We start from the raw sequence: 72,089 nt of genomic DNA, 5'->3' as shown, positions 1-72,089 counted from the left end.
GTGGCTCAGCGGAGTAGCAATACAATCGTCAAATTTGCTGACGACACAGTGGTGGTGGGCCTGATCTCTGCCAACGACGAGAGGGCCTACCTGGAAGAGGTCAAGGTCCTGGCGGGATGGTGCCAGGAAAACAGCCTCTCCCTGAACGTCAGCAAAACAAAGGAGATGATTGTGGACTTCAGGAGGTCGGGGGTCAAGGACTACAGCCCCCTCAGCATCGACGGGGCACCGGTTGAGAGAGTCAACAGCTTCAAGTACCTCGGAGCCCACATATCCGAGGACTTGACATGGACCATACACATTAACAGTGTGGTGAAGAAGGCACGACAACGCCTCTACTTCCTCAGGCGCCTAAGGAAGTTCCAAGTCAGCCAGAAGATCCTTAAGAACTTCTACTCATGTACAATAGAGAGCATCTTGACCGGCAACATCACCTCCTGGTTTGGGAATAGCACTGCAAAAGACCAAAGCAGACTACAAAGAGTGACACGTTCAGCCGAACGCACAATTGGAGGGGGGCTCCCCACCCTCCAGAACATTTACTACAAGCGTTGCAAGGGGAAGGCTAAGAGAATTATTAAGGACTCGAGCCACCCGAACAACTGCCTCTTTGAACTGCTGCCGTCAGGCAAGCGATACAGGAGTCTCAAGGCGAGCACAGAAAGACTCAGAAGTAGCTTCTATCCCCAGGCCATCAGGCTGCTAAACGAACAATGAATGAACACTACACAACAACAACCACCAAACACACATAGCACACACATCCACACGCACACACTCACTTTAAACAAACACACTGTAGCACCCACTACACACACTTTATAGCACACTCCCACTTTAAACAAACACACTGTAGCACCCACTCCCCACACTTTATATTTATGGATGAAGGATTGCACTACAACTCGTACACCTTACTGTAAATTGTACCTAAAATTGTACCTCATCCCATTTCTGCTTTGCACTAGATAGTACTGTACATTAGTACACTGCATAGTATTGTGTATTGTATATTATATGGTAACTCAGAACATTGTACATATGTCTATACCGAACAACTGTGACCTCATTTTCTTCTTCTAAATTCATGCTATATTATGTTATTATGTTATTTGATACTATCTTGTCTAGCACAGTCTCTGGAGCGTAACAGTAAGAAGCATTTTGTATGAAAGTATTCTGTACTTCTGTATGACAACTATTAAAGAACTTGAACTTGTTTGGAGACTATGATGTCCGATGTCCCCGACGAGTAGGGTTGGGCACCGAAAACCGGTTCTAATAGGAACCGGTTCCTAACTTCCGGTTCTGGAACCGGAAGTAACATATCGCTGCTGTCGGGACAAAACCTCATAACTCCAAAAACCCAACTTTTCAGCAGATGAAAAAAACTAACACAGATTTGAGGGTGAATAGAGTTAGGAGGTTTAGACAGATGATCGGTTTAATGCTTTCCCATTGTTTAAACGTTGTAAAACCCACACACACATATGGAGGATGATCTACGGAGTTGATTTATATAATAAAAAAAAAATTCAGAAAATGGAGTTATGAGGTTTTGTCCCGACAGCAGCGATATTTGAATTTCGATTCTAAATTTCGATTTTTTTTTATTTATTTTTTTACTTTTCTTTTTTACTTTTTACTCTTTTTTTTTTTTTACTTTGTTAATTAATACCCTAGTTACAGTACAGCAACCAAATTAAACTGTATCAAGTCAACTGAAAATGTGAATAGTATGATTTTCTTTTTGAAAAAAATAAAAATAAAAATCTCCTTCGAAATAAGCTGTGACCTGTTTTGACCTGCACCTCAAAGAATCGGAATCGAGAATCGTTTAGAACAGGAATCGATATGAAGAATCGGAATCGGAACCGGAATCGTTCAAATCCAAACGATGCCCAACCCTACCGACGAGTCGTACAAATATGCCATCCTCCTCAAGCATCTCAAGGTGCCCAGAGCGCATAACATAGCGCTGGCATATTCCAACTCAAGCACCCCATACTCCGCGGCTCTAGTGGCCCTCGACCAGCGTTATGGACGCATATGGGATTACGTGATCCAAGAAATACGGGATATCGACCGCCTCCCCCCAGCCAAAGACAATAGAGCACTGGATGACCTCTCTATCAAGGTACAATCCCTAGTAGGGATGCTGGGGTCCCAAAAGGAGAAGGGGAGATATGAACTGTATGCAAATTCTAATGTGGAGCGAATACTGGAGAAGCTCCCTCCAGCCCGCCAAGAGCGTTTTCGGCAGCAGAGAGACCACCGTGATCCCAACGGCCCCGAGCCATCCCTCCTAGACCTGGCCGCTTTCCTCGCAAGGGAAGTTAGCAGCCTACGACTGGACACATTCGTGTGGAGTGGATCTAGCCCAAGAGATGGACCTCGGAGATCCAACGATAACCGCCGGTCAGTGACCGTTATGCACCAGGCCGAGTCAGTGCCGCAGCACAAGAACCACAGCACCCCCCAGACCAAGGGGAAGTGGAAGATTGTATGCCAGTACTGTGAAAAGGAACATTGGCTGTCTCAATGTGACACTTTCAAGAAGCTGACCGCTGACGAGGTGAGTCAGTGGATCAAAGCCAACCGCCGCTGCTTCCGCTGCACGCGCAGCCATATGGCAGCTGAGTGCCGCTTAAAGAAAAGATGCAGCAAGTGCGACGGCGCCCACTTGGAGGTCCTACACGACAGCAACAAGAAGAAACCCGTACCCCCAAGCAGCTCGAGAGTGAACGTCATGTACATAGACCCTGCGAAGAGCGGGAGCTCCCGAGTGCTCTTGAAGGTGGTCCGAGTGATCTTAAGCTACGAGGACAAGGTCATGGACACTTACGCCGTCCTAGACGATGGGTCAGAAAAGACTCTCCTCCTCGCATCCGCCGCAGCCCGGCTGGGTCTGCGGGGGAGCGAAGAAACAATGACAATCCGTACTATTAGAAGAGACCTGAAGACCATAAAGGGTGAAAATGTCTCCTTCACGATAGCAGCGGTCGGGCAGCCCGAGAAGCAGTATAGCATCACTAACGCCTTCACCAGCCACGACATAGGCCTGTCACAGTACACCTACCCCATCCCAAAGCTGATGGAAAAATACGTGCACCTACGTCAACTACCTATACCGCTCATCGACGACGCCACCCCGACCCTGCTCATAGGATCCGACCACGCACACCTCATCGTCCCAACGGACCGGGTCCACATCGGGCCCAGAGGCTGTCCAGCAGCGGTCGAGACCCGCCTGGGTTGGACACTACAAGGCCCCCTCTCCGGGTCTCCCAACCGACCGACAGCCACTCGCTGTCTCCACTCGAGGATAAATGAAGAAGACACCACCCTCTTACAGCACGTCGAGAGGCTATGGACATTAGACGCGATGCCCTTTAAGAATGAAAAGAAACTCGTTCGCTCAAAGGAAGACACTTATGCCATAACCCTCCTCGAGCAGAGGACAAAGAGAGTCGAGGTCAATGGAGTGATGAGATACGCAACTCCACTCTTGAGGCGAGAGGGTATGCCCACCCTCCACGCCTCAAAAGAAGCGAAAGAGCGATATCTACTGAACACCGAGCGGCGTCTAGCCAAAGACCCCACTCAAGCCACTGTGTACCGTGCTGAGATCGACAAGCTGATCACAGCGGGACACATAAAGAAAATTGACATTCAAGAGGCCGACCAGACGATCGAATCTTGGTACGTGCCCCACCACAAGGTCCACCACAACGGCAAGGATCGCATTGTATTCAACTGCAGCTACCAGATCGGACTACAGAATCTGAATAAAGAACTCTTGCCCGGCCCAACACTCTGCCCCTCTCTCCTCGGCGTACTCCTACGTTTCCGCCAAGACAAGGTAGCCATCAGCGGCGACATCAAAGGGATGTTCCTGCAGGTGAGACTAGTGGAGGAGGACAAGCCCTTGCTGTGGTTCCTATGGAGAGAGAGGATCAAAGATGAGCAACCATCCATCTACCAATGGGAGGTCCTCCCCTTCGGAACCACATGCAGCCCATGCTGTGCTACGTTCGCACTGCAAAAACATGTGACAGAAGACCCTGAAGCTGACGAGGAGGTCAGACAAAGTGTAGAGAGGAGTTTCTACATGGACAACTGTCTGCAAAGCGTCTCGACGCCAGAAGAAGCCGAAGCCCTCCTACTCAAGCTCCGCGCCTCACTGATCAAAGGCGGCTTTGATCTCCGGCAGTGGGCCAGCAGTGACCCTCAAGTACTTCGCAGCCTCTCCCCAGAGACAAAGGCAGCAAGCAGCGAGACCTGGATTGCGACCATCCCAGGTGAAGCACAGGAAATGACATTGGGCCTAGTCTGGCGCTTCAAAACAGACTCGCTCCATTACAAATACACACCCCTGACCACGGAGCAGGGAAGGTCGAACCCTCTACCGACCACCAGACAGAGCGTATACAGAACACTCGCAAGGCAATACGACCCGCTGGGGTGTATCCTACCTTACACCACTCGGGCGAAAATGATTGTACGAGAGCTGTGGGACAAGGAACAGGGCTGGGACGACCCCATACCCGACCACCTCGCTTCCACCTGGAGAGAGTGGGAGAGAGAACTCAACTCGCTCCAAAATGTGAACATACGCCGAAGCTACTTCCCACCCACAGTGCGGCTGGAGACGTGCCAGATGGACCTGCACGTCTTCAGCGACGCCTCAGAAGTGGCCTACGGTTCGGTGGCTTACTTGCGGGCCCAAGAGGAGGGAGGAGAAATACACACAGCCTTCATCCTGGCTCGCTCAATGATAGCCCCCCGCAAGCAACAATCGATCCCTCGTCTAGAGCTCTGCGCAGCTCTGGTAGGTGCGCAACTCGCCACGTTAATCCAACGTGAACTCACCATCCCGGTGCAAAGAACAATCTTGTGGTCAGACTCCATGACCGTACTCACATGGATCCAGTCCGATTCTTGTAGATACAAGGTCTTCGTGGGAGTCAGAATCACAGAGATCCAAGACCTAGTAGGATCAGCGTGCTGGAGGTACGTGGACACGAAACAGAACCCAGCCGATGTCATCACACGGGGGATGTCCCTAGATGACCTCACACGTCACAATATCTACAGTGACGGTCCTGAGTTCCTCAAGCTCCCGGAGGAAGAGTGGCCTACCCCCAACCCTCGGGAGGCTAGTCAAGAGGAGGCAGAGATCAAGAAATCTATGTTCTGTGGGATGACTCACACCCCAGTCCCCACTGACCCTAACATAGACGACTGCCTCACCTTTGAGAGTGCGCAGCTAAAGACATTCCTGTGGCACCACCCTGAGGTTCCCCCCATTACCGACATTAACGCAGCTAACTACGAAGAGGCAGAACTCCTTCTGCTACAGCGAGCCCAAAGAGACTTGTTCCCCGACGAGCTAGACTGCCTGCAGGGAACAAAGCCAGTCCCGTCTAGGGATGGGTATCGTTAGGATTTTATCGATACTACTACTCTTATCGATACTGCTTAACGGTTCGGTACTTTATCGATACTCTTATCGGTTCTTTTTGGTTCTTTTTTTGCAAGAAAAAAAGACAATTAATTAAGAACAGAATCAACATTGCTTTATTATTTATAAATACAACTTTATAAATAAGTATTATAAATAAATATAATTTCTTCAGCAACAGCAATGTTCTTTTATATAACTTTATAAATAAATATAATAAATTAATATAATTTCTTCAGCAACAGCAGCAACAATGTTTTAAATGTGTCTGACTCTGAATTATAGACTTTTTATAATAAACAACAAATGCAAAAGGCTAACAGAACTGTGACACTCGTTCACCCTATCCTCTGTCATCCTTCCTCTAGCTGCTAGGGAGAAAGGACTTTGGGTGGTGGAGGGAGGATGTGTGGTGGCCCTGGGCTCACTGGCCTGGGACATAGTGGCTGACGCCTCAGCTTGACGATCTATAAAAAGTTTAGATTGTAGTATTTGTAGCTAAACAATTGTTTTGTTTATTAGCCTATTTGTAATAATTCGTTATTAGCCTAGGCAACTCCGTATCTTGGCTTACGGTTACGGCTGCAGTGGATGCAGATGGAACACTGCGCGCAAGGCAGTCGAATACGCGCATTTCTGCACACTAATATATCATGTTTTGCCAACAGATGTTTTGATAAATTGATTTGCTCGTATTGCCACCCTTACTGGCAAATGTTTTGTTGCACTTGTGGCAACGTGCATTGTCGGCATTGACCCTTGTAAAGTATATCCATACTTTAGAACGCTTCGCTCTATCCGCCATGATCACGACTCAGTGCATGCAGAGCTGCTGTCTGTGTGCAGAGCGCTATAGCACGGGACGTCGGGGACACTTTCATTAAGGAGTACCCGTATGTAGGACCCGTATGTCTATGTGTAGCACTAGCGAGCGACTCGCGAGGAGACTCGCTGGCTGCGGCTCGCTTCTCGTGCAGAGACAGAGAGAGGATCGTTCGCAACTTTTAAATAATAATAATAATAATAATAATAATAATTTCTCTAGAGTATCGATAGCAGTACCGAGGACGTCAGAGCTTATAAATACTCCGGTATTTTCTAATATAGTACCGGTTCCAGTTTAAAACCGGGGTCCGGGGGGCATCCCTAGTCCCGTCAGACAGCAGACTGCTCCACTTGGCCCCCGAGCGCGACACCCATGGCCTCATCAGGGTGGGTGGTCGTCTGAGACGGGCCCCGGACTTAACGGATGACGTCAAGTTTCCTATAGTCCTCAACAGCCGACACAAGGTCACTGAGCTCATCATAAAGAAATACGACGAGGATGTGCACCACGCTGGGGCAGAGAGAGCCTTCGCTGAGATCCGACGTCGCTATTGGATACTGAACGAAAGAGAAGCAGTACGTCGCTTCCAGCGGACTCGACCAGACTGTCGCCAGTGGCGAGCACAGCCCAGTATACCCAGGATGGCCGACCTGCCTCATTGTCACACCCGACCCGTGGCGAGGCTGATAGAGTTGCCGAGGCTCCCTGACTCCCCTGATGACGATCATGACCCACTGACTTTGTAGATTGCCCTACTCCCCACAACAGACATTGAGCAGTTGACTGGACTATTAATCTGTCTTCCTTTAACTAATTAGGTGCGGACTAATTAGGAGGCGGCTGTTGTGAAGGGCCAGATTAAACTGAATATATATATTTATCGTTTGATATACTTTGTATATTATTTATATATATACACGGAATATCCCTTTACCTACGTTCAGACCAGAGTAATATTCGCTCTCCTATTGGACAGCGCCCCCAGGCGCCAGCGCGCAAGCCCCCAACGGCAAGTTCAAAGACAACTGCAGGCATGTCAGAACATGCCCAGAGTCAGCGTAGTAATACGAGACAAGGACTGAGGTTGGGACTAGATATTCACTTGAGTATATATATTGGCGCAGGTGTAAACAGCAGTGCCTTACCCACCTTCACCACGAGTCAATGTGCAGTGAAGTGAGCAACATTGCGTCTAAATAGAGCATTGAGAACCGCGTGCAAATAGAATGTTAAAGTGTCAGAGTTTAATGAAGTAACGTTGAGTTCGACTTAATCTAATGTGAAGTAAATAGTCGATCATTTATTGTATATCGTGCGGCCACAGTTCTTCCGTGTGTAGCATTACCCATCGGTTCGTCGTGTCTTTAGCTAGTGCACTTAACCAGGCTGTGTGGCCTAAATACGTCGCCCACACCCGAGGAGTCCTAGGCAGAGAACCGTTGGACATGTACACAGGAGAATCGGCGCCGGCGATTGCAGAACCATTCCTGGTTGGATTATATTGCTTTGGGACGTGACTACCGGAGAAGAGCATCGTTGATTTCCACTATCGTTTGGGATTTAACCTTGTGAGGATTACAACTCGGGCCTGCCTCGTGGACGGGGCTGGCTAGCTGTCATCAATGCTGTCGAGCATTTTAGATTACAATTATTGCTTTTGCTGCTGATCAAGGGAGTTTACAAGCACCGACTCCTGTACCTGGAGTCTCTTTATTCCCCATTGAATCAGACGGAGTACCCGAACATTCCTCTACCCTCCAGGCCTTACACCCCGGAGGGAACCCATTGTCTCCAGTTGGTACCAGCGTTGCCCTATATAATTGCTACTATACAACAGGTGGCGTCAGCTTAGACCCATCGTAGGATTCCTGCTATTCTTAGTGACTTATGCTCTTGACTGACTTTACGTATATTCTTCGCCATACAAGCGCGACCCTAATTCTCATTCTGTAACCTAACGTTGCCTAATAATAATAAATTACCCTCCAATAGTATTTCTGTGTCAATGCCGTGTTCTTGTGGGTGTTCACCATCTATATTTGATGTACTGTCTGGCCAGTAATTAAAGTACATAACTAGCAGTGGTTTAATCTATCACAATCTTTAATACAGTCAGGGTTTTGTAACCCCTCAGTTACAATTTGTATTGTTATTATTCTGTCTAATTCATTGCCAGGTTTGATAAAACGCATGAAGAGGACAACCCTTACAACTCTTTTCCAATATGAATGATTTTGAAAGGTCTCCATTAATCTTTACCCTTGCTCAGTGGCGGCCGGTGGGTACTTCGCCACTAGGGGCGCTATAGCAAACATTTTGCATGTACATGTACAGTACCACGCAACAGACTCATGGCAAGACGTGAGCGATTCGACTCGCGCTCACGGCAATGAATCGGCTCTTATGAACGAGTCGCTCAGCTGTTACTACAACAACACACAACCAGTCAAATAAAGTATAGTCTAGACTCTAATTCACAACTTGAAACACAATATATAAATAGAAAAGTTAGAAACAAAACCCGCCCCGTCTCCAAACACAGGCAGATCTCTCCCTCTCTCCTTCTCTCTCTCACACACAGCGCGACGTGGAATCGATTCGTTACACAATCAGACCTATTATATACCAAGAATAACTTCAGTATGAGTACAGGGCTGTACACATATTTTGCATATTGTTAAACGAGCCAAGGCTAGCTATTAAACTATCGATATGAATCGAAAATCTGGGACCCTGATGTAAACAAAACAAACGTCTTTCTCTGGTCTGCATCCCCTTAACAATTGTGTGTATTGAGCCGTACTGTATTGTACCCATTCTGCAATCTGTTAATAAAGTTCTCATTCATTCATTCATTCATTCAAACATAGACGATATTGAACAAGCCATAATCCACGTATTTTCAATCCGAGAGAGCTGCAGTAGTTAAATCAATGAGCCATAGACACAGTCAGTGTGGTAACGTTATTATTGCATCCAAGATTGATACACGGCTGGCTAGGCAGTTGGTAGTCATAGTCTTGTGTTATAAAATAAATAAACAATCAGCAATGTCTCGCTTCATGAATGGCCAGCAGTAGCCTAACAGTACTGCTCCTAAAAAAAACTATTTACAAACGTTAACGTTAACCACAGAGAGAGAGAGAGAGAGAGAGAGAGAGAGAGAGAGAGAGAGAGAGAGAGAGAGAGAGAGAGAGAGAGAGAGAGAGAGAGAGAGAGAGAGAGAGAGCGAGAGAGAGAGAGAGACTCACTGTTTAGTTGACACGTCCAGGGCTTGCCTTGATAAAGTGTATAATCCACTGTTGATGTACAGTATTCCAGACCACTGTCCACTGTGTCCAGACTGCATCCGCCATATAGCTTGTTAGCCAAGTGTTAGCTTGTTAGCAGTTGGTCACACAACACAAGTACTTCATTCCTTTGTCCATTTCCAAATTCAAACTACCTGGCGTTCTATCGCCATGCTCTAAGACAAACTCTAACCTTAACCAACTTTGAAAGAGTGCCTAAGCTTAACAGTCTAAAGAACTTGCAGTCACGGCACGCTCAGCTGCATGCATCTCACAACAACACAAATCTCTACCACCAACGGAGGACCAACCTAGGAATAACCTAGAATTGGAACATTAGAAATTGGATTCGGCCAATCAGAGATCGTCTCTGTGAAATTCTGCTACGGAAAAAAATACTGGCGTCGGCCAATCAGAGAGCGTCTCCGCGAAATGCGGCTACAGAAATTCTTGACGCTACTGGCTAGACCGCTTCAAAACGCGCCCGGATTCCAACACAATAGTCATATTTCAACGCACAACGCGTTATGCACTGATTGGCTGTGACGGATACAGGGATCAAACTGTGACGCACACTCAGAGCGCTATCGTGTCTAGCCCGGGCCGAGAAATACGAAAAAATAAAAAAAACGTGATGTCACTTCCTGCTCAGGAAAACAAGTGTTTTTTTATTTGAGATAATAACGTTATATTGTGCATTGGAAATACAAACATACTTAAAATGAGTAAATATTATTCATTTTAAACATGTTTATATTATTTATAGGGCTATAAAACAAAAAACAAAAAGATACTTTTCTTGTTCTACTCTCATATAACCAGGCAGGGCCTGAAGGGGGGGCGGCGCCCTTGCGCCCCTAGTGGCAGAGCCGCCACTGCCCTTGCTAATGGTTCATGGTTCACCTAACATCGGAATGGTCGTGATTAAAATCTTGTGGAATCCAAAATGTATTCGCAACACTTTGTATAATAATTTCCATCTGACTGAGTTGAATGTTTTTTCCACGTTTATCCCTACCAGTATTGATTAAATCTTTCCCAACTGTATGTTTTATAACATGCAATGTCCTTCTAACACTATCCTGTATCTGTCTTTGCGTTATGAACCCTGTCTGGTCTGTATTGATAATACCTGGTAGGATCTTGTTTAGTTTAAGAATAGGGGGCAGGTAACTATACGAATTATTCTTCTTCCTGCTCCTTTTGTCCATGGTATGGTATTTATGATTTTGTATGAAAACTCTATGATTGTATTGCTTCCATGTGGCAAATAAAACTCTGAATCTGAATCTTAAATATTCTCTATTCTCTTGGCTACATTAGATGTAAACAGTTTGTCATCCTGATTTAAAACATAGATTGGTCTAAAATTGGCACATTCTAGATTATCTTTGCCTTCTTTCTGTATTATTGAGATTGTAGCCTCCTTCCACGATGCTGGAACCACAGCCTTTTGTAACTCAAGAAACAACTCAACGGACTCAAGAAACGTTTCCATCTGTGTGTCATCATTATCTATATATTTGGTTGTGAGTATAGGTTCTTGTAAAATGTCTTCAAGCAGTTTTGGATGTCCTCCAATTTATCCTGATTTAATTTAGTTCTGGGATTTGTGATTTTGGTTCTGGTGTTCTCTCAGCTTGTTGATTTCTCAGTGTGTAGGCTAAATGTTTTTTATTTACCTCCCACGTCATGGTATCTTTGCTTAAGTAACAACATATGTGTTGTATTCCCACATGCATTTTCTAAATGACAGAATGGGTTCTGAATGAGTCATGAATGTAAAAACAAGGTTACATGGTTTTCTCATAACAGCAGCAACATGTGACCTGGTACCACAGAGGCTTCTGCTGGAGAGAAGCTCAGACATCACATAGAGAGACACATACAAGCACACACACACACACACACACACACACACACACACACACACACACACACACACACACACACACACACACACACACACACACACACACACACACACACACACACACACACACACACACACACACACACACACACACTCATGCAGACTCATACACAAACATATGTGTGAACGTGCACGCGCACACACACTCAGGACTTTGATATGAGCTGTAGCAGCATGGGGTGCTGTTGGTTGTTTGTGTAGGTGGGTGGGGGGACTATATATATATGCTAATATGTTGATGTTTATTCAGATATGGAGAGATAGTGAGACATGGAGAGAAAGGGAAGGAGAGAGATAAACTGTGGGTGGTTTTATGTAAGCCCCCCCCTCCCCCGCTCCTCTCCTCTCCAAGTCGTTTCAACTTAGCTTAGTATACCTGGCGCTGACCCATGTTAAACTGATGTCGTTTTTTACACTGCAATGGAGAGAAGCAACGTGTGAGAATCAAGAAAACTATTTGTGAGAATCAAGAAGACAATCTGTCTCGTGTTTTGAGATAGTACGTATTTTCACCTACATATCACGTCTTCTCTTGAATGATGTGCATTGAGGCAAGGTGACGACCTTCACACACATACACCAGAGAGGTATCGTGTGGTCACAATGATAAGTTCTGAATAACAGATTGCACAATAAGCCACGCACACAGAAACCTAGACCAGCTGCTAAAGCGTCTTCTATAGCACACACACACACACACACACACACACACACACACACACACACACACACACACACACACACACACACACACACACACACACACACACACACACACACACACACACACACACACACACACACACACACACACACACACACACACACACACACACACACACACACACACACACACACACACACACACACACACACGCACACACACACACACACACACACACACACACACACACACACACACACACACACAAACACACACACACACACACACACCATCTTTCTCCCATCCCAATGTTGGTCGTTATGCCAATTCCCAATCCCCTACCTGGTCGTTGCGTGCTCTGTCTCCTACTGTTCTCGGTCTGCGAGGGCGGAGACTATCACATGCTTCCTCCGACACATGTGTAGCCAGCCCACCACTTCTTTTCACCTGGCAGCGCGGACTCTCACTGGGGGAGTGTAACGTGTGGGAGGTCACACTACCTCCCTCCAGATCCTTCCCTCGCTGTGCAGGTGCCCCGACCGAACTGTAGGAGTCGCTGTTTCCAACGACCAGGACCCACCCACGCCGGCTTCCCACCCGCTAACACTGCCAATTGTGTTAGTATGGACGGTCGGCCAACTTGGAGGCACCACAGCCGGATTCTATCCCACTGTCTCTGTGGTGGTAGACAGACGCTTAGTCCGCTGCACTACCCGGCCGCACCGAATTACGTCAATTTCACTATAAAAGGGCCGGCCTATTCCAGGCTAGGCAGGAATATTTTCAATAGGGATGTCCGATATTATCGACCGATATTGGCATTAAAATGTAATATCGAAAATGTTCGGTATCTGTAGCGGCCTCTGCCTGGGTCCGCTTCTAGTCGCAGTCGGGGAGGTATTCCGTACGCGCTTTCTTATCAATAATAGTCTCCACACTTTCAGTTCCGTTGTCAGATATCAAGTGGATATCCGATTTATTTAGAAAAGTATTTTACATGGAAGATGGGACCAAAGCGATCCAAAGCGATCCAAAGCGGTCAGAAAACTGTGTGTCCTTCCCCGTTCTACACCCACCCAGCTGATTACTATCACTAATTTATGCCCTCAGCTGCGCAGTGCCTGGTCCGCTTCGACACAATACAACTGAGTTCATTCAATTTTCCTCAGAATAGGCCAACACTGGGCAAGCATTCCCCTTTTGGCTACACAGATAAATCATAACATTAACATATACATAACATTCACATAAATTATATCCTTCGGGAACAGAAAGCACCGGCGAGCTAGCCAGATGCATGGAGGATCGGGATGACTGGAAGCACCGATGGAGGGCCCGTCCGAGGACGACCTAGATCTATTTGATATAATAATAATAATAATAATAATAATAATAATAATAATAATAATAATAATAATAATAATAATAATAATAATAATAATAATAATAATAATAATAATAATAATAATAATAATAATAATAATAATAATAATAATAATAATAATAATAATAATAATAATAATAATAATAATAATAATAATAATAATAATAATAATAATAATAATAATAATAATAATAATAATAATAATAATAATAATAATAATAATCCATAACCAAAACACTCATATGGCCCTTACAGTATCGGTTTTCAAAAAAAAAGTTTTTACATTTAGTAAAAGTTATTTAACCTTTATTTACCCAGGCAAACAAGTAAGAACAAATTCTTTATTGTCAAAAGTATGCATAATGTTGTGTTAATTCCACGACAAGAGATATGTAATGTTAATTAGTAGAAATTATTCAGTTTTTGGGGGGGGGGGGGGGGGGACGACCCAGCATATATCGTATCGGTTGATATCGGTATCGGAAATTAAGAGTTGGACAAATATCGGTAAAAAAGCCAATATCGAACATCCCTAATTTTCAAAGATCTTTGACTGCATTGATATTTGTATATCATACGATTAAAGTTCCTCCTGCAGTGGGTCTTGCAATTGATCCTTGAGTTTCTGAGTTATCATTATGTCTTTGTTTTGAAGTATTGAACCAAATTAATTTCACCATATCTCCTGCAAACTGTATGGCTCATGATTGTCGGCTGATATACCAACTTCCACGTGCACAGGATGGAGTGGCTCCTAGTGGCTCCTAGTGGCTCCTAGTGGTTCATAGTGGCTCATACTGGCAAAATGGTTACCATGACATTTGCACAGTATTCTCTGGTTTTTACTTTACACAAAGAACAAACTCCAGCTTTTCTCATCCAGGTGGTGACGTTGGTGACTCAGGTGGTGAGGTTGGTCACTCAGGTGGTGAGGTTGGTCACTCAGGTGGTGAGGGTGGTCTGGTCAGATGCAGGTTAATTTAACACAGGAATGTAACCCAGCTGCTCTCCACCAATAATCCCGTAGAAATGCTCTGTGATAGTGATTTTATTGAAGCATTCTCTGAACACCTCTCACTTTTAATGCCTGAATAACGACAAATATCTAAACCTGTGTTTATTTTTCCATCCCATAATCTTAGAGAGAGAGAGAGAGAGAGAGAGAGAAAGAGAGAGGTCTGTGGGGTAGTGACTGTAGATATGCGAGTGTGTGTGTGTGTGTGTGTGTGTGTGTGTGTGTGTGTGTGTGTGTGTGTGTGTGTGTGTGTGTGTGTGTGTGTGTGTGTGTGTGTGTGTGTGTGTGTGTGTGTGTGTGTGTGTGTGTGTGTGTGTGTGTGTGTGTGTGTGTGTGTGTGTGTGTGTGTGTGTGTGTGTGTGTGTGTGTGTGTGTGTGGGATAGTAAGAGAGGGATATAACCCGTGTGGCTGGGGGCCCGGCTCCGCGCACATCGGCCTGGGATATGTGGGAGTTCTACAGGCTTTGCTCAGGGGGGGGAATGTCGGGGGGGGAGCTATCGTCTCTGCGGTTTGGCCCGGGAGAGTGGGTTCTCGTGGGTTGTGGGTTTGTGGTGCGTGGGGTGTTTGGTGACATGGGAGTTAGCGGGCTTGGCTTGGTGGGGGGGAGTAACACCCCTCGCCCCTCTACTGGGCCTGGCCCAATCAAATTCAAGGGACCCGTGTCGCTGACCCGCTCGGCCCCGCGTGGGACGGACCTGGGATGTGGGGGAGACCGGTTTCTAGGGGTGGATGGCGGGAGGGGGGGGCTGCTCTTATGGGGGTATACGCGGCTGAACAACACCATATTCAAGGGACCCATATTTGTATATTGTTATGTTAGGGATGTCATTGTAAGTATTGTCTAAGTGTTGTATGTGTTAAATAAAAATTTAAGTAAAAAAAAAGGGGGGGGATATATTGTGTATTTGTGCATGTGTGTGTTAGAGAGAGAGAGAGAGAGAGAGAGAGAGAGAGAGAGAGAGAGAGAGAGAGAGAGAGAGAGAGAGAGAGAGAGAGAGAGAGAGAGAGAGAGAGAGAGAGAGAGAGATTTTTTTTTTGATTTTAGAAAAACATTTATTTACATAATTCTCATTACAATGTACAATGTGTATGTCAATACAATTAAATAACTAACTACACATTATATCGGGCAACATGTGTCCCCATCACACTTAAAACCACATGAGATCTCACAATAAAAAAAATGCTAAAATACACTTGTCCTTCTGCAACACAACAAAAAAACATTGAAGCTCCACCCAAACAAAAAAAGTATCCATACTTCCATTCAACACATAATATGTCATCAAGAACAACCCAAAAGGGTCCCGTCAGTCCATTTGTGTCAGTTTTTATATCCAGCGCATGAAAAAAAAGATCCCCTTCATCAGGACCTTCCGTTCCACCGAAATAATCCTGCAACAGGTATTGTTCCCCGACGCTCCGCGCTTCAGTCCAATCGTCCAGACAGACCCTGTTGTGACAGGCCGTCCTCAGCCCCAATAAAGAAGCCACTTCCTCTGACCCGGCTATATTCACAACATCTTTCAGTGTCATTGTCCCAACTGCTTGCAGACACTGTCCAAGCCCAGGTCTACTCCCTTCCTGAATGTCCAACCAGGCTCCACACATCAGAAGCTCCATTATCATGGTAACATTATATTATCCAGTTTTTCTGAGCTTCTGCACAATTTTTCTCAGTCTAAAAACTTCCTGGGAAGTGTACCCCCCATTGTTCTTCAACCTCATTTGAGTCTTTGCTGAAAAAATAAACATCTCTAAATCTTCAAAAAAATCTTCCACTTTGACACTTCTCAAATTCTCTGTTGTGTGCAGGAACTTCTGTATCTGCCTGACTGCATAAAAACATTTTCCGTTGTGAATCAGACACTTGAGAAGCATTTGGGAACTCATCTTCCTCAACACTTGAGATGTCATCCCCCCATTGTTTTTCAACCTCACCCCATTGTTTTTTAACCTCATCCTCGTCCATGCTGGACTGAGAGGAACCTGTGTCTTCTACACCCTCCTGACTCTCTTTGACCAAACTTGTCACTCCTTCCTTATCCTGAGAGCCCACCCCTCCATCACTTCCAACCACGCCATCCACTGTCTGACTGTTTACATTGTCCACCACATTCAGCTTTTCCCCTATTACTTCACTTGTCATATTTTTTGTATTCCTTTTTTTACCCTGACGCGGTGTTGGGCTTGGGGGGACAAAAAAAACTCTGCTCTCCCCTGTTACCTCGCCACTTGTTGAAGGGGCGGCAGCATCTCTGATTCCCACCTCCTTACCTACACAACCACTGGTTGAGGGGGGAACAGCGTCTCCCACCCCTCCCTCCTCTGTACCTGCACCACCCGCACCACCCCCTGTTACCCCACAGTCGCCACTAGTTGAGGGGGGGGCAGCTTCCCTCACTCCTCCCTCCTCTGTACCAAGGCTCTGCTCCGTACCTGCTACACCGGTTCTGTGGCCCTGCAGCTGGATACTATCTGCAGCGCTACTGACGGTCTGCACAGGGACACTGTTTACACTGCTGACGGTCTGCAAAGGGACACTACCGACACTGCTGACGGTCTGCAGCGGGACACTGTTGTTGTCACTGCTCTCAGCTCTGCGCTGCCACACTCCGAGTCCTCCCTCCTCCACACCTGCACTGAGCCCAGCCCCGCGCTCCTCCTGGGGATGAGGCGGAGGTCGCCTTGCCCCTCTCCCCGCACAGTCTCGGGAGATATGTCCCTCTTCCCCCGCATTTGAAACACTTTCCCGAATTTCCAGAACTCACAAAAACCACATAATCAAACTCATCAACCTTTATCTTAAAAACCAACTCAAGCTCCTCTCCGCTGTTGTTTAGAATCATTAAAACCTGTCGCCTGTGTGAGACAACATGCTTTAAAAGCGGAGATTTACATCCCGATGACATTTTTCTTATAGGGGAAATTATCCTCCCATGTCGTGCTAGTTGACTTCTCAATAGTTTGTCGCAGCTGATTTAATATTTCTATATCCGACAATATTTCCAACTGCCATACTGCAGTCCTCTACTGACACATTAGAAACAGATATCTTGATACCATGCTTTCTACCAATTTTGGAAAAGTCCATACTGGCGTCTGACGTCAACCAGCAAAACAGCCTGGCCGACTGCCAAACTAACAAAACACTCCCACTTAACCCTATACACACCAAAAACACACAGCAACCCAACACTACACCATAATACAATATCCCATAAACAAATTAACAAAATAGACAGATAAAGATAGAAAATAACTCACTACACCTCCAACCTCCAACCTCTCCAATCTCTCCAATCTCATTCCCAGCATGCACTGAGAGAGAGAGAGAGAGAGAGAGAGAGAGAGAGAGAGAGAGAGAGAGAGAGAGAGAGAGAGAGAGAGAGAGAGAGAGAGAGAGAGAGAGAGAGAGTAAGGGAGAGGGAGGGAGAGAGAGAGAAAGAGAGAGAGTAGGGGACAGGGAATAAGGGAGAGGGAATAAGGGAGAGAGAGAGAGGAGAGAGAGAGTTGATAAATGTCCCTGTCACTATGATTCAGTCCTGTGCCAAACAGTTCTATTCTAGTCATCTAATTAAAAAAGAGTGTAAGTGGCATCAGGGTCTTAGTCAGACTGCAGGGTTGGAGTTGCAGGGTTATAATAGTTAGACACTCAATGGGTTGTTATCAGTAGGAAGAAAGATGTTCAACCACAGACCAGTGCCATTGATCATTGAAATAATGTAATAATTTAATAATCTTCTGGGTCTTCTTCTCAGTTACAGTGGGTGACAATATTGTCAAAAGGAAAGATGAAATTACCAACCTGGGTTCCATCCTAGAGGCAAATCTTTCCTGTGATAAAATGGCATCCAATGTAATAAAAAAAGTCAACCAACAAACTAGATTCTTGTACCAGATCTCCTCTCTGGTAAACAAGAATATCCTGAAGACTCTGGCAGGAGCACTCATTCAAGGGTACTACGACTATGCTTGCACCTCATGGTACCAAAGCACCTCAAAGGCGCTAAAAACGAGATTACAAACATCACAAAACAAACTGGTCAGACTACTACTTGACCTTACCCCTAGAACCTCACCCCTGCCCACTTTGACAACCTAGGATGGCTTAAAGTAGATGACAGAGTACAGCAACTTGCAATGGGCCTGGTCTACAAGATACACTATACGACTAAGGTACCCATGTACATGTCAAAATACTTCCCAAAGGTCAGTGAATACCACGACCACAACACCAGAGGAAGCTCAACAAATCATATTAAACCCAGATTCGGCTCAAACAAGGGACTAAACACGTTTCGCAATTATGCCACATCAATGTTTTATTGATATTCTCATTTGGTTCATTACAATTTACTCAAGCCTAGTGTTGAAGTCAGAGGTTCTGTGTAGGATTGTTAGTAACTGTCTAACTGTATTTATAACTGTTTCCACCAGTAACTGTCTAACTGCATATATAACTGTTTCCTCTAGAGGGCGCTCTAGGCGGAGCCACTCAGGAACACCACCTGGTGGCGAATATAAATATAGATGTCTCCTCCCATTCTTTCTCTTTCCCCCAGCCTCTCAGTGAGAGGAGACCTGTAGTGTTACTGCTCTGCCATGTGAATAATAAACCACGCCAGTTAAGGCTCAAGATAGAAACCATGCCTCTTGACCACATTATTGTCGCCCTATAGCCGAATTCTGTTAACACCTAGTAACAGACACAGTATTTCTGACACTGGGAATACATTCTGTTAACAGAATTCGGCTATATGGCGACAATAATGTGGGCAAGAGGCATGGTTTCTATCTTGAGCCTTAACTGACGTGGTTTATTATTCACATGGCAGAGCAGTAACACTACAGGTCTCCTCTCACTGAGAGGCTGGGGGGAAGAGAAAGAAGTGGGAGGAGACATCCCTATTTATACTCGCCACCTGGTGGTGCTCCTGAGTGTCTCCGCCTAGAGCGCCCTCTAGTGGAAACAGTTATATATGCAGATAGACAGTTACTAGTGTAAACAGTTATATATGCAGTTAGACAGTTACTAACAATCCTACACGGAACCTCTGCCTTCAACACATTCCCTGAGATCCATAGATGTCCCTAGAATCAGATACCAAGAACATGCAAATGGACCATATGTTATGTACTAGAGGCCTGATCACTCCTGTGTCACCGGGCATGCAGGTGAGGCCTGCCAATTAGCCAATTAGTGCTGATTGGTTACCTGCTGGGAGCTTTAAAGGCAGACCTAGTAACACACATGCAGGGTCTGTGCTTGGAGAAAGAGCTGTTAGGTTCTTCAGTCCTTGTCCGTTGGGTTTTTGCACTAGTACCTTAGTTACATTTACCTTAATAGTTCCTTGAGTTAGTAGCGCTTTGAGTTAGAGCACAGGCTTTTGGTGTTGGTTTACACATAGGTTGCGTCCCTTGAGCCAGGGTCGTAACAGTTGGGCGCTCGTCCGGGATCTTTTACCCCTAGAACTTTGTTTGGTGGTTTATTTATTTATTTATTTTTTATTTTTTTACACGGGGTGTCATGGTATTATGGTTTGGGTGGTGTTCGTTACATATGGTGTAACGTGGGGGCTGAGCCATTTCATCAAACAGGTGAGTATGCCGTATTTGTTTGTAATTTGATGTGACTACTTATGCTGTTAAAATATATAGTTTAGTGGGCACCACATGTAGATAGGGACATTATTTTCTGGTTGTTGGTTAGCGTCCTGTGCACCACGTACTCCTGGGGCGGTCAATGAAATGATTGGTATATGATCTTTGACTGGTAGCAGGTGTGGTTGAAGAAAGTTAGGTCTACAGGGCATTAGTTTAAGGGTAGGTAGATTAGGGCGGCCAGAAAACACAGGTAGTGTGGTAGGGCTTGACTTAGTGTTTCTTAGGGTAGACATGTGGTGGGCCGGTTTTGACTGCAGTTTAGACGTAGAAGCATATGTAGTCATATCAGGTTAGAAGGCGCACCTGTTTGGATTTGTTTGTTGGATTTATTTTGTTTGTTTGAGTGTTTGGTGAGCATACCTGGTAGCACCTAACACCCTGCGTGTATGACACGTCTATTTGGGGTGGGTGTGTATTATTTTTATGTTTTCTTTTGCGTCCTAGAAATGTGCGCTCCGTAGCACACATTGCCACCGCGTCCCTTTATGGTTAGTATTAGTGGCTTTGGCATTTTTTATGGTTCTTCAGTGGTTCGTCGTGGTTCTTTAGTCGTTCTTCAGTGGTTCTTTAGTGTTTCTTTAGTGGCTCTTTAGGTAGGTTGTGTGTGTGCTAGGGTGCTTTTGGCAGCTTTTGTGACTCTAAAGTGAACGGGTTGTGGCGCTGGTGCAGGAAAAATGGCTTCCATCAGGGACTTTGTTGATCGCCCGTCTCATGACTTGTTAGACAAGTTTTCCAAAGAACAACTGCTAGAACTTGCTGTACACTACAGGGTAGAGCTTTCTGCAGGGGAGAAACGTTTGAAGCCGTCTGCCTTGAGTGCTTTGAGGGTGTTACTCATTAGAGAGCAGGTGCTTGAGGAGAGGGTGGAGGAGCCTCCTTCGTCTGACGCGTCTCCGCTATTACCTGGTGTAGAGGGTGAGTGGAGGATTAGGGAGTTGGAGTTTAAGGAAAGGCAGCTAGAGCGAGAGCGTGAGGAGAGGAGAGAGGAGCGTGAGCTTAAGGAGAGAGAGAGTAAAGAGGAGCGTGAGCTTAAGGAGAGAGAGAGGAAAGAGGAGCGTGAGCATGAGCGTGAGCTTAAGGAGCGTGAGTTTAAGGAGAAACAAATGTTGCTGGAGCACGAGCGTGCACAGAAGGAGCTTGAATATAAGCATGCTGCCTTGCAGGCGGGTGCTCTGCATCCAGAGTCACGTTCCGGTTTTGATGTAGGCAGGAATATTGGATGGTACCTCCATTCTTTGAGAAAGACGTGGAAAGATATTTTCCCCTTTTTGAACAGGTGGCAACCACATTGAAGTGGCCTGATACCGCCTGGACACTGCTGCTGCAATGTGTTTTAGTTGGTAGGGCACAAGAGGCCTATACTGCTCTGTCCCTTGAACAAAGCGCTGATTATGAGCTTGTAAAAGCTTCCATTTTGAGGGCTTATGAGTTGGTCCCCAAGGCCTATCGTCAGCGTTTTAGAGGTTATCGCAGGTCGGAGGGGCAGACTTATGTTGAATTTGGAAGGGAGAAGGAGAACCTGTTTGACAGGTGGTGCACTTCTCAGAAGGCAGAGTCAAGAGAGCAGCTTAGGCAGTTGATTCTCCTAGAGGAATTTAAAAGATGTGTTCCTGATACCGTTTCCATACATCTAAATGAGCGTAAGGTATCGAAGATAGGCGACGCCGCTGTCTTCGCTGATGAGTTTGTGTTGACACACAAGTCCGTGTTTTTGGAGGACTACCGTGTTGAGTCCGGGGATAGGCGTCCTGTTCAGGGGGGCCGTTTCCCAAAACCTGTGTCTGCTGGTCAGTTAACTTCACCTCCTAGGCGGGGTGGTTCTGCTGGTGCATTCCCAGAAGGGATTATCTGTTTCTACTGTAAAGAACCTGGTCATATCGTTGCTGGGTGCCCGGTGCTTGAGCAGAAAAATTTCAGAACCGTGGCTCTGGTAGAAACCATATGCAGAACGCCTATGCCAACGTTAGATGGGGATGGGGGAAGTATCAAACGTGTGGACAAAGAACTCGAGGGTTCCTCAAGGTTTATGATGAATGGATTTGTTTCCCTGACTAATGCACTAGAGTCCAAACAGGCTATAACAATTTGGAGAGATACCGGTGCTTTTCAGTCCCTCATTCTGGAGGGGGTTTTGCCGTTTTCAGAAAACTCTTCTTTGCATTCCGGTGTCGTTGTTCGGGGCTTTGGGGGTGGATTTGTGGATGCACCTTTGCATGAGGTCATGCTCAATTCTCCCTTAGTATCAGGCAATGTTGTTGTGGGGGTATGTTCTCACATTCCCATAAAGGGGGTGTCCTTCATTCTAGGGAATGATTTGGCTGGTGACAAAGTGTTGGCTACTCCGGTTGTAACTCCCATTCCTGTGGTTTCTGAGGTCTCTAATGAGCTGGCACAGAAACATCCAGGAGTGTTTCCTGTGTGTGCTGTGGCACGAGAAATGTCAAAGGACAAAAGTGATGTTGTTGATACTTCGACTTGGGACATTACACTTAGTGACACATTCTTTGTTGAATTAAAATGTGTACCTGTTGAGAATTTTGGAAAGCACACTGTGGATGTACCTCTGCATAATGATTCTCTTGATTGTGGTTTTGTGTTAGGCCCGGTGGTGAAACCAGAGTTGACATGCGTGCCAGAGAAGCATGTGACAGGAGATGATATGGCAGCGCAGTGTCTCAAGGTCTTCCCAGCCTGTACGGTGGCTGAGGCCACGAACGAATTGGAGGATGAGTGTGGGAAGGATGCTATGAGAGGTGCTGTTGTTTCATGTGACACCGTTCTAGTTGGAGAGGCTGCTAAGCTTGACTTAGGCTGCCAGCCATCCCACAGTAGCTCTATTGTCCCTAATGTTTCACTTGTGGGCAGGGATGGTCCCAGTATGTCAGTTGATGATTCTGACATTGATCCACATGTCCACACTGATTCTCTGCCATGCACTAGGTGTGATGGTCAACCTAGTTACCTGTGTCCTGTGGGGCAGGAGCCGCCTTCGCGACCTGGTCTGTTGAGTGGCAGCCATTTTGATTTTGATCAGGACAATGTTATTTTGGGTGACGCCATTTTAGATGGTGTTCCAGACGTTATTGTGACTGTCGTACTGCCATTTTCCCGGTACACTGGGGCTGTACCTGAGGCGGTACAGCCTACTCTGGATGTTCACGGTGTGCAGTATCCTGAACTGCCAGTGCCAGGTGGGATGGATATGGGTGTGGTGGTGGTATCAGTGATCTATGGTTTTGTTGTGCTGTGTTCTGTTCTGTTAAGCGCAGTTCTCAGGTTGATTTTGGTTTGCAGTATAATTTTGACAGATCGGTATCGGTGGTCGTGTTCGACAGGGGCCGACCCGGTTCTTGCCTTGAACCATTTTGATGTTTACGTTGGATCCTCCAGTTTACCCCTTGTTGTGTATACAGACCATAACCCTTTGGTTTTTCTTCGCAGCATGGTGAACTCGAACCATCGTTTGATGCGATGGAGTTTGTTCCTCCAGGCGTATAACTTGGATATTCGCCACATCGTGGGAGGGCCAACGTGCTAGCAGACGCCCTCTCACGATCATAGTACCGGTGTTTGTGGTACCCGTTAACGCTGTTGTGGTAGTGGCCCTGACAACTAAGGGGTCACAGTTGTTTTTTGTTTTGTTTATGGGTTGTTGTGTAGTGGTTGCCTCTTGGGCAACCAGGTTGGTGGGGGAGGTGTTATGTACTAGAGGCCTGATCACTCCTGTGTCACCGGGCATGCAGGTGAGGCCTGCCAATTAGCCAATTAGTGCTGATTGGTTACATTTACATTTTACATTTTTACATTTAGTCATTTAGCTGACGCTTTTATCCAAAGCGACTTACAAGTTCTGTGCGACAAGACAGCAAGAAGGGTATAACTCTATCAGCTGAGTAACAATGTTCATCAAAGTGTTGCGTGTTACAGTGTAGGTTAGTTTATTAGGACAAGTGCATGACAGGTTAGTCAGGGTTAGATTTACCTGCTGGGAGCTTTAAAGGCAGACCTAGTAACACACATGCAGGGTCTGTGCTTGGAGAAAGAGCTGTTAGGTTCTTCAGTCCTTGTCTGTTGGGTTTTTGCACTAGTACCTTAGTTACATTTACCTTAATAGTTCCTTGAGTTAGTAGCGCTTTGAGTTAGAGCACGGGGTTTTGGTGTTGGTTTGCACATAGGTTGCGTCCCTTGAGCCAGGGTCGTAACACCATATAAAAAAAAGTCTGTAAATGTGTATTCTACGTTCTTATGGAATGAATGAGTAAATGTTTTTTTAATATAATTTTTTTTTAAATACATTTTTAGTTAATTTTCATAACGCGATAATTTGCTGTGTAATTAATTAATCTAATTAACGCGATAAACTGCCAGCCCTAGTCTAAATACTTCCCAAAGGTCAGTGAATACCACGACCGCAACACCAGACGGAGCTCCACAAATCATGTTCAACCCAGATTCAGCTGAAACAAGGGACTAAACACGTTTCGCAAGTATGCCACATCAATGTGGAACGTCCTACCCACAGCCATAAAATAATGTGAATCCCTACCCACCATCAAAACCGCTCTAAAAAAAGTACCTACGGGAGGCTGCAATTCTAAACTGGCCCCGGTAAATGTTCAAACCTCACCCCACCCTCCCAACCCCCCCCAATGTACAGTTTCCTCCCCCTCAAATGTATATATTCTCTTTTAGAAACTCTGTCTGTAAATAAACAGTACTGTATATTTATATATCTTGTATGTCATAAATGTCTGGATGTAACAGTACTGTTTATCTGTATGTCATGTATGTCATAAACGTTATGAATTGAAAATGGGGGACCCTGATGTAAACAAGACGAAAGTCTTTCTCTGGTCTGCATTCCCTTAACAATTGTGTGTATTGAGCCGTACTGTATTGTACCCATTCTGCAATCTGTTCATTCATTCATTCATTCATTCATTCATTCATTCATTCATTCATTCATTCATTCATTCATTCATTCATTCATTCATTCATTCATTCATTCATTCATTCATTCATTCATTCATTCATTCATCGTTACCCAGCCTCTTCCTAGCTAATGTGCGGCCTCTGCTGAACAAAATGGACAAGGTACGACTTGATAATGAATCATAGATGGATTAAGGATTGCAACATCGTGAATTTCACAAAATCCTGGCTTAATCGTGGGATTCATGACAGTGCTATTGAGCTACCAGCTACTCTCTACAGGGCGGACAGAACAGCTGATGGCCGCGGAAAAAGCAGAGGTGACGGTTTGTGCCTAAACAAAACTCGGTGCACAAACATCACCACCATTGTGAGTCACTGCTCTACTATTGTGGAATATCTCAAGTTTAAATGCAGACCATTCTATCAGCCCAGGGAATTCACAGCTACCATTGTGACTGCAGCCTACAAATCACCGGATGCTAATTCGAAACTAGCAAATGAAGGAACTTTATGCTGCCATCAGCAAACAACCAAACTAACTCCCAGAGGCGGCCGTTATTGTTGCAGGAGATTTTATTAATCACTCCAACCTAATGTCTGTGCTCCCCAAATGTCCCCACCAGAGGAGAAAAAATATTAGACCATGTTTACTCCACATAATGGATGCATACAACGCTGCCCACCTCCACACCTGGGACAATCACACCACGTCTGTTTCTTTGACCCAAGTGCAACCCACTCATCAAACGTGTGAAGCCCTCAGTTAGAACGGTCCAAATATATCCTGAGGGGGGGGGGGGGGGGGGGGGCAGACTCTGAGCTGCAGCACCGGTTCCAACACGGACTGGAGTATGTTGGCCACTCAGGCCACCCTGGACTCTCCACTCACAAGTACACATGAGCACATCAGACACACACACACACACACACACACAACACACACAACACACACACCACTCATGCGGCAACCGCAAATCACTTGAACAAAATGTCACTTTATAAAAATAGAAAGTCACTTTAAAGGAAGGAGGTACGAATAGTATAGTTTAGATACATTAAGAGTTACAATTGTAAATTGTATATAGTATAGTAGTGTATATAGGAACCAGTTTCTCAGGAACTCAACATGTCTTTTTTTTTTACCATGCATATCTTGTGTCTTACCTATTTAATTTTTTCTATGCCTATTTTATTATTGTATTTTGCACAATCAATGCGGGCAAGACCACCCACATTTCACTGTATGCCCTGATATGTATGTGACAAATAAACCTCTTGATTCTTGACTCCCACATTGTTGGTGTCAGTTCACACAGACGTGTACCTGAGTGGCTGAGGTACGTGTCAGTTCACACAGACACGTCCCTGATTGGCTGAGGTACGTGTCAGTTCACACAGACACGTCCCTGATTGGCTGAGGAGCATTGTTGGTGTCAGTTCACACAGACGTGTCCCTGATTGGCTGAGGAGCATTGTTGGTGTCAGTTCACACAGACACATCCCTGATTGGCTGAGGAGGCACCTCCTTCAAGCAATTGGAGGAATATGGTTGACTTTGGGTCAAAGATTTCCTATGGAAATGGACAATTCCTAAACTCACAGAGAGATCTGCATATTTACATTTACATTTAGTCATTTAGCTGAATGCTTTTATCCAAAGCGACTTACAAGTTATGTACGACAAGTAAGTCAGCAGGAAGGGTACAACTCTATCAGCAGAACATGAAGCACCACATTACATGCTGGTCACGTTCAGGTATCATCCGTCACCTGTACACAATATTTAACATACCATAAATAGTTGGGTCATTGACAGGTCTTCTCAACAGAGCAGCATAATTGATACCCAGAGAGGGACCCTTGCATGCAGAGTGGTGTCTCCATCCTGTGACCCTCATATGCAGAGTGGTGTCTCCATCCTGTGACCCTCACATGCAGAGTGGTGTCTCCATCCTGTGACCCTCAGAGGCAGAGTGGTGTCTCCATCCTGTGACCCTCGCATGCAGAGTGGTGTCTCCATCCTGTGACCCTCAGAGGCAGAGTGGTGTCTCCATCCTGTGACCCTCGCATGCAGAGTGGTGTCTCCATCTTGTGACCCTCACATGCAGAGTGGTGTCTCCATCTTGTGACCCTCACATGCAGAGTGGTGTCTCCATCTTGTGACCCTCACATGCAGAGTGGTGTCTCCATCTTGTGACCCTCACATGCAGAGTGGTGTCTCCATCTTGTGACCCTCACATGCAGAGTGGTGTCTCCATCCTGTGACCCTCGCATGCAGAGTGGTGTCTCCATCCTGTGACCCTCGCATGCAGAGTGGTGTCTCCATCCTGTGACCCTCGCATGCAGAGTGGTGTCTCCATCCTGTGACCCTCAGAGGCAGAGTGGTGTCTCCATCCTGTGACCCTCGCATGCAGAGTGGTGTCTCCATCCTGTGACCCTCGCATGCAGAGTGGTGTCTCCATCCTGTGACCCTCGCATGCAGAGTGGTGTCTCCATCTTGTGACCCTCACATGCAGAGTGGTGTCTCCATCCTGTGACCCTCGCATGCAGAGTGGTGTCTCCATCCTGTGACCCTCGCATGCAGAGTGGTGTCTCCATCCTGTGACCCTCAAAGGCAGAGTGGTGTCTCCATCATGTGACCCTCATATGCAGAGTGGTGTCTCCATCCTCTGACCCTCGCATGCAGAGTGGTGTCTCCATCCTGTGACCCTCAGAGGCAGAGTGGTGTCTCCATCCTGTGACCCTCGCATGCAGAGTGGTGTCTCCATCTTGTGACCCTCACATGCAGAGTGGTGTCTCCATCTTGTGACCCTCACATGCAGAGTGGTGTCTCCATCCTGTGACCCTCGCATGCAGAGTGGTGTCTCCATCCTGTGACCCTCGCATGCAGAGTGGTGTCTCCATCCTGTGACCCTCGCATGCAGAGTGGTGTCTCCATCTTGTGACCCTCACATGCAGAGTGGTGTCTCCATCCTGTGACCCTCAGAGGCAGAGTGGTGTCTCCATCCTGTGACCCTCACATGCAGAGTGGTGTCTCCATCTTGTGACCCTCGCATGCAGAGTGGTGTCTCCATCTTGTGACCCTCGCATGCAGAGTGGTGTCTCCATCCTGTGACCCTCAGAGGCAGAGTGGTGTCTCCATCCTGTGACCCTCAAAGGCAGAGTGGTGTCTCCATCCTGTGACCCTCAAAGGCAGAGTGGTGTCTCCATCATGTGACCCTTGCATGTAGAGTGGTGTCTCCATCCTGTGACCCTCAGAGGCAGAGTGGTGTCTCCATCCTGTGACCCTCAGAGGCAGAGTGGTGTCTCCATCCTGTGACCCTCAGAGGCAGAGTGGTGTCTCCATCCTGTGACCCTCAGAGGCAGAGTGGTGTCTCCATCCTGTGACCCTCACATGCAGAGTGGTGTCTCCATCCTGTGACCCTCAGAGGCAGAGTGGTGTCTCCATCCTGTGACCCTCACATGCAGAGTGGTGTCTCCATCTTGTGACCCTCGCATGCAGAGTGGTGTCTCCATCTTGTGACCCTCGCATGCAGAGTGGTGTCTCCATCCTGTGACCCTCAGAGGCAGAGTGGTGTCTCCATCCTGTGACCCTCAGAGGCAGAGTGGTGTCTCCATCCTGTGACCCTCAGAGGCAGAGTGGTGTCTCCATCCTGTGACCCTCACATGCAGAGTGGTGTCTCCATCTTGTGACCCTCGCATGCAGAGTGGTGTCTCCATCTTGTGACCCTCGCATGCAGAGTGGTGTCTCCATCTTGTGACCCTCGCATGCAGAGTGGTGTCTCCATCCTGTGACCCTCAGAGGCAGAGTGGTGTCTCCATCCTGTGACCCTCAAAGGCAGAGTGGTGTCTCCATCCTGTGACCCTCAAAGGCAGAGTGGTGTCTCCATCATGTGACCCTTGCATGTAGAGTGGTGTCTCCATCCTCTGACCCTTGCATGCAGAGTGGTGTATTACCACAGAAACCCGGGTCTTGGGTTCTGCAATATGCCCCCCCCCCCCCCCCCCTCCGCTCTTCATAGCCTCATTTCACCACAAGGTCAGAGAGGAGACACGGACTGCCCTCCTGGTGACTCCGGAAGACATTATACAACACGGTACAGCGAGCTAATGCATCTATTGTCCGGGACACCATGGCCAATTTCCCTCAAAGGAGCAATCAGACAGGGAGCACTGCAGATGTTCATTCTCAGAGAGCCACTATGAGTCTGGCCCCTTAGAGGCAGATACTGAGTAGTCTTGCACTGCTGGTTAGCGTTATACAATACAATATGCTAGAGTCCAATCCACATTAAAAAAGCATGACACATGTTGTGATATTTCTTTTTAAGTGGTGTCAGGATAAAGATGAGACGACACAATTATATCGTATCCTTCCAACAGAAAATGCGGGATAAAGGCTGCACGCACTCAACTGTTAAGGCTTATGCACCATCTCATCCTGTCATGAGGGTTTTGGCGAAGAATCTGTCTTTCCAAGGTGCCAGGAGAATGAAGGCAGTGACCACATGTAAGGGATCTTCATGGGATCTGTCCGTGGTTCTGAAAGCGATGGTACAGGTTACACTGTATACACGTCACCTATAGAGGATATTCCACTTCTAAGTGACTGCATGTTAGTCAGGGAGGACTTGTTGAAATTGAGGAGGAAAAGAGAATGCATTCCTTGTGTCCGGTCAGAGCTCTTAATACCTAACAAAAACTTTTGTTAGGTATTAACAAAAGTATTAATACCTATTAACAAATGTATTTTCCTGAGGTCACTAGCTCAATTGGTAATTTTGTTTATGAATGAATGAATGAATGAATGAATGAATGAATGAATGAATGAATGAATGAATGAAAAAGTTTATTTTTGAACATGTATTCTCCACATTCCTCCAAACAAATCACAATATCCAACTCCGTCAAACAGAACCATCATAATGAAAAAGAAATTATAAACAAAAAGACAAGAGCAATGTAGTTAGTTAGTTGACCCCCTTACATTTACATGTTTTCTACCATTAATATACTTTTACTTATAGTACAAAAATAAAAAACTTGAGTCGCTTGACAGCAGTAAATACAATAACACTATAACACAATATAACATAATTTCGCTTATCCGCATTACTAATTTCTACATTTATCTAATGTGTATTTTTTTAAGCTGCTTTTTAAATTGTGCAATATGTTTACAAATTTTGATGTATTCAGGTAAGTTATTCCACAACTTCACTCCACAAACGGATATGCACATGCTTTTCAGTGTAGTGTGTACCATTGGTTCTTTAAGATTCCCTCTCCCTCTTAAGTTATATTCTCCTTCCCTGTCTCTGAACCATCTTTGAATGTTGCCTTGGATTAATTTATATCTGGCTTTGTATAGAATGAGAGCAGTTTTGAAATCAACTAGGTCCATACATGTCAATGTTTGTAGCTTTATAAATAAATTATTGGTCTGTTCATAATATCCTACATTGTTGACTATTCTTATTGCTTTTTTTGCATGGTTCATATTGGCTGTAGAGTGCTTTTGTAGGTATTACCTCAGACCTCCGCACAGTAGTTCATATAGGGAAGGAAGAGCGTACAGTACAATGTATACAGTGTTTTTTGGTTTAGAATGTGTCTTATCTTACTTAAAACTCCACTACTCCGTGCCAATTTTGTCCTGACATATTTGACTTGAGGTTTCCAGTTGAGTTTGTGGTCTATTATTACACCCAGAAATCAGTGGCGGCTGGTCCATAGAGGGATACAAATACAATAAACATATGTTTAAAATAAATTATATGACTCATTTTAAGTATGTTTGTGTTTAAAATGCACAATAATGTTAATATATCAAATATAAATCATTGTTTTGTGCGTGTTTCATGTCACTCTCTCCTGATGGACATCTACCTCCAAGCCTGAGCGCATATAGACTTAACGCTCACAGTGGTGGGCGTCACTGCAGCCAATGTATCGCCGCAGCCAATGGATCAAGCAAATAAATGTAGCCTATTAGGGTCTTCAAATATGATGTCTGGGGCTCAGTGCGCCACTGTGTCACTCGTGAGTCATCAGACAGAAAATAATGCTTGGAGGAGGAGCCAGGAGTATTTGGTAGCACTTTATAATAACACCCTGTTATAATACATTTATAAGGTATTTGTAGATAATGAACTAATCATGAACAAACCATTTATATACATTCATAAATTATTATTAAATCATTTATAACTATATTTGTATAACATTTACAGATTAGTTCTACATTATTTATAACTCATTATCAACATTGTTTGTACTTGATTTGTTCATCATTAAATAATGTTGTTTAATGTGTAGTAACACATTTGTAGATGCTTTGAAAAATGGATATGAAAAAACGACTATAGTGTATATCTATTTTTCATGTTCAACAAATGATTTGTTAAGACATTCATAAAACATTTATAAATCATTTGCAGATGCTATCGTGGGGGCCAATCTAAAGTGAAGCCTATTCATCATTAACAAGTGTCTAATACAGTTAATTATTTGTTTACTTTTTCATCACATGTTACAAATGTTGTAGGCAGCTTTCGGATACACCCTTCTTTGTGACATCAAACAGTGACAAAATTAGGACTAAAGATAAATGCAATTTTATTAACATATAAAATACATGTGCATGACATATAGAGTAACATCAGGGGGCACTAGGACCCAGGAGTACCCTGGCCAGGTATTGAAGAGTATCTAGAGAGGAAGTCTCACGCGAGCGAGACTTGACATCACATGTGTTGCCGTCTGTTTGAATGGAAGCACAAGTTATCTGTGCTGCGTCTATACTTTCGCTTTTAATAAGGTATGAGCAGGTTAAACACCTTATTCCATCATTTCCGACCTACAAACAACTCTTATATGTTGTGTAGACGTTCGTGTAGATGTGGTGGCCGCTAACGTTACATTTGTGTGCTCAGTGTGCTCAGTGATGATGACACGACACAAATAATTATTACTGTTGTGTGTCGTGTTGTCATCACATACATACTGAGCACTGAGCACACAACATATAAGAGTTGTTTGTAGGTCGGAAATGATGGAATAAGGTGTTATATGTTAATAAAATTGCATTTATCTTTAGTCCTAATTTTGTCACTGTCACATACTCTGTTGTTTAGCTGGTTCGGTAATAAGAAGTGTTTTCTAAGGAGTCAGAAAGATAATCACGAGATACTGTACATTCAGAAAGTGTTGGATCTAACTAAATGGATTTATATGGACACTTTTTATCATGGAAAGTTCAAGCCTGGACCACAAAACAACAACAAGTGAGTCTATTACAATATGTACTGTTCTGTAGTTACTGAAACTGATTGAAAATGGCAAGATTCAAGAGGTTTATTTGCATAGGCAGCGGATGGGCTTATGATGTAGGTAGGCTGTTTTGGGAACGCCCCCTCGCGCGGCGCGCGCGAAAAATTTGACCTTTTATTTTTGGTTTCACGCAAACTATCCAGGTTCTGATTTCATATACACACACACTACTAGGCTATACTACAGCGAGCCCCACTCATTTATATATAGTGCAAATTAAGTGTTCAAATGAAGGCATCCAATAATATATGAACCATTGTCTTACCTTAATGCAGATAAATGCGACGTTTCGTCTTGGTGAGAATTGAATCACAAGTTGCAATGAAGTGAAAGTTTTTCGTAATTTAGATCTCATCATGCTTTGAAAACAATGTACATACAGTAGCTCTAAAAAGTTTCCACGATTTGATGAACTCGGACTCTCATCATGTCCTCTTAGAGCAAGCCCTTGTTTGCCAAGATAAAACAACATACAGCCTCAGGTGATCGCTAGTTATGCCTCCTCGCTTCTCTACAAAGCGATCGGCGGGCTGAAATTCAGAACACAGATGTTTGCTTTACTCTGCCGGGATCAGATTCAGGATGATCATGTGAATGATGTGATTGGCCACATTATTTAACCTGAGCCTATGCGTGATTGGTTACTGCCTGTATACCTGGAATGTTAAACGCTGCCACAGATTGACACCTTCGTCGTTGACACCTCGGCCAGCGAGCCGGCTGCAGCACAAGACACACACTAGCCAGCAGCCTGCGCATATATATTATATACATTTCACACCTCCGTCGGGGCGACCCCCCCCCCCCCCACACCAGTGGAGGTTTCTCTATGACAACACGTGAAACACAAATTCACTCATAATTCATAATTATTATTAATTTACATATACCTATATATATATAAAAAAAAAAAAACTATATATATATATTTTTTTTTTAATTATTATTATTATTTTTTTTATTATAAATGTTTTCCTCTGTAAAAAAAAATGCCAGTGAATTTTTTTTTCTTCAAAAATGGCCAAAATTGACAGCTCTGAGCAGGCCTGCACTGCAGTATTGCCTGCAGTAATTATTCGTGAAGAAAACTTCACAGGTGTGACCCATTGTTAAATAAATAATAAATAACAGCGAATCAAAATAGGCTATTAACTTCATCTAAGAACGGTCTGTGCAGTTAAACTCTTGCCATTGAATGGAGGTTTGATTGATTGACAGCCCTTGACATCCAATACACGGAGGTTGAATATGATTGGCAGCCTTGCAAATCCAATCAGAGATTTCTGCATTGCAAAGTCAAAATGGGTCCAGCTGCATGTGAGGAGGATAGGTTTAGCTCGGGCCAATCTCAAGTTTCTCAAGTTTCTTTATTAGTTGTCATACAGAAGTACAGAATACTTTTATACAAAATGTAACATAAAGAAGCATTTTGTATAAAAGTATTCTGTACTTCTGTATGACAACTAATAAAGAAACTTGAGAAACTTGAGATTGGCCCGAGCTAAACCTATCCTCCTCACATGCAGCTGGACCCATTTTGACTATGTGAAAGTTGAGACTATGAGAAAGTTGTTGTTTAGTAGTTAGTAAGCTGTACAGCTATAACAAGTCAGGCTAAATTAAACTTTGCGCCAACATTAGGACCGAAGTATAAACCAGCAACTGAGCAACATGAAGAAGTGGATTTATGCATCTGGATCAGAAAAAACGTTGTGGATGAAAAAGTAAGTAGGCTACAGTGCTTGTATGCTAACAGTAGCTAGGCAGCTTAGCCTACATCACAATGATAATCACCAAGCTAACTTACTGTACACACTGTAGGGCTGGGCAATTAATCGAAACAGAATCGCGATATCGATTCATAGACCTATGCAATCTAATTTCTAAGTTATGACTATTTTCTTTTATTAAAAAAAAACGTTTTTTTTTTTTTTTTTATTATTATTATTATTTTATCTGGGTTGAACATGATTTGTGGAACTCCCTCTGATGTTGTGGTCGTGGTATTCACTGACCTTTGGGAAGTATTTCGACATGCACATGGGGTGGTGTAGTGTATCTTAAACGGGTATTTAATAGTGTTTCAAGCCCTGTGCTAGATATCATAAACACTTCCCTTAGGACTGGTATTTTCCCGGATGCCTTTAAAACAGCAGTTGTAAAGCCATTACTAAAAATAACTAACTTGGATAGTAATGAAATGGCAAATTATCGTCCAATATCCAACCTACCATTCATTAGTAAAGTACTTGAAAAGATAGTTTCAGTTCAAATAAATTCCTTTCTTGAAGAAAACAACATCTTAGAAGAATTTCAGTCAGGATTCAGAAAATATCATAGCACTGAAACTGCCCTCACCAAAATAATCAGTGACCTCAGACTAAACTCTGACGAGAATAAGATCTCCATCCTTATCCTGTTAGATCTCAGTGCAGCATTTGATACAATCGATCACGATATTCTAATCGATCGTCTTGAAAACCATGTCGGTTTCTCAGACCATGTGCTAGGCTGGTTTAAAACATATATCAGAGGGAGGAAATTCTATGTTAAACTAGGAGATCACATGTCTGATATATACGACAACAACTATGGAGTTGCACAAGGGAGTTGCTTAGGTCCTTTACTCTTCTCCCTTTACATGTTACCGCTGGGTGATATCATCAGAGAACATAATGTAGATTTCCATAGCTATGCGGATGATACACAACTGTACATATCTGCTGAACCAAATGATACAGCGATTAGCTCCATTACAGACTGCTTACTGGCAATAAATAAATGGATGAGTAAGAACTTCCTGAAACTAAACGAGAACAAAACTGAAATTCTAATTATCGGCTCCAAAACTAAAAAAGAAACATTAATAACGAACCTGGGGGGACTAACCCCTTGGATCAAATCTGAGGTCACTAGTCTTGGGGTTGTCATAGATTCAGAACTGAACTTCAATTCTCATATTAGCAAAGTGACGAAAACATCGTTCTTCCATCTCAGAAATATAGCAAAAGTACGACCATTTATTAATCAGAACGATGCTGAGAAGCTAATTCATGCATTCATATCTAGCCGGTTAGACTACTGTAATGCACTTTTCACAGATCTCCCTAAGAAAACCACAGAGAGGCTTCAGCTAATCCAAAACTCTGCAGCCCGACTGCTAACTAGAACCAAAAGGAGAGAGCACATTAGTCCAGTCTTAGCCGCTTTACACTGGCTTCCTGTAACATTTAGAATTGACTTTAAGGTCCTTCTCCTTACATACAAAGCTCTAAATGGACAGGGACCTAGCTACATCGCCAACACTCTAATAAATTACACATCAGCAAGAACACTGCGATCATCAGCTGCTGGACTACTAGAGGCTCCCATAAGCAGTCAAAAGAGGATCGGTAATGCAGCCTTTATCAACTATGCCCCAAAACTATGGAACAAACTACCCCAAAACATCAGGGAAGCCAACTCGCTAGACATCTTTTTGCTCAGGCATTTCACTGATAGATATCTGCTACCACCTAGTGGCAAGAGGAAACATCAGGGATATCCTGACACAACTTGTATTTATTCTTACCCTGCCTACTCTTTTACACTGCCTATCAAATTCATGTGTCGGTTATTGCACTTTTTACTTCTTACTGATGACTATTTTTAAACTGAATCATTTTAAACTATTCTTATTATTTGCTATGCTCGCTCATGCCTGTATTTTTTTTATGTCCGTCGGTTAGTGCACTTTTTAATTACTGAATAGAGAGCCTATTAGGATGCTAGATCCTAATGTGAAACACTATGCTTATGGCAGATCAATCAGCATGGATTGTCTGTAAACTTTAATACATGGCAGTTTGGTTTGTTAGAACAGACTGTAATCTTATGCTTATGGCAGATCAATCAGCATGGATTGTCTGTAAACATTAATACATGGCAGTTTGGTTTGTTAGAACAGACTGTAATCTTCACTTGAACCAGGTTAACTGTGTCCTGGCTGTAGTAGAACCAGGTTGAATGAATGAATGAATGAAAACTTTATTTAACAGATTGCAGAATGGGTACAATACAGTACGGCTCAATACATACAATTGTTAAGGGGATGCAGACCTGAGAAAGACGTTTGTCTTGTTTCCATCAGGGTCCCCCATTTTCAATTCATATAGACATTTATGACATACATAACATACATGACATTTATGGCATAGGGACATATAGGTATTTAGTACTGATACATTTGTGACATAGGCGGTATTCAAATATACAGTACTGTTACCCCTAGATCCTGACAGAGTATATACATATGATGGGGAGGGGACTGTACATTAGGAGGGGGTGGGTGGGTGGGAGGGGAATATACATACGGCGGGGAGGGAATATATACATGCGGTGGGGAGGAGACTGTCTATTAGGAGGTGGTGGGGGTTTTGGGCATTTACGGTGGCCAGTTTCGAATTGCAGCCTCCCGTAGGTGCTCTTTAAGGGCGGTTTTGAATGTGGGCAGGGATTCACATTCCTTTACAGCTTTGGGTAGGGCGTTCCACATTGTTGTGGCATAATTGCGAAACGTGTTTAGTCCCTTGTTTGAGCCGAATCTGGGTTTAACATGATTTGTTGAGCTTCCTCTGGTGTAGTGGTTGTGGTATTCACTGACCTTTGGGAAGTATTTTGACATGTACATGGGCACCCCGGTCGTATAGTGTATCTTGTAGACCAGGCCCATTGCAAGTTGCTGTACTCTGTCGTCTACTCTAAGCCATCCTAGGTTGGCAGAGTGGGCAGGGGTGAGGTGGGTTCTGGGGTTCAGGACAAGTAGTAGTCTGACCAGTTTGTTTTGTGATGTTTGTAATTTTGTTTTAAGCGCCTTTGAGGTGATTTGGTACCATGAGGTGCACGCATAGTCATAGTACCCTTGAATGAGTGCTCCTGCCAGAGTCCTCAGGGTATTCTTGTTTACCAGAGAGGAGATCCGGTACAAGAATCTAGTTCTAGTTAACTGTGTCCTGGCTGTTAGTAGAACCAGGTTAACTGTGTCCTGGCTGTAGCATTGTAGAACCAGGTTAACTGTGTCCTGGCTGTAGTAGAACCAGGTTAACTGTGTACTGGCTGTTGTAGAACCAGGTTAACTGTGTCCTGGCTGTAGTAGAACCAGGTTAACTGTGTCCTGGCTGTTAGTAGAACCAGGTTAACTGTGTCCTGGCTGTAGCATTGTAGAACCAGGTTAACTGTGTCCTGGCTGTAGTAGAACCAGGTTAACTGTGTACTGGCTGTTGTAGAACCAGGTTAACTGTGTCCTGGCTGTAGTAGAACCAGGTTAACTGTGTCCTGGCTGTTAGTAGAACCAGGTTAACTGTGTCCTGGCTGTAGCATTGTGGCATTGTGGCCCACTCCCCACTTCCCTTCTTATATCTATATTGCTTATGGCAGATCAATCAGCATGGATTGTCTGTAAACTTTCACTTGCTTATGGCAGATCAATCAGCATGGATTGTCTGTAAACTTTATGCATTGTTGTCACTTGCCATATCTTGCTATGCTCGCTCATGCCTGTATTTTTTATGTCCGTTCTATTTTATAATTTTTATTTTATTTTATTTTATTTTTATTTTACTATTTTTAAACTGAATCATTTTAAACTATTTTTACTATTTGTGTTACTGAAAACTGTAAGCGGAGAGCCTATTGGGATGCTAGATCCTAATGTGAAACACTGTGATTCTACCTGTCTATCTTTTTATGCTCGCTTATGCCTGTATTTTTTACTGTTGTGAAGCACTTTGAACTGCAACCTCTGTATGAAAAGTGCTATACAAATAAAAAAGTTATTATTATCTTGTAGACCAGGCCCATTGCAAGTTGCTGTACTCTGTCGTCTACTCTAAGCCATCCTAGGTTGTCAAAGTGGACAGGGGTGAGGTGGGTTTTAGGAGTAAGGTCAAGCAGTAGTCTGACCAGTTTGTTTTGTGATGTTTGTAATCTTGTTTTTAGTGCCTTTGAGGTGCTTTGGTACCATGAGGTGCAAGCATAGTCGTAGTACCCTTGAATGAGTGCTCCTGTTAGAGTCTTCAAGGTATTCTTGTTTACCAGAGAGGAGATCCGGTACAGGAATCTAGTTTGTTGGTTGACTTAGTTTTATTACATTGGATCCCATTTTGTCACAGGAAAGATTTGCCTCTATAGGATGGAACCCAGGTAGGTAATTTCATCTTTCCTTTTAAGATAAGATAAGATATTCCTTTATTGATCCCCTTGGGGAAATTCAGGCATCATAGCAGCATGGGGGAAGGGGGGGTACAGGTAGTGAAAACAACACAAGCAGTGTAAACAAATAGGTCAATATAATTTACTATCTAACTAACTGAAATATACATTATTCATTATTCACAGTATCACAGTATCACAGTATCCACATAAGGTGCAGTATGCATAAGGTAGTGTTATTGTCCTACTTGGGTTCCTATTAGTTCTAGGTCGATGTCTGGCAGCAGTCGCTGCCCACTGTTGTGGAGCCTGATGGCCACTGGTATGAAGGACTGTCCGAGGCGGTTAGTTGAGTGTCGGGGGGGTATGAGTCTGTGGCTTCCTTGTCACCTTCACCTAATATGTTTTGATCTGGTCAGGTGCGCTGTCACCTAAAATGTTTTGATCTGATCAGGTGCGCTGTCACCTAATATGATTTCATCTGGTCAGGTGCGCTGTCACCTAATATGTTTTCATCTGGTCAGGTCCGCTGTCACCTAATGTTAATATGTTTTCATCTGTGTCCACTGACCACTGACACACAGTGGGGGATGTTTTAAAAATATTATTTAATATATAATATAATATAATAATTTGTGCTTCACCTACAAATTTGGTCAGCAGCCTCCACTGCCCCACACACACACACAGACAGGCTGCCTAATTCTGCAGTATGCCCAATATTATTTATATATAAATGCTAAATATTTACATCAGACATGTACAGACAATGTACAAACAAACAATAATTCTACATATTAGGTACAGGCAAGCATATGGTGTTAGAGTTCTGCAGGGATGTTGTTGACAAGGTCTTTTTTAACCATGTTTTGAAGTGGGGGTGGGTGGGGGCTCCTGCCAGTCTTCAGTGTATTCAGGCCGTCTGGAATGTTAAGTGTCACCACACCTATCCATTGACGGACCCCAGCCCCCCCCCACACACACACAGGTACACAGGGGAAAAAATAAAGGCTAAAAAAAAAAGTTTTTTTTTAATTTTTTTTATATAAATAAAAATAATGTGTCGACTGGTCTGGAAAGGCACAGCCTGCCCCAGCCTTATACACCCGCCGCCCATGTTTATTTGTCACATACATACACAAGGCATACAGTGAAATGAGGTGGGCCATGCCTGCTTTGTAGATAATAAATCTCTCTCTCTCTCTCTCTCTCTCTCTCTCTCTCTCTCTCTCTCTCTCTCTCTCTCTCTCTCTCTCTCTCTCTCTCTCTCTCTCTCTCGCTCTCTCACACACAACGCAGTATGCATGGCGTGCAGCGTTATGACTTATGTCATAAGTGAATTGTATAGAAACAACTCGCCAAAATTGACTATTGCACATCTGATTTCTATTTTAATACTATCAATCATTAGTTAAACCGGTGTGTTTTATTGTATATCACGTTTACCAAATATCGTGAATTTGGTTTTCTTTATATTTAATGATAATTTATTTGCATCAAACCACACTTTCAACTTGGATAGTTCAGCTGCGACATTCTTTAACAGATTGTGGAGGTTCTCTCCCTCACAGAAGACATATGTATCGTCTGCAAAAATGAAATTTTTCAATATTTTAGACGCATTACCTATATCATTTATGTACAGTATGAATAGTTTAGGGCCCAGAATTGACCCTTGTGTCACACCACAGGTTATGTTTCACTGAGTAGACCTGTACTCCCCCAACTGCACAAACTGTTGTCTTTGTTCTAAGTAACTGTTTAACCATTTGAGCCCTACTCCTCTGATCCCATATCTTTCCAATTTTAGTAGCAGAATATCATGATTGATAGTGTCAAAAGCCTTCTTAAGATCTATGAAGACCCCTATTGCAAACTTCTTATTATCAATTATGCTTGTCAGTTCTTCTACTAGGTCCATTAGTGCCAATGACGTTGAATGATTCGATCTAAATCCATATTGACTGTCTATAAGTAATGCGTGTTTATCAATGAAACTGTCCAACCATGCAGCAAATAATTGTTCCATTATCTTTGAGAACTGGGAAAGGAGAGAAACCGGCCTGTAATTGGTGAATAGATTTGTCTCACCTGCTTTGAAGATCGGTATCACTTTTGCGGTTTTCATTTTGGTGGGAAAGGCACCCAGTTTGAATGAGAGGTTACATTAGCACTAAAGGGTCTGCTATGGCTATTATTACTTGTTTAATTAAGGTCATGTCAATGCCATTCCAATCTGTTGATGTTTTATTCTTAAAATTGTTCACAGTATCAATAATTTCATGTTTATCCGTATTTCTCAGGAAGATAGTACCTGGGTGTTGTCCTCTGCAAGTTTAGGCCCCACATTTACAAATAATCTGTTTATCTATTCAGTTTGTGCATACCCGCTCAATATGTTATTGTAAATGCACTTCTGTTCATGTCTCAAGGAATACAAGGTTCCTTGATTCTTTTTCAATCAATCCTTTCAATCCATGTCTGTGTGTGTGTGTGTGTGTGTGTGTGTGTGTGTGTGTGTGTGTGTGTGTGTGTGTGTGTGTGTGTGTGTGTGTGTGTGTGTGTGTGTGTGTGTGTGTGTGTGTGTGTGTGTGTGTGTGTGTGTGTGTGTGTGTGTGTGTGTGTGTGTGTGTGTGTGTGTGTGTGTGTGTGTGCGTGCGTGCGTGCGTGCATGCGTGCGTGCGTGCGTGTGTTGATTAGACATGCTTACAGTTTGTGTCACAGGTCGAGGAAATCGACCTGAACTCAGTTATTTCAGATTCCCAACGCAGTAACACAGCAGAACAAAGAAGGTAAATCTTTATTTGGATGAATGTTAATCACAAGAAAGAAAAAAAAACACAATTTGTATTGGGGGACATAGCGCCAGGGCCTGGCACCTGCACACATAGACCTCAGAGAGTGCTAGAGCACCTGCCGTTTTGCCTCCTAGAGAGAAAGTGCCTTTTTTTTTCTCTCTCTCTCTCTCTCTCTCTCTCTCTCTCTCTCTCTCTCTCTCTCTCTCTCTCTCTCTCTCTCTCTCTCTCTCTCTCTCTCTCCCTCTCTGCAAACAAAGCCAAAATATACTGTTTTGTTAAAAATAATTATATTGCTATTGAAGTGCTTTAGGAATTGCTTGACACTATTTGCTGTACTGTAGGGTATATATAGGGTAGTCCAGAGGACTGCTCCACTATGAGCTGCTCTGGGTTAATTGAACTGTTTTGGGACCAGCTTAGTTAACGTTAGCAGCTAAGGTTAGTTTAGTTTTGACCTTGACTTAGGCGTACAGGGATGGCGAGGATGCAAAGCATGTTAGATGCAATGAACCCATTGCTCGTGTGGCTGCTGGAGTTTTCACTGCTCATAGAAACAGCGTAACTCACAAGAGGAGTTGTCACAGGGCAATGCTGAGGTTGAATAGATAGATATCATAGCTTCTCAAATTGAAGGTAAATGCTGGTCTGTGTGCATTATGAAATGACAATTGCACGTCTTGATTGAAAAAAATAAGAAATCTACCTGGGTAGGTCATATTCTACCTGGGCAGGCCGTCTGTTATAATCATGGCGAGAGCCTTCTTCACCCCTCCCCTCCTCCTTCCTCACCATCACGGCAGAAGCTTACCTCACCCCTCATCCGCTCACACCCTTATATGGGCAGCATCCGTTCCCCGGATCCCCACGCTGCCAGTACATCAATCAACACGGCTGTGACGGATTCCCTCATCAGCAAGAGGATACTTCAGCCCGCAGATCCTGCTCTACCCTCGTCGGAGTGTTAAACTAGCTTCCTAGGTACGACGACAAACTCTAGCCTTGCAACCCAGTCCTTGTTGTTATACCTTGTCCTAAATCAAATCAAATGTATTTGTAAGGCCCGACAACACACGTTAATGTCCCCATGGGCCGGACACGTCTTCTTTAAACAAGTCAAGAAGAAACATCACAATAAGTCAAGAACAAAACAAGAACACCATAAGGTCCAACAAATTTTAAATAAATGCAAAATAAATGAATGCAACACTCCCAGACATATCCCACGCGAAGGTAAGGAAAAAATCACTAAAACCTAGCAATAGGAAAAAATGCACCACAGGCAATGTGGAGGAGAGAAACCTTAGAAGGGCCATTCAAGGGGGGATCTCCCTTCTTAGATGTCGGTGATAGTAGTGTTGCAGACGGACAGTTGGTAAGCATGCACTCATGTGTGTAGTGAAACAGGTCGCGTCCTCCCCGTCTTAATCACGGGACGTTCAACACTCCGGTCATCACTCCGAGACAGCCACAGACAGGGAGACAGGGGGCGGCGCAGAGAGGATCGCAACCTCCCCGTCATCATCGCGGGACGTCCAGCATTCCGGTCTTCACTATGAGACAGCCGGAGACAGGGAGACAGGAGGGCACGCAGAGAGGGTCGCATCCTCCCGGTCTTCATCACGGGACGTCCGACACTCCGGTCATCACTCCGGGACAGCCACTCACAGGGAGACAGGGAGACGGGACAGGCGTTAGACAGCTCGCATGATTGTGATGGGCGGACATAGCAATAGATACAAGTGGTAAGCATATATGTGAATAGAATAGATATATGAAGTAAGCATATTATGTGAATAGAATAGAAGTACTTAACCCAGCAATGAAACCACGTTGACCACGGACAGAAGATGGTAAGAAGCTGATCCATGGCGTCGGTGGTGCACGTAGAACAGTCACTGCAATCTTGGCCAAGACCCCGAGACATCCACCACCTTGGTCAGCACTACGAGACAAGCACTCAGAGAGATTGGGGGGGGGGGGGGGGGTGGTTGGGACAGGGGTTAGAGAGTTCCCATGTTTGTAGTGAGCGGAGATGGAGCTATAAATACATGTAGTGAGCATATACATACATGGTGACAGTAGAATCATAGTATATAAGAAAATTGTGAAATAGAGTAATAGATGGAACTACTGCAAGCATATGGATACAGGATGAGATACAAGACAATATCTCAGGGCTGTATGCCCCGTGGGGGCAGGAGGAGTCACTCAGAAGGTTCAGCACTGCAGGCCAGACAGAAGGGGGTATGAAGCTGTTCCATGGGACCGGTTGAGACAGAGACAGAGATTAAAAAGGTTCTCCCATGTCTGCAGAAAAGCAGACATGGGAGAAAATAGACATCCTAACTAAACTAGACAGATTAAGAACCCTTGTTCTCTATATGCCCAGGACCTCCGCTCCAGTACACCTCCTGCCTGGACGTCCCGTGCTGCACAAGGAGTGCTCCTGCTCTCGCCTATACACCTTCACGTACCTATTGCCCCGTGCTGCACAAGGAGTGCACCTGCTCTCATCTACGGCACACTCCTGTACCTGTCGCCCCGTGCTACACAAGGAGTGCACCTGCTCTCACAGTACAATTCATCGAGCCTACCACTCTGTCTCCCGTGCAGCGCTGGGCAACAGCGATCATGACTTAATCCATCTGATCCCTTGCTACAGGCAGAAATAAAAAATCTGTAAACCTGTACTAATTAGGATTGGGAAGGAGAAGGCCAGACGGAGTGGGGACAAGGCTTGTTTTAAGGAGGCCAAGTACAGATTCGAGGGAGCAGTGAAGGTGGCGAAACAGCGCTTCTCCGGGAAACTGCAGCTGCAGTTCTCCGAGGGGAACTCCTCCTCAGTCTGGAAAGGTCTAAAAACCATCACCAACTACAAGCCAAAATCCCCACAGACGTCTGACAACCTTCTACTGGCAAATGAGCTCAATGAGTTTTACTGCCGGTTTGACAGGGAACCCCCGGCCCCCTTTCCTCACACCCCCAGACCACAATCACCCCCCCCGGTCCCCAGTGGTAACCCTGTCTCCCCTACCTCGACCCCTCCCCCCCCCCCACCCACCCCCCATTCCCCTTCCCCTCCCGGGACCTAAAATGGGAGCTGAACACCATCGCTCTCAATAAAAAGGCCCGGAAGAGGATGTACTTCCTACTTCAGCTGAGGAAGTTCAGGCTGCCGAGGACCATGATGGTCCAGTTTTACACCGCCATCATCCAGTCCATCCTCACCCTCTCCATCATCACCTGGTTCCCTGCAGCCACGGTCAGAGACAAGGCCAAGCTGCAGCGGGTGATTCGCTCGGCGGAGAGGGTGATCGGCTGCCCCCTTCCCTCCCTCGAGTCCCTACATTCCACCAGGGCCTCGAGGAGGGCGAGGAAGATCATGGCAGACCCCGCCCACCCGGGTCACAACCTCTTCAACATGCTCCCCCACGGCAGGCGGCACTAAAGACACTATGAAAACACTAGTAGACACTAAAGTCCCGCCACAGACTGAGTTTCTTCCCCTCAGCAGCTCGCCTGGTAAACGAGTCAGGTGTCCCCCTGCCCCCCCCCCCCTCTATGACGAGCTGCTAGGGCTGGACTTCTGGACTTGAACTTTGTGTTGCACTGTATCCATGTCCCCAACCACCGCACTTTCACAGTCTTATTGTTGTCTCACTGTTCTGTCCTGTCTTGCACTTTACTAAAAATTATTTATTTACTGTTGTATTGTTCTTAATTGTGAAAAAAGTATGCACTGTAATGCCAAAACACGTTCCATTTTGTACCTGTATGAAATGGCGAATAAAGTAATCTGAATCTGAATCTGAATCTGAATCTGTACACTCCTGTGTCTGTTGCCCCGTGCTGCACAAGGAGTGCCCCTGCTCTCGCCGACTACCCATTCTTGTACCTGTCGCACATTTCTGTATTCACTGTAACCTGTCTACTTGGGGAACAACATTCAAACACCCTAAAACGCTCCATTCTCTCTCCTCCTGTGTTCTGCTATTGGGCTCCGCCAAACCCCATCTTAACAGAACACTCCGACCAGATGTCAAATCCAGCATCAGAGGAGCCCGGAGAATGGAGGGAATTCCAGACCGTCCTCAATGGACACGCTGTTCTGGTAAACCAACACTCACAATTACTGGATGAAACTATTGCTGAACTCCGCACTCTCACGCTCAGCTCCGTGGAGCGAGACAGACAATGTGACCGTTTTGACGCTTACGTCTCTGCCCAGCTAGACGACACACCATGTCCCCGCACCAGAGCATTATGACGGAAACATCTCTAAGTGTCCTACCTTTATTTTCCAATGTTCATTAGTATTCGGACAACAGCCACAGACCTTCCTAAGTGATAAGTCTAAAGTCTCTTACCTGTCGGGTCTGCTCAAGGGTCCTGCATTAGAATGGGCAACCACTCTTCACTTCAGTTGGTCCCCCCTCTGCGATTCATACTCTGCATATATCGGCGACATGCGCAAAGTCTTCGACCATCCTCCTGGGGGCTTGGATAGTACTGCCGGCTTGTTCACAATCCGCCAAGGTAAGCGCAGCGTGAGTGAATATGCAATTGAATTCCGTATCCTAGCAGCAGGTTCCGAGTGGAATGACACGCTGTTACGAGGGGCTTTTCGCCAAGGCCTCAGCGACGTCCTAAAGGATGAATTGGCGTCTAAGGAGAAACTGTCTTCCCTGGACAGGCTAATTAATTTAGCCAGAGAACTGGACACGCGCCTTCGCGAACGTCGCCGTGAAAAAGCTAGCGGCGCTCGTCCTCCATTGCCCAGCTCACCCCGCTCTCCTCCCTTCGTCCTCCGCTGGGTCCTCCAACGCCTGCTGGAGAACAAGTTGTTTGTCAAGGCGGAGAAGTGTGAATTCCACGTCTCCTCCATCGGATTCCTCAGCTACATAATAGAGGGCGGCCGGATCCGGGCGGACCCCGAGAAGATCAAGGCAGTGTCAGACTGGCCCCGGCACACCAACGTCAAGCAGCTCCAACGCTTCCTGGGGTTTGCTAACTTCTATCAGCGTTTCATCAGGGAGTACAGCCGGGTCGCTGCGCCCCTTACCCAACTCACTTCGCCCTCCGTCCCCTTCGTCTGGTCCGATAAGTGGACTCCGCCTTTATCCGAGCTGCGTAGGTGCTTCACCTCCATGTCCATCCTCGTCCAGTCGGACACGTCCCGCCAGTTCGTGGTGGAGGTGGACGCCTCGAGTACCGGGGTGGGGGCGGTCCTCTCTCAACGCTCCGCTCTTGACCAGAGACTACACCCCTGCGCCTTCTTCTCTCGCCACCTGACCCCGGTGGTGGTCAACTATGATATCGGAAACCTGGAGCTCCTGGCAGTCAAGCTGGCCCTGGAGGAATGGAGGCACTGGCTGGAGGGCTCAGAGATCCCCTTCCTGGTCAGGATGGACCATAAGAACCTCGCCTACGTCCAGACGGCCAAGCGCCTGAACTCCCGCCAGGCCCGCTGGGCGCTGTTCTTCGGCCGATTCAATTTCACCCTGACCTACAGGCCAGGCTCCAAGAACATTATGCCAGACGCCCTCTCCCGGCAGTTTGTCCCCGAAGTGGGTCCCTCACACCCCGACACCATCCTCTCCTCCTCTTGCTTGGTGGCCTCCGCCACCTGGGAGATCCAGTCTGTCATCCGGGAGGCTCAGCGCGTCCAGCCTGATCCAGGTAACGGCCCACCTAACCGGCTTTTTGTCCCCGACCTTGTCCTCTCCCAGGTGCTCCAGTGGATCCACGCCTCCCGGTTGGCCTGTCATCCTGGGATCGACCGTAACCTGTCCCTGCTGAAGCGGCACTTCTGGTGGGTCTCCATGAGGGAAGACACCCGCGCCTTCGTCCTTGCCTGCACCGTCTGTGCTCGTGGGAAGGCTTCCCACCGACCACCTGCCGGGCTCCTCTGTCCGCTGCCTGTTCCTGATCGGCCCTGGTTACATGTCGCCCTGGACTTCGTTACCGGTCTGCCCCCCTCACACGGTAACTCAGTCATTCTCACCATTGTTGACCGATTTTCGAAGGCCGTGCACTTTGTTGCTCTCCCCAAACGTCCCTCTGCTTCAGAGACCGCGGACCTGATGGTGCTCCACGTCTTCCGCCTCCACGGGATCCCGGTGGACATTGTCTCTGACAGAGGCCCTCAATTCATCTCCCAGGTCTGGAAATCCTTCTGCCAGGCTCTGGGGGCCACGGTCAGCCTCTCCTCCGGATACCACCCACAGACCAACGGCCAGTCGGAGCGGGCTAACCAAGACCTAGGGTCCGCCCTCCGCTGCGTTACGACCCGGGACCCCTCTGGCTGGAGCGCCTTCCTGCCATGGATCGAGTACGCCCACAACTCCTTGTCCTCCGCTGCCACAGGTCAGTGCCCCTTCGAATCCTCTCTGGACAACCAGCCCCCACTGTTCCCAGCACAGGAGGAGGAGATCTCTGTTCCCTCGGTGCAGGAGCACCTTCACTGCTGCAGAATAATATGGGAGGACACCAGGGCCGTGCTGCTCCGCTCCGCTGACCAAAATCGACGCTTCGCCGACCGCCACCGGACCCCAGCCCCCGACTATCAACCATGTTAGATGGTTTGGCTTTCATCTCGGGACCTGCCACTCAAATCAGTTTCCCGAAAACTCACCCCCCGTTTTGTTGGTCCTTACAAGGTTCTGTCTATCATTAACCCCTCAGTCGTCAGACTCCAGCTTCCCTCCCATATGCGTATTCACTAGGGATGCCCCGATCGATCGGCCAGCAATCGGTATCGGCCGATATTCAGTATAAATATGAAATCGGTGAATTCCGATAATGCTTTATTTTCGCCGATCGTGAAAACCGATCGAAAAACATGATCCAATTCTTAGCGGAGATCTCACTCACTGACTTCTCTCTCAGACACAGAGCTGCAGCGCACGGCCCCTCCTCCTCCTCCTCCTCCTCCTCCTCCTCCTCCTCCTCCTCCTCCTCCTCCTCCTCCTCCTCCCCTGCCCCTCCAAAACCCGTGTTAACAAGCTCCAGCAATAGTCTGCTCTAGTGCATGCGACCTCTGTGAGCTAACGTTAGCTACCTAGCTATCGTTACTGTTTAAACAAAATGACCCAGACAACTATTCACTTTTAGTTTAATACATGAGGCATTGTCTAACGGTATCTAGCTGGCGAGCTACTGATAGGTCCTGATATCAACAAATGCTCCAGCAATAGTCTAGTAGTGCAGGATACCTCCGTTAGTTAGGTAGCTCACGTTAGCTCACGTTAGCTCCCTGTTTACACGGAATGACCAAGTAAACTAAATAGTTCACTGAGGCGTTGTCTTAACGTTATCTAGCCGGCTAGCAGTAGCTACAGATAGCTCCTGATATCAATGTCTTATAACATTGATTTGATGCATATTCGAGCCCATGGCTTGCATCGCAGTCACGAAAGGGGCTAGCTGAGGGAGTAGGGTATATCTGCAGAGCCGCAGATATACCCTGCTGAGGGCATGCTGAATGTGATTTGACCAAATCAGAGTATACACACAGACAGTGGAGCTGTTTGCAGATAGCGAGCATTTTGACTTGTTGCGTGGTGGCGATGTCCCGCAGATAATACAACTACAAGTATAATTATATAATATATATATTTTATAATTTTTTTTAAGTATATATATATATATATATATATATATATATATATATATATATATATTTTTTTATAAAACCAAAAACGATCGGTATCGGCCGATATGGCTCATAGACGATCTGTGATCGGTATCGGTGGCAAAAAACATGATCGGGGCATCCCTAGTATTCACCCCTCCTTCCATGTCTCCCAGCTGAAGCCGGTGGTCTCCAGTCCCCTGTCTCCCCCAGCTCCGGAGCCTCCCCCTCCGCTGGTCATCGACGACCATCCAGCCTACATTGTCCGACAGTTACTGGACGTGCAGCGCCGCGGTCGCGGCTACCAATACCTGGTTGACTGGGAGGGCTACGGCCCGGAGGAGCGCATTCACACCCTTATATGGGCAGCATCCTTCCCCGGATCCCCACGCTGCCAGTACATCAATCAACACGGCTGTGACGGATTCCCTCATCAGCGAGAGGATACTTCAGCCCGCAGATCCTGCTCTACCCTCGTTGGAGTGTTAAACTAGCTTCCTAGGTACGACTACGAACCCTAGCCTTGCAACTTAGTCCTTGTTATTATACATTGTCCTAACCCTTGTTCTCTATATGCCCAAGACCTCCGCTCCAGTACACCTAACGTGTATTCTCTAAATTCTACTTATAGCTATATGATCGTTCTAAAGTGTATAGTGGAATAGCTTACTCTGCGCTGTACACGTTGTAATTCATTCATTTGATTGGCTCCTTGGAAATAAATCTTGAGACGGAGACAGCGCGTCGGGTTCAAAAACAGACTGTCTGTTGTTTATTGAAAACAACCGCTTAAGCATCAGGTTTACAGCATTCAATTATTTCTATTTCTAAAATCAGCTTTCCAGGAGGGCTTCCTCGTTTGCGTCTCTGTTCTCGAACTCGTAGTGGATTTTCCAGTCTCTGCGTCTCCGTCTGTATCCGTCTCTGTGTGTCTCCATTCAGTTCCACCTGCAGTTAAGAAGAGAAAACTCCTCCCACTTCTCCTGCGCCGTCCTGTGACATCAAACCATGGACCTCGCTTCTCCATTGGCTAAATTACTTATAGAAGGTATCCCCTTTTAGTGACACGTCATCCTGGTCTTGCGAAACGGTCTTACAAGGTGACCCCTGACGTGATCTTCCTATAGCGGGGACAATCCTATTTTCTATTAGTGGCTTTACTTCAAATCACTTGTTTTTGTGAAATGCATTGTTTTATACGGAATTTCATGTTTAGATTACTTTCTATTTGGTAACTAGATTAATACCATTCTTTCTCCCGTTTTCTATAGCCCAGTATAATATCTTTTAACCTGTTTTTATGGATCTGATTAAACCTAGTTCCTCTATAAGATTACAATGGTACTTTTAACTTTTGTTTATCCCTGTTTTTAACTACTCATGCTCTCTAAACAATAGTCTAATGTGATTCTGTTTGACAGCTTATTTTTAACTCTGAATTGATCCATATCTTTCTATTTTAGTTCTAAACTAATATGGTTTAGTCTTTAGTTTATTGGTTCTATTGGGCAGAATACTTCCTGATCATTCTGCCTTTATTATTTGTATTTAGATTGGTTATAACACTATTTTACCTCTGTTTTCAGCAGACAGAGTCTCTCCTGAGTTTTACTGTTGATCCAACTTTAGGCACTTACTTAAAATAGTTTCCTTTTAGAATGAGTCAACCAGGTGTCCCTGAACGCGGCCCCCATACAGCTTTAAATAGATTATCTACTCACCTAACAGTCGGTATTTCAGAGTGGCCTGTTTGGTCTTCTAGCTAAAGTAAACATACATTCTACCGGTTTCTTCCATTCAGCCTTCAGGCTGCCATTTTATGACCTAAAGTTAGTTAGTGGGTCTACTCAATCACTCTCCGTTGTGTGAGGGAAGATTTTCCATTCTATGCCATTTTGTCTGTTTTTATCTAAATGACCTCGGTGGCCTTGCTGTAGAAGCTATGTGACAGGGGGAAGGGTTACTTTTGGTCTCTTGTTGCTCTGCCAGAGACCGCTAGATGATTTTGATCCATCCTATAGTATTATACTGGGCATTTTTATTTAACCAATTTACGACACACCTCCTGCCTGGACGTCCCGTGCTGCACAAGGAGTGCCCCTGCTCTCACCTACTGTACACTCCTGTACCTGTCGCCCCGTGCTACACAAGGAGTGCACCTGCTCTCACCTACTGTACACTCCTGTACCTGTCGCCCCGTGCTACACAAGGAGTGCACCTGCTCTCACCTACTGTTCACTCCTGTGTCTGTTGCCCCGTGCTGCACAAGAAGTGCCCCTGCTCTCGCCGACTACCCATTCTTGTACCTGTCACACATTTCTGTATTCACTGTAACCTGCCTACTTGGGGAACAACATTAAAACACCCTAAACGCTCCATTCTCTCTCCTCCTGTGTTCTGCTATTGGGCTCCGCCAAACCCCATCCTAACACCGTCCAAGTAAAGACCAGTGTTCAGGCTTGTAAATGTGCCTGCTGTTGGGGTGACCTATTTATCTTAATAAATAACACATATTTAAGTACACTTCTTGTTGGAGTGTTGAGTTCTCCATTGCTTGGCAATTTTTTTAATCAAATTGTTTAATGAAACACTGTAATTGCGTCTGTTGATGGGGTGCCGACTTCTCTATGCTCAGCCTATAAGTTATTGATTGCTTTAATTAAGCAACTCATATGTGGTCTGTTATGTTACTACAGTATGTCATGCTTTTTACCATAGTTTAGACCTTGAGGGCTCAACACTGCAAGACAAATTGCAAAGGAGAGTAATGGAGAGAGAGAGAGAGAGAGAGAGAGAGAGAGAGAGAGAGAGAGAGAGAGAGAGAGAGAGAGAGAGAGAGAGAGAGAGAGAGAGAGAGAGAGAGAGAGAGAGAGAGAGAGACCTATTAAGAGGGAAAGTGCCAGGCCTTGCATGGTCGCCTCTGTCGTCTGTGTGGGAATGGCTAAAATGTGAGGAACAAATTGTAAAGTGTTTTTCATCCAGCTAGCTACATGTCTGAAGTGCATTCCAGCAGTAGTAATATTTTCTATATATATTTTTTTTATATCTCTGTATATCAGTTGGTATCTCAACATAGTTTAATTTATAAATTTCTGACTGGGTGGCTGGGTGCATAGCTGTTGCTTTTTCTTAAATTGTCGGCTATGGCTCCTGTATATTTGTTGTTGTTATGCTAAGTCTTCGCTCCACTCTTGGGGACCATTTGGAAGAAGGTTTTATAAACGTTTCAGTGGAATGTTGTTGCTCTGTAACACCTTGGACTGCGTTGCTAGGGAACCAATTAGATTGCGTTGCATTGGACTGTGGTGCTAGGGAGCATCTTGGATTGTGTTGCTAGGGAACAACTTGGATTGTGTTGCTAGGGAACAACTTGGATTGAATTTGATCTCTTGCAGTGTTTACTAATATCAACAAATCAAATATAGAATGTTATGATGTTAACATTTAGAATGTTTATGTTGTAAAATTGAAACAATCAATAATGGGAACAGATTACTTTAGATTATATAGGATTATAATCTCTATTTAATAATAAAATAATTAAAATGTAAAGTTGAATACAGGGTACAGGATCTTAACCTCTTAACACATTGAGTGCCATGCCCCTTCCGGGAAGTGCATCTGGCCTTGCCATCCATTAACCCCATGTAAACATAGTTGTAGTTTGTAGAGCTAAACTTTTATATTTTATATTATAGCTATGGGTCTAATAACACCGTCGATTGTTAGTGAGTTGCTTCCAGTCAACGTGCAAAAAAATTATTATTTTTTCATCCGTACATTTCCGTTTTATACCGTTTTGAATATGAATATAGTTTGGGTGCTTCTGAGTAATTCCAGGAAAAAGATGCGATAATAGCGTTTTTGTGTAATTCACTTATTTTGTCATTTTTCGCCTGATTATCGAATCTTCCTGAAATCAATGCTAGATTATCGTTATTATCCTTCCTCATGCATACATGAAATGTGGTTTAGACCGGCGCCCCCCCCCCCCCCCCCCCTCTTGCCACCAACGGTAAACCGCACACACACAGACACACACAGCTTCAATCGCTGTAGAAAATATCAGATCAACGCAAGATTACATATATAGAGTCCTTACTTGGTCTCTGATGTAATACAAGAAAAATAATCCAATTATCTGATCGCCATTCCAGTTATCCACAGCGATCCTGTCTCCGACGTTATTGAGCATTGCACATGAACGGGCGGGCGGGGTCAGTTGTCCAAGCCATCCCTACAAGCGAGTGTTTTGCCGGAGTGTTTAGGACCCGCCCACACGCCGCAGCTCGGTAGAGAAAAGAAACGACACTGTTTCTAATGGAGTGCAATAGCGGGCAAAGGCGTTAGAGGGCGGTATCAGACTGTCTGCCAGCTCAGACACACTCAGAACATTATGCACAAGGTGCCCCGCTGAATTATGAATGGCAATAGTGAATAAAATAAATACCGTGAGAAAAACCTCTCAACCGTCGGGCGACAGAAACTTTGAACTTTGTGAACGGCACCCAAAGGGTTAAGCCTGAGCGGTCCGGTACCGGACCGACAATGACATGCCATAAATCCATCTCTACAGAATGTATGAATTAATGTTGTGTTTTTTTTCAAATGTAGTCAAGAGTAAAGACCCTAACCCTGTCAAAACAGCAGTCAAAGTGTATATTTTCAGCACTATGTTTGTTTACCAATGGTTTTAAGTAGGGATATTGGCTTTTTTACCGATATCCGATATACCGATATTGTCCAACTCTTAATTTCCGATACCGATATCAACCGATACCGATATATGCAGGGTTCCCCCCCCCCCCCCCCCCCCAAAAATCGAATAATTTCAGGTAATTAACATTACATATCTCTTGTCGTGGAATTAACACAACATTATGCATACTTTTGACAACAAATAAAATAAGAATTTGTTCTTACTTGCTTGCCTGGGTAAAAACTTTTTAATTTTTTATTATTATTATACATTTTTTAAACCGATACCGATAATTTCCAATATTATATTTTAATGCCAATATTGGCCGATAATATCGGACATCCCTAGTTTTAAGTCTTATTAATTAAATATTAGTTATAGAAATCTAGTCGGTAAAAGGCGAGGATTGACGTGAGGATTTGCTGCAACCTAACTTTGAGTGGAGTCTTTTGAGAGAAGAGACCCAGGGAATTTCAAAACGTCCCAGCTCACGCCAGCCCCTGTCAATCATCTGACTTCTGGATTTACTTTTTTATTTCTTATTTTTCAGGATTATCTCCCACAAACCTGAACGTTATTGCCATAAAACAGTTTGTTTCTCTACCTTTCTGTGAACGTCTAGCAAAAAACGGCATTGCAATCTGATGAAAAATGTTGGAGAAATGTACATTATAAATTGAAAAAAGGCGAGGATGACGTGAGGATTTGGCGCAACCTAATGACAAGTGTAGTCTTTTGACTGTAACTGTACTTACAATACTGTAGATTTCATTCACGGTTTGTGAATCACACATGGATGGCCAGCAGGGGCAGGGCTAGGGGGTGGCTACTTGGGCTCAAGCCCCGAATGTTTTCTGAAAAGCCCAGAATCTATTAAATTTTTTTTTTTTTTTTTTTTTTGACAATTCATCATTGTTACATGAAAATATATTTGCACCAGATTTAGCAGAAGCTAATTTCCATCTGTGGTCTATCCAGCTGCTAACTGTATTTGAGTGAGTTAAGTCTTGGTGTTATGGTAGACTCAGACCTAAGCTTTAAATCACAATCAACAAGTTGACAAAAACGTAATTCTTCCACCTTAGAAACATAGCTAAAGTACGGCCATTTATAAATCAAAAGGACGCTGAAAACCAGATCCATGCCTTTATCTCAAGCCAACTCAACTACTGTAATGCACTCCTTACCGGCCTCCCGAAAAAATACAATGATAACTATTTTATTGCAATGCACTATTGCATTATTTTATTCTATTTTACTAACTATTTTATTGCACTGCACTATTTTACTTTGTATCAGTGAATCATAGACGCCTGGCCATAAGAGCATTCGGAGCATCTCTGCTCTCCCACTATTGAACTTGGGGGAGCAAAGGTATGCTCTTGCTCCACCACTTTTTGATCATATGAAAAATATGATATATCCCCCCCCAATATATAAATCTAACCATAACTACGTTATGGTTAACTGAGTTTTATAGTGAAAAGAGCAGCTTTATTGGTCAAGATTGAAGGTTCTATATTGCAGGAAATTGCACGTACAGGTTCATTAAATAAAAAAAAAACCTGCCTGCCAAACCACCCCTTTCCTGCCAAAAAAAAGAAAAAAAAAAAAAAAAAAGTGGGCGCCTATCTGGGCTAAGCCCCAGATCTCCTACAATCCTAAATCCGCCCCTGATGGCCAGTACAGAGAGACTCAGAAGGAGCTTCTATCCCCAGGCCATCAGAATGCTCAACGACAATAACACAATGTAACAAACCATCAAATACACTCACAGCACACACATCCACATGTACACACTCACTTTAAATAAACAACTCACTGTAGCACCCACTTTACTCACTTTAGACACTTTAACACACTTTATATTTATTGATAAAGAGATTTGCACTACAATCCATACCTCATTGCGCCTTACCCTAAGTTGTACCTCATCCCATTTCTGCATTGTATTGTATACTGTATTGTATTGTAACTCAGTTACAAATAGTTTCTACTCTGTATTGTATATTGTATATATGTATATTGATGAACACTTTTGTTTACACTTTGTTTACATACTTTTTACTTTCTATTTTATACTTTATCTATTTTTATATTTCATATAAAAGTATTCTGTATTTTTGTATGACAATTAATAAAGAAACTTGAACTTGAAACTTGATCCTAAATCCAGATTGAACTCTGCCATTGGAAAGGAGTTTTGGCCCTATCCATAGATGTGCGACTTGGCCATAATAAGGTAATTTATAGGCCTGATATTCTATATTCTATAATCATATTTCAAATTGCATGTGTCTGGATTGCCGAATTCAGTACTGTCTCTACAAAATCTCCTGTTTAATCATCTTCCCTTTATTCATTTGCTTAGAATTTTTGTACACATGATCTCAAGAAGGTAATTTTTCATGTGTGGTCATTTTTAGCATGGTGTTATTCACCGTCAAAGATGAAAAAAGAAAAGAAGGAAAAAGAAAATTTATATTCTCCCTCCGTTCATCACAATTTACTCAAGCCTAATAACAGACACAATATTCCTAGCACTATTTGGGCAACTTTACACAATTCCTGTGAGTCTATGGAAGACATCTGTAAGGTTTATTAAAAAAAATATATATATATATATATTTCTAATGGAGTACTCAAAAGCATAATTTTCCAGCTTCAGGATTTTAGCCTGTTATTGGATGGGCTCCGACAATAAGCGCTTTCATAAGAGCTAGAGAGAACGAGCAAGCGAGAGAGAGAGAGAGAGAGAGAGAGAGAGAGAGGGAGAGAGAGAGGGAGAGAGGGAGAGAGAGAGAGAGAGAGAGAGAGAGAGAGAGAGAGAGAGAGAGAGAGAGAGAAAGAGAGAGAGAGAGAGATTTTTTTGATTTTTATAAAAAACTTTATTTTTTACTAAAACTACAAATGATGCAACAAACCGTTCAAAATTAAAATACTCTAAAACTCAACAAAAAACAAACAAAAACAACCAACAAAACAAAAAACAAAACAAACAAACAAACAAACACAAAAAACAAAACAAACAAAAAAATCAATTAGGGACAACGATGCTGAAACTGAACCAAATTGTCATTTGAAATTTCCCCCATGGAAAAAAATAACTCTAAATGGTCTAAAGTTCTGGGTGCATCAGAGAGAGAGACACCGGAGAGGCACTTTAGAAACCGTAGTCCTGAGAAGAGCGTCTCTAGCTTCACCTTTCCCTGTGTGGTACAACACATCAGGCCTTTGTGCGTGTCCGACAGACTCCAGTCAAAGCCTATCCCGTGGATAAACAGGGACGCCTCGTCAGCTGACCTTCCTCCTTCAGCCTCATCATGTATGCTCCTACCGTCCACCAGTTGTATATCACATGGCATCGATGATGTCAGGGGCCGAAAACAGAGCAGGGGGACCGAGATGCACTCTGGACCGACATCCTCATTAGACAGTTTGTTACCCTCGCCACCCCGTCCGAGGCCGCCTTTTCCTTCCTGGTTCAGATGCCGCTCCAACATCACCTCCCACTCCCCCGTGCGGAGACTGGCAGCCCCCAGTGACTCCCCATCGAGCAGACTGATTTGAGAGCTCAAAGCCCTGATGAAACCCATTCCGAACATAGGGTAGAAATTAACCAGCAAAGTCCGCTTTACCATCATCCTCCGAGGCTGAATCTGGAAACCGTTTATTCCGGCGTAGAACGTGTTGAGCCCCACAGTCATACCTTCCAACCCTTGAACAAGGTAACGGTGCCGGTAACATAAAAATACGGCAGAGACAACATCCCCCATGACGACTCTGATGAAAGGTTTGCTGAAGGAGTATGGCGTGGCCTTCCCATCGGGCATGAAAACGATACGCTCCGCTCCTGTCTCTGCATCCTCCATAATCCCAGTCTTTACAAAGCTCCACAAATGTATAAGAGTACATGAGATGATCAAAAAAAGTCTCAGCCTCCTGGCCCCGGTAGCGGGACACCTTGAAATGTCCAGCCCTAAGTGACAACACACCAGTCCTGTCAATAAAAAAACTCTCATTTAGAAATAAAAAGGTAAAACAAAAAAACAACAAAACTACAAAACTACACTGATTCCACTCCGTCCTCCACCGTACTGGGGCCCCGCAGTACCTTCTGCATAATCTTTCTCATCCTGTATATATCTGTGTCAACAAAACGACCATCTCTTTGAAACCTCATATTTTTCCTTGCTGCCAAAATAAACAACTCCTTATCTGGAAAGAAATTTGCTATCTCTACCCCCTTCCTGTTCTTTGTCATCCGTAAAAACATTTTCATTGCCCCCAATGAATAGCCCTCATTCTCTGAAGTTGCAGATGCATCGCTCTCATATTCCTCATCCTCCTCAGCGCCCATCTCCAACCATGTACTCTCTTGTGTACTCTGTGTACTACTGAGTTCTTCCGTCACACCTGTCTTCTTAGCTTGAGAGCTTGACAACCCAACTACTTCAATCTTCCTCTTCTGCCTAACAACCTTCATCCCATCGTCCCCCTCTTCCATGTCAATATCCTCTACTTCCTCCACCCTGACCCCCTCAACTGAGTCCTTTGACCCTGTTCCCTCAACAGCTATAGCCACCCCAGGTACACTCCCCTCCCCTGTAATCCTTCCTACCACGACCCCCCCCCCCCCCTCATTTTCATCCCAACCACCGTCCCTTGTATTTCAACAGGTCCACTTGCCACCTCTGTAAACCTTCCTACCACGACCCCCCCCCCCATTTCCATCCCCACCATTCTTTCCTCGTACTGCATCTCCAGCCGTACCTACTCCTTCCATTTCCTTATCACTTATATCTGGTACAATAACCTTCTCAGAAGTCTCCCCACCATCCCTCCCCCCCCCCCCCCCATCAAACCCCTTGATTCCCACCCCAAGCTGCTCTTCCTTTCTTCATTGCACTCTTCCCATCATTTGCCCCTCTGCTTGGCCCCTCCCCAGGGCACGCTTGTCTTTGATGCCCCTCCCTTCCACAACCAAAACATTGCATGTTTTGTGTCGTCGCATAAATAATATACTCAAACCCGTCTATTATTACTTTAAAATTAAGATCCAACTCGTCATCACGTTTGTTCATTATAATGAACGTCTGCCTTCTGTGAGAAACCACATGCTGTAATTCAGGTGCTTTAAACCCCGAAGACATCTTCTTTAAGGGAGATACAATCTTCCCAAACCTGGCGAGTTCCCTTAATATAAGATCGTCGCTCACCAACGGGGGAACATTTGCCAACGTCACCTTTTTTGCCGGTGTTGTGAGCGCCATCACAGACACAAACGTATCATTTATGAGAGAGAGAGAGAGAGATTCAGGGCTGGGACCAAAAATCGGCCCTGGCCTTTTTGGCCCAGACCGGCCCACCATAATCGGTCGGACACCACCCACCAGTACACCATCCTTGCGGTTTTCTTAACTATGCGTACCTACTGTACTATTCCCCCAAACCACTACAAAGCTGGGTAGTAAGTGCCATGGACAAGTGTACCAGTGCAAGTGGACCAGTGTACTCACTCACTCTTGGCTGAATATTGTTTTGGGTGGTGATGTAAAAACATCTGCATCATAGCAGGCTCAGGATGGGCAAAGTAGTCCCACTACCACATTGCCACCAACGCCTTGCCAATTCCCCGCGATGCTCAAGGCCTAAACGGGATGTTGCTCTCGCAAATAACCCGCCACACCACGCCTCTCCGCCTTCAACTCTCCGGGAATCATAGCGAGGAGATCCGTTTCCACGTCACTGAATCCCCCCATAACCCCATCGTGCTAGGCATGCCTTGGCTAAAGCTACACAACCCTGTAATAAATTGGCCAACGGGCTCAGCTCACTGCCACGCATCTTGTCTACGGTCGGCGCGGTCACCACTGGGAGCCGCAGGTTCTCCTGTTCCCAACGAACCTATTGACCTTTCGACTGTTCCGCCAATTTATCACGATCTAGATGCTGTGTTCAGTAAACAACAGGCCCTCTCCCTGCCACCTCATCGCCAGTACGACTGTGCTATTGATTTGCTCCCGGGAGCCCCGCTACCCGCTAGTCGCCTGTTTAACCTCTCACACCTAGAGAGAGAGTCTATGGAGAAATACGTCCACGAGTCCCTGGCCTCGGGCATTATTACCCCCTCCTCCTCTCCTGTCGGCGCGGGGTTCTTTTTTGTGTCCAAAAAGGATGGCTCCCTTCGCCCCTGTATCGACTACCGGGGTCTCAACAACATCACGGTCAAAAACAAGTCCCCCTGCCATTGATTAACTCTGCTTTCGAACCCCTGCAAGGTGCCACCATTTTCTCGAAGTTCGACCTCAGAAATGCCTATCACCTTGTCCACATCCGGGAGGGAGACGAATGGAAGACAGCCTTTAAGACCCCGCACGGACACTTCGAGTACAAGGTAATGCCTTTTGGGTTGACCAACGCCCCTGCTGTCTTCCAGGCCCTTGTCAACGACGTTCTCCGTGATGTCCTTAACCGATCTGTCTTTGTTTATCTGGACGACATTCTGATTTTCTCCCGCTCTATGGAAGAGCACATCCAGCATGTCCGTCGGGTCCTCCAACGCCTGTTGGAGAACAAGTTGTTTGTCAAGGCGGAGAAGTGTGAGTTCCACGTCTCCTCCATCGAGTTCCTCAGCTACATCATCGAGGGCGGCAAGATCCGGGCGGACCCCGAGAAGATCAAGGCAGTGACCGACTGGCCCCGTCCCACCAACGTCAAGCAGCTCCAACGCTTCCTGGGGTTTGCTAACTTCTACCGGCGTTTCATCAGGGACTACAGCCGGGTCGCTGCACCCCTCACCCAACTCACCTCGCCTTCCGTGCCCTTCGTCTGGTCAGACAGAGTGGACTCCGCCTTCGCCGAGCTGCACCGGCGCTTCACCTCCGCGCCCATCCTCGTCCAGCCGGACACGTCCCGCCAGTTCGTGGTGGAGGTGGACGCCTCAAGTACCGGAGTAGGGGCGGTCCTTTCCCAATGCTCCGCTCTCGACCAGAGACTGCATCCCTGCGCCTTCTTCTCTCGCCGCCTGACGTCAATTACGATATCGTGAACCTGGAGCTCCTGGCAGTCAAACTGGCCCTGGAGGAATGGAGGCACTGGCTGGAGGGATTGGAGATCCCCTTCCTGGTCTGGACTGACCACAAGAACCTCGCCTACGTCCAGACGGCTAAGCGCCTGAACTTCCGCCAGGCACGCTGGGCACTGTTCTTCGCCAGGTTCAATTTCACCCTGACCTACAGGCCTGGCTCCAAGAATACCAAACCAGACACTCTCTCCAGGCAGTTTGTCCCCGAAGAGGGTTCCACGCACCCGGACACTATCCCCCCCCCCCTCCTGTCTGGTGGCCGCCGACACCTGGGAGATCCAGTCCGTCGTCCGGGAGGCCCAGCGCGTCCAGCCTGATCCAGGTAATGGCCCACCTAACCGGCTTTTTGTCCCCGACCTTGTCCGCTTGACCGCGGACCTGATGGTGCTCCACGTCTTCCGCCTCCACGGGATCCCGGTGGACATCGTCTCCAATGCAATTTATCTCCCAGCTCTGGAAGGCCTTCTGTCGGGCCCTGGGTCCACGGTCAGTCTCTCCTCCGGGTTCCACCCACAGACCAACGGTCAGTCGGAGCGGGCCAACCAGGACCTGGGGTCCGCCATCCGCTGCGTGACGGCCCGGGACCCCTCCGGCTGGAGTACGTTCCTGCCATGGATTGAGTACGCCCACAACTCACTGTCCTCCGCGGCCACCAACGAGTCCTGGTTCGAGTCCTCTCTGGGCTACCAACCCCTGCTGTTCCCTGCACAGGAAGAGGAGATCGCCGTTCCTTCGGTGCTGGACCACCTTCGCCGCTGCAGGAGGATATGGGAGGACACGAGGGCCGCGCTGCTCTGCACCGCTGAGCAGAACCGTCGCTTCGCCGACCGCCACCGGACTCCGGTTCCCGACTACCGACCAGGTCAGATGGTTTGGCTCTCGTCCCGAGACCTGCCACTCAAGTCTTTGTCCCGCAAACTCACCCCCCGTTTTGTTGGTCCGTATAAAATCTTGTCCATTATTAACCCCTCTGTCGTTAAACTCCAGCTCCCCGCCATCATGCGCATTCACCCCTCCTTCCATGTCTCACAGCTGAAGCCGGTACTCTCCAGTCCCCTGTCTCCACCTGCTCCAGAGCCTCCCCCTCCGCTGGTCATCGATGACCACCCGGCCTACATTGTCCGGCAGCTGCTGGACGTGCGTCCTCGTGGCCGTGGACATCAATATCTCGTGGACTGGGAGGGCTACGGCCCGGAGGAGCGCAGCTGGGTCTCCCGCGGGATGATCCTGGACCCTGACCTCATCCGGGACTTCTATCAATGTCACCCGGACAAGCCTGGAGGGCCGCCAGGAGGCGCCCGTCGAGGGGGGGGTCCTGTCATGATCAGGGCTCGAGCCTGCCAGATGAGGATCAATCAGCGCGGCTGCAAGGGATTACCTCATCAAGCGAGTCCTATATCAACTGGCAGATCCTGTCATCCGGTGTTGCAGTGTTAAACTGCCTTCCCAGGACTCCGTTCCAGCGTGCCCGTCTGGACCCCTGGTGCTGGACTACGGAGTTCCTGCTCTCACCCCTGACACAGCCGGTGTCTACGCTCTCCCGCACTGCACACGGAGTGCATCTGCTTCAAGACCATCCTCCCGCACTGCACAAGGAGTGCACCTGTGCTACCCCCCAAGAACATTCATCCCTGTCTGTTGAACATTCCTGCATGTGATTCTTGTCTGCTTGGGGGAAACAATTAAAACACCCTAAACCGCTCCATTCTCTCTCCTCCTGTGTTCGCTATTGGGCTCCGCAAGAACCCCTATCCTCACACATTCAGGTCCAAAATTGTTGGAATTCCCTGACAAAGATGTGCAAAAAGCTGTACAATTTAAACAATACCATACTGGTAATGAGCAAATAGTTGTTTATTCAATGAATGCATTATTTCATTTGATACTAACTACTCAGTTCATACAGATTTCAAGTATTCAAATATCAATGATGAATATTGCATAATACAGTTAATAGATCACCTTCTTGTTTTATATTCATGTTCAGAGAGGAGTAATAGTTAGATCTTTGTATGTGATTTATATGGCAATTAAATCAATGGTGTGCTTGTTTGTTTGGGGAGTTTGACCTACAGTTAATGTGCCTACCATGTGAAGGTGCATGATCAATGGACAGCACAAAAACTATTTGTGTAGGTGGAGACTAGAGCTACCACAGATAGTAATAAGTTATTAGAGTAAGTAATCCATACCATATATATCCTATAGTTACCTTATTACCATACTTGGCTGAAAATAAACTTTGCTGCCTGTTGTGTTTTTCCCTGTAGGCTAATACATAAGTAGGCATACATTTTTGCAGTTGAGCAAAAATTAGCAGTTGAGTAGGCTATATGTGCTGTGTTTTTATGTCTTCCATCGAGGACCACCTTGGAAATAAGTGTTTTAATTAATGCTTTTTGGTGATATCCTCAGGAATACAAATTGGTCGAGATAATTTGTTTTTATGATGTCCTTTTAATTTCCAAATACAAATCTAATCAAATAAAAAAAGCAGTTTTTCGCAGTTGAGCTACAGGTGTTGTATATTATACAGCCTTTTCATGCATCTTTATCAAGGGAACCCTTATCCTAATGATTTTTTAAATAATATTATGATGATACGATATGGACCTAGTAGTTGGGTCATCTGTGGCACTTCGTTTCTCAATGGATTAGTCATCTATGAGGGTTAATAAACTAATTTAAAAAAGGCGGGGGAAATTTGTGAGTGACCAAAATCCAAAATGGCTGCTGTGGAAACTTTGTAATGGTTTGACCTACAATGATGCACAATACATGGTACCAGCCCCCTCTCAGTCATGTACCAGCCAGCCCCCTCTCAGTCCTGTATACCAGCCCCCTTTCAGTCATGTACCAGCCCCCTCTCAGTCATGTACCAGCCAGCCCCCTCTTAGTCATGTACCAGCCTCCTCTCAGTCATGTATACAAGCCCCCTCTCTGTCCTGTATACCAGTCCCCTTTCAGTCATGTACCAGCCCCCTCTGAGTCATGTAACAGCCCCCTCTCAGTCCTGTATACCAGCCCCATCTCAGTCATGTACCAGCCCCCTCTCAGTCATGTATACCAGCCCCCTCTCAGTCATGTACCAGCCCCCCTCTCAGTCATGTACCAGCCCCCCTCTCAGTCATGTACCAGCCCCCCTCTCAGTCATGTACCAGCCCCCTCTCAGTCATGTACCACAGCCCCCTCTCAGTCATGTACCAGCCCCCCTCTCAGTCATGTACCAGCCCCCTCTCAGTCATGTACCACAGCCCCCTCTCAGTCATGTACCACAGCCCCCTCTCAGTCATGTACCACAGCCCCACCTCAGTCATGTACCAGCCCCCCTCTCAGTCATGTACCAGCCCCCTCTCAGTCATGTACCACAGCCCCCTCTCAGTCATGTACCACAGCCCCCTCTCAGTCATGTACCACAGCCCCATCTCAGTCATGTACCAGCCCCACTCTCAGTCATGTACCACACAACTGGAGGGGGATTGCTTAGTAAATGCGTCCCCGACACACACACAGACAAGATTGTGTGTAATGCTCCGACGAGGGAGAGAGAGAGAGGAGAGATGCGTCCCCGACACACACGCAGTCAAGTTTGTGTATGTGTGTGTGTCCGACGAGGGAGAGAGATGGCGCACACACATGCACACACACTTCTGCAGTCCATCTCTCTCTCCCTCTCTCTCCTCGCTCGTTCTCTGCCTGTCAAACCCCGTTTGAGGAAGTGTCGGGTTACAATGCGGTCTCTGGTCTCTGCACTATAATGGTTGATGTGGGCGGTGGAGGTGAGTACAACTAGGGGCGGAGCTATGCAAATAAATGCTATAGTAACGTCACAGAAACCGTCAAATCAGAACAGTTTAGTTGAGTGAGGGAGGATCTCGTGAACTCGAGACTAGACTGATGAGTCAATATGAGAGAGAGTTAAATCATTTTGTGTCCTGTACTGTGCAGGACAGTGCAGGACAGTGCAGGACAGTGATTAAACAGTAGCAGGACAGTGCATCACAGTGGTCAATATGGTAATTAGAGACACAGACCCATTGATACTAACCTGTATTACTATAAAACCATGCTAAACACAGAAAAAGGGCATTTATAATTAGGGATGCTCGATATTGGCTTTTTTTCTACCGATATACCGATATTGTCGAACTCTTAATTTCCGATACCGATATCAACCGATACCGATATATGCAGGGTTTCCCCCCCCCAAAAAACTGAATCATTTTAGGTAATTAACATTACATATTTTTGACAATAAATAAAATCAGAATTTGTTCTTACTTGCTTGCCTGGGTAAATAAAGGTTATAGAAATGAATTTTTTTTAATTAAAATAAAACAGTTTTTTTTGTTTTGAAAACCGATACCGATATTTTCCGATATCACATTTTAATGCCGATATCGGCCGATAATATCGGTAGGCCGATAATATCGGACATCCATATTTATAATGCACGTCCCCTTTAAAATGGATGATTATATTATATTGGCTGGAATTGTTATGTGCGTCATAGAGTGCAGCGCAAACATCTCTTTCCAAGAACGGGTAAGAATCCAGGGACATGAGGTAACACCATTAAAAAGTCCAGTTGAAGCACTAAAATGAGTTGTGATGTCATCAGAAAGTGAGTTGTAACCACATGGAATCCATTAACTGTGACCACCATTACTGCCCAGAACCACATGCATTAGGTCTAACCACTTAATGTCACGCTTCCCTACACACATTGGTTTACCAAGAGGATGGGAGTGCCGGTAAAGGATGCTTCCATCCTGGTGCATCATGGGTAACTCCTTCTGTGCACCTAATACAACTCAATGTTCAATGCTTCTCTGTTTCTCTAGTCCTTCCATCAACTTCAGGTCACAATAATACACACATTTACAGTTACAATTAGTCCCAGTGTGTTAGAACTAGTCTCAGTGTGTTAGAAGTTGTCCCAGTGTGTTGGAACTGGTCAGTGTGTTAGAACTAGTCTCAGTGTGTTAGAACTAGTCAGTGTGTTAGAACTAGTCTCAGTGTGTTAGAACTAGTCAGTGTGTTATAACTAGTCTCAGTGTGTTAGAACTAGTCCCAGTGTGTTATAACTAGTCAGTGTGTTATAACTAGTCAGTGTGTTATAACTAGTCTCAGTGTGTTATAACTAGTCCCAGTGTGTTAGAACTAGTCGCAGTGTGTTAGAACTAGTCCCAGTGTGTTATAACTAGTTAGTGTGTTATAACTAGTCTCAGTGTGTTAGAACTAGTCCCAGTGTGTTAGAACTAGTCTCAGTGTGTTAGAACTAGTCCCAGTGTGTTATAACTAGTCAGTGTGTTATAACTAGTCTCAGTGTGTTAGAACTAGTCTCAGTGTGTTAGAACTAGTCAGTGTGTTATAACTAGTCAGTGTGTTATAACTAGTTCCAGTGTGTTAGAACTAGTCTCAGTGTGTTAGAACTAGTCTCAGTGTGTTATAACTAGTCAGTGTGTTACAACTAGTCTCAGTGTGTTAGAACTAGTCCCAGTGTGTTATGACTAGTCAGTGTGTTATAACTAGTATCAGTGTGTTAGAACTAGTCCCAGTGTGTTATAACTAGTCTCAGTGTGTTAGAACTAGTCCCAGTGTGTTAGAACTAGTCTCAGTGTGTTATAACTAGGCTCAGTGTGTTAGAACTAGTCTCAGTGTGTTAGAACTAGTCTCAGTGTGTTAGAACTAGTCAGTGTGTTATAACTAGTCTCAGTGTGTTAGAACTAGTCTCAGTGTGTTATAACTAGTCAGTGTGTTATAACTAGTCTCAGTGTGTTAGAACTAGTCTCAGTGTGTTATAACTAGTCAGTGCGTTATAACTAGTCTCAGTGTGTTAGAACTAGTCTCAGTGTGTTATAACTAGTCAGTGTGTTATAACTAGTATCAGTGTGTTAGAACTAGTCTCAGTGTGTTAGAACTAGTCCCAGTGTGTTAGAACTAGTCTCAGTGTGTTATAACTAGGCTCAGTGTGTTATAACTAGTCAGTGTGTTAGAACTAGTCTCAGTGTGTTAGAACTAGTCTCAGTGTGTTAGAACTAGTCAGTGTGTTATAACTAGTCTCAGTGTGTTAGAACTAGTCTCAGTGTGTTATAACTAGTCAGTGTGTTATAACTAGTCTCAGTGTGTTAGAACTAGTCTCAGTGTGTTATAACTAGTCTCAGTGTGTTATAACTAGTCAGTGTGTTATAACTAGTCTCAGTGTGTTATAACTAGTCTCAGTGTGTTAGAACTAGTCAGTGTGTTATAACTAGTCTCAGTGTGTTAGAACTAGTCCCAGTGTGTTATAACTAGTCTCAGTGTGTTAGAACTAGTCAGTGTGTTAGAACTAGTCTCAGTGTGTTATAACTAGTCAGTGTGTTATAACTAGTATCAGTGTGTTAGAACTAGTCTCAGTGTGTTATAACTAGTCCCAGTGTGTTATAACTAGTCAGTGTGTTATAACTAGTCTCAGTGTGTTAGAACTAGTCTCAGTGTGTTAGAACTAGTCAGTGTGTTAGAACTAGTCAGTGTGTTATAACTAGTTCCAGTGTGTTAGAACTAGTCTCAGTGTGTTATAACTAGTCTCAGTGTGTTATAACTAGTCTCAGTGTGTTATAACTAGTCTCAGTGTGTTATAACTAGTCAGTGTGTTATAACTAGTCTCAGTGTGTTAGAACTAGTCCCAGTGTGTTATGACTAGTCAGTGTGTTATAACTAGTCTCAGTGTGTTAGAACTAGTCCCAGTGTGTTATAACTAGTCTCAGTGTGTTAGAACTAGTCCCAGTGTGTTAGAACTAGTCTCAGTGTGTTATAACTAGGCTCAGTGTGTTAGAACTAGTCTCAGTGTGTTAGAACTAGTCTCAGTGTGTTAGAACTAGTCAGTGTGTCAAGTACCTCGGAGCCTACATATCCGAGGACTTGACATGGACCACACACATTAACAGTGTGGTGAAGAAGGCACGACAACGCCTCTACTTCCTCAGGCGCCTAAGGAAGTTCCAAGTCAGCCAGAAGATCCTTAAGAACTTCTACTCATGTACAATAGAGAGCATCTTGACCGGCAACATCACCTCCTGGTTTGGGAATAGCACTGCAAAAGACCAAAGCAGACTACAAAGAGTGACACGTTCAGCCGAACGCACAATTGGAGGGGGGCTCCCCACCCTCCAGAACATTTACTACAAGCGTTGCAAGGGGAAGGCTAAGAGAATTATTAAGGACTCGAGCCACCCGAACAACTGCCTCTTTGAACTGCTGCCGTCAGGCAAGCGATACAGGAGTCTCAAGGCGAGCACAGAAAGACTCAGAAGTAGCTTCTATCCCCAGGCCATCAGGCTGCTAAACGAACAATGAATGAACACTACACAACAACAACCACCAAACACACATAGCACACACATCCACACGCACACACTCACTTTAAACAAACACACTGTAGCACCCACTACACACACTTTATAGCACACACCCACTTTAAACAAACACACTGTAGCACCCACTCCCCACACTTTATATTTATGGATGAAGGATTGCACTACAACTCGTACACCTTACTGTAAATTGTACCTAAAATTGTACCTCATCCCATTTCTGCTTTGCACTAGATAGTACTGTACATTAGTACACTGCATAGTATTGTGTATTGTATATTATATGGTAACTCAGAACATTGTACATATGTCTATACCGAACACTGTGACCTCATTTTCTTCTTCTAAATTCATGCTATATTATGTTATTATGTTATTTGATACTATCTTGTCTAGCACAGTCTCTGGAGCGTAACAGTAAGAAGCATTTTGTATGAAAGTATTCTGTACTTCTGTATGACAACTATTAAAGAACTTGAACTTGAACTTGAGTGTGTTATAACTAGTCTCAGTGTGTTAGAACTAGTCTCAGTGTGTTATAACTAGTCAGTGTGTTATAACTAGTCTCAGTGTGTTAGAACTAGTCTCAGTGTGTTATAACTAGTCAGTGTGTTATAACTAGTCTCAGTGTGTTAGAACTAGTCTCAGTGTGTTATAACTAGTCAGTGTGTTATAACTAGTATCAGTGTGTTAGAACTAGTCTCAGTGTGTTAGAACTAGTCCCAGTGTGTTAGAACTAGTCTCAGTGTGTTATAACTAGGCTCAGTGTGTTATAACTAGTCAGTGTGTTAGAACTAGTATCAGTGTGTTAGAACTAGTCTCAGTGTGTTAGAACTAGTCAGTGTGTTATAACTAGTCTCAGTGTGTTAGAACTAGTCTCAGTGTGTTATAACTAGTCAGTGTGTTATAACTAGTCTCAGTGTGTTAGAACTAGTCTCAGTGTGTTAGAACTAGTCTCAGTGTGTTATAACTAGTCAGTGTGTTATAACTAGTCTCAGTGTGTTATAACTAGTCTCAGTGTGTTAGAACTAGTCAGTGTGTTATAACTAGTCTCAGTGTGTTAGAACTAGTCCCAGTGTGTTATAACTAGTCTCAGTGTGTTAGAACTAGTCAGTGTGTTAGAACTAGTCTCAGTGTGTTAGAACTAGTCTCAGTGTGTTAGAACTAGTCAGTGTGTTATAACTAGTCTCAGTATGTTAGAACTAGTCTCAGTGTGTTAGAACTAGTCAGTGTGTTATAACTAGTCTCAGTGTGTTAGAACTAGTCCCAGTGTGTTATGTGGAGGATAAAGACTGTGTCTCCCAACCAGGGCCGCCTGCGAGAAATGCGAGGCCCTGTGCGAGGCCTTTTTTTTTCTTCATACAGTCAACATATTCTTAAATAATAGCGCTGCCCGAGGCTGGGCATGATACAGTCAACATATAGCAAGAGAGAGCGAGAGAGAGATCCCGTTCTACAGTCAATATACAGTGTTATCGCTGCACAGACCCGGCAATGCCCCTGACCCTCCACCAGAGCAAGGCCAGAGAGAGAGAGAGAGAGAGAGAGAGAGAGAGAGAGAGAGAGAGAGAGAGAGAGAGAGAGAGAGAGAGAGACACATTGGAAAGAAATTGAAATGCTATTTGGCCCTAAACAGAGAGTACACAGTGGCAGAATACCTGAGCACTGTGACTGAAGATCCTTGACTAGGTACAGACACAGCGAGCACAGCCTAGCCATAGAGAAAGGCCGCCATAGGCAGACTGTGTGTGTTAGAAAGAGAGAGAGAGAGAGCATGTGTGTTTGTGTGTTAGGGAGAGAGAGCATGTCTGTGTCGTGTGTGTGTGTGTTAGAGAGAGAGCATGTATGAGAGAGATAAGCAAAGATGAGCCCCTAAAGGATATTCAACTTTTAATGGAAGAACAAAACAGAAGGAAAAGATAACTTCACAAAGGCAACATGAATATACATAGATCCAAAAGATCAACACTTAAATCCAAAGAGAAGAGGGTCTATACCAGAGAAAACAAAGTAAAAAGGAGCCAATGGCCGACATCAGCTAAATAGGCTAACTGCAAATAGAGTAGCCAGGTACTGACACCAGGCCACACACAGCTTTGGCCAACGCTACCCAAGCTACACAAACGACCAAGACAATTCACACACAGCACATGTCGTATCTCCAAATGTTGTGAAGTAACATATGTTTTGCCTGGAAAAAAACATCGTTATTAACAAAACATTCGGGAGGGGAAGGAAGGAAGAGTGGGGTAATGTCCAATGGACATCTTACCTGCACCAAGGAACGCAGGGCGAAAGGCCGCAACACAGGTCTTCACGTTGACGAAAGGCCTCTCGTTGGCGGGACAAAAAGAAGCTATGGCCGGCGCCTTGTCATGGTGCAGGCCCGACTACATCTTCTGTCAAAGATGATGTCGTAGTCAGAGTGCCAGGGCCTGCTATTCTCATGGCTTATGTCAATGGTCGTAGCACAAGCTAACAGCTAACTCTAGGCTAACTGATAACATCAAGCTAACGTTCCCAGCCGAGCGAAAACGAGCAACTAACGTCGTAGCTAAACAGCTAACTGGCTAACAGTTAGCTCAACCCGGCTATCGCTAACCATTAGCTAACGCAGAAGCAAGCTATGCGGCTACCACTGAAAAACTGTACAACGTGAGAAAAGCAATACAGGCCAACACTTCAGACAGCCGCTGTGTTTTCCTCTTCTCATACGAAGAGAGAAGGGAAAAAGAAGGCAATACACGTCCCACTACAGAGTGGTGTTTACCATAGCGGTGCCGGCAACAAGTCCCTCGCGGACTATAGCCGACTTGAGCATGGAGATATTCTCATAATGAAACACCAAGCTCACCTTCCTCGCACCAGGTGCTGACACCAGGCCACACACCGTTAGCTACTACAACAGCTAGTCGCCCCGTTTGGCTCCCAAGAGAGAGAGAGAGAGAGAGAGAGAGAGAGAGAGAGAGAGAGAGAGAGAGAGAGAGATATATCCACGGCGGGAATAGAATAGAGCGCATTAAAAACTCACCAAACGTCCAAGAGGATGGAGACAACCGCGTGGAGTTGACGAAGTTCATCTGCCGAACGACTGTCCTCTTCATCTTTGTATAACAATGCTCCACGTGGTCTCTCTAGGTTAGCTAACGCTAGTTAGCCTTTAGCTAAGCTAGCTACTAGCCGACATCATCATGGCTATATCCCGACTGAACCACACGTTAGCACTCAATATTATAACATAGCTAAAGCTAACTAGCTGTCCCTGTCTTTAGCCGGGATGGCTAGCCTGACTGAACTGTCTAACATGCAACAACTTTCATCTTCAGTCTATCTGCCGAACGATGTCCTCTTCATCTTGGCTGGCATAACCTCCAATGCTGCACACGCGAAATAGTCAGACGCTACCTTACCTGTAACCCCTCCCCTCATTGAAACCAATTCTGCTGCAGAGCCTCAGAGCTGCCTCCAATAGTGTATCTGCAGAGCCGCAGAGCCAGGAACAAGTCAGACACATTCTACAAACGTGTCTAATGTGAAATATATAAGCATATAAGCAAAACTAGATTTTAGGTCTGTGATGAAAAAGGGCCTCGCGGGAAGGGGGGCCTCGCAAAAAATTTAAAATAAAATAAAAAAAAATAATAAAAAAAATAATAAATAATTTTTTTTTTTTTTTTTTTGTGCGAGGCCCCCCTTCCCGCGAGGCCCTGTGCGACCGCACTGCTCGCACACCCCCTGAGGCGGCCCTGCTCCCAACCCCCAGTTGTATTGCCCCCCCCCCCCCCTCTTGTGTCTATAAGAGGGTTGTCTCTCTCTC

This window comes from Notolepis coatsorum, assembly GCF_963971535.1.
Source record: "Notolepis coatsorum genome assembly, chromosome: 5".
NCBI classification, from domain to species: domain Eukaryota; kingdom Metazoa; phylum Chordata; class Actinopteri; order Aulopiformes; family Paralepididae; genus Notolepis; species Notolepis coatsorum.
Note: the sequence above shows the minus strand (reverse complement) of the source record.